We start from the raw sequence: 60,948 nt of genomic DNA on the forward strand, positions 1-60,948 counted from the left end.
CAGGTCAAGCAATTCTGTCACTTATCTCCAGCCCTCAGGCCTTCTCTAGATGATAGCAGCAGTTTCATCACAACATAACAAATATATCTAAGATTAGAAAAAGAGCGAGGAACAGCTTGAAATGCGGTATTTTGATTGAGGGCATTTACTCAACGCATCTGCATCTTCAACAATAAAACTGTTCTAACCAGTGGGACGCACCTTGCAGTGTTTCTCCCTCCACAACTGACCTCAATTTGTGGACTTCATAAAAAAAGGTGGACAGATATCTGGCCCCGTGGTCCAGGAGGTAATTACTAATGTTACTGCATCTCCTTGGGGAGGGAAGATGGGACGCCTCAGCCAGCTCCCCTTCCTGGAGCTAGGCCAGTTATTTCCTGTGGAATCAGGCAGTATTAACCTCCTGGATGCAGATTCATTCGGTTGTAAATTAGCTAACTAATTAAGGGCGCTCGTCATCTTCTGGTTGACACTGCAGATGAAAAACACATCGACAAATGACATTGAGAGGTGGACATACACATTGTATTTCAGTTGTTTGGGTTTTTTTTTTTTTGTCTTATTCAGTTTATATATTTTATTTTGTGTTTTTTAGTGGAGACATATAACATTCAACAATATGAAATGGTAGTAAAGATGGCAGACATTCACCAGGTGGATTAATGGGAACGCAGTTCAAAATTCCTGCGTTTTGTGTTCTTTGAGGAGGTCTTTACTGTGTATTAGGTTGGGCCTGTCTCTCCACTCACAACGCACTCGGCACTGTGTGGTTTGCTAATGGTGTTGTTCTCATGGATCTGTGGACAGCCCCTTGATTCCATTGGCTCTGATGCTATCCTGAGAAATTGCTTTGCTTACAGAGGAGCGTGTGACTGACAGCTCAGTTGTCATTAGACCAGAGCACACAGCGGCACATATCCACACTGCTTTCCTTTTGCTTTGGTAATCTTTACTATTTTCATGTCATTTTTTTTTTTTTTTTTGCCCTCACCATTTTTGCCAGACCATCACAAGAATAATGGCAGGCAGGACAATGAAGAGACTGTGTATGAATCTGGAGGCACTGAAGATTCTAACAAAAGACAGCAGGGCCAGGGTTGATCCGGTCGATTCGGACTGCAGCAGTGATTCAGATTTTCAAATTCCATAGCTAGAAAGGTATGAAGTTCCCGCGTTGAAGATTACTTTTTGATTTGGTGTCAGATTACGGTCTTCTACCACATTATCAACTCATTCAAATTGCTGTCTGTTTGGAATTACATTTTCTAACATGTAGGACAGTGAATTGTTAAATTTTTTTTGTCCACATTTGGTTCCACAGTGATGAACCAATGATGACAAATGATGGCCGCTGAGTACACCTTCAACAGCATCTGCTCTCACCTCTCATCCACAGAGAGGGCCATGGACGTCTGCCCCATCCCCTCATCCAACAGCCATTCCTCTCGTGAAACCTCTGGACCCCGTCCTCAGCCACAGCAAACCCATTCCACTCGACAAGTTTCTGCTCGTCCTCTCCACTCAGCTGTCTTTTTCATCTGATTCAGAGTCTGAGGAAAGGCAGCCCGAAAGAAAAGAGGAAGCAGCTCAAACATGTGCAAAGTGTGGTCAAGTTAGGCCTTCAAGAGTAACAGAGACAGGAACAAAAACAGGGAGGAGGAAGACAGAAGATCGAGCCCAAACACTAGACTCAAACTCATGCTAGCCAGGGTCCCTGGCACCCCCGTTTAACACCAGCACCCCTTTCTCTTTTCCAGCTCTGATCTAGCACTTCTGAGCAATCATAATTAAACTCTCTGAGCTGTAACATCCTGAGCTGTCTCCTGAACATACACACCAAGTTTTGTCCAAATCCAATGAAAGGGGAGCAAATGACAGAACTGAGTGTGCAATTAAACTTCTCAAAGGGTGGGACTCAGCAGGAAAATGGCCATGAGTCATTAACAATTGGCCTAAAAATAAATTGGTAGATGTCTTCAGGTTGGGAATAGGTCTGCTGAGGCATTTTGAGCCCAACCTCTTAGGAGGCACCACAAATATGTTTTTCATTGTATCTCTAAAAAACTATGATCTGTTGAGTCGTGATACCATTTTTTTGTCTTAACAATGGTGAAAATATGTTTGGCCTTGGTGGCAGTAAAAGTTCTATAAAATCATTATAAAACGCACCTGACATGTTTAAATCCTTCATTTAGAATCAAGTGTCATCAGCATATTGTACTCAGTTCTATAAAGTAAAAGTACAACAGGAATGTCAAAAATAGAAAATAAAAATCTGTCTGGCGCCTCTTAGAAAACAGGAGAAAAAGTATGACAAACACATTTGGTGAACATGACACTCCAAACAGAAGAAAATGTGATAAACTAGGGAAAAAAATCATTGAGAAAGGGCAAATGATTTAAAACTGATCTTTGCTTTTTACTGATTTGCCTATTTAATGCTTTAGCCACTATAATGAAGACTGATGTTCCCTTCCTCTCTTAACACATGTCATTATACTCAGAGAGCCTGGACTGCCTGACTGTTGGAGTTAATATAGAGCAGTGTTTGAGGATGTGCTGAAGGAAGTGACAGGTATTCATAGTGTGATGTTTCACAAGGTGTTGAAAGCATATTTGAACTGTTCATTCAAGTGGTCGCTGGCACACCTGCCTGTATTGTATTTGGGAACGTTTGGAGCAACGTTCCCTCTGTGTGGAATCTTATGACCTATAACGTCTAATTTACTGACAACTGATCATCTGAATTTGATTTTGAATCTGTGGTACATGTGATCAGAAACAAGGAGCTGTGATGTCATGGTTTGACACCCTCGTTGCTCTTTGCTGGAAGGTTCCATGTCTAGAATCGTGGTCAGTGTGTGAAACAGGTTATTAAACAAGGCTGGAGCAAAGTGACGCTGCTCCTGATAGTGTCACTGAGAGTCAGCTCTCCTTCACTTTCTCTCTTGGCCTGTAATCTTTTCCCCCCCTCCTCCCTTTTTTCCAGCACAAGGAGGAAATAACACTGCCTTCAGTGGTCAGATCAACCTGATGTGTATTTCTCTGTGTTGGCGTTAATGTAAGCAGATTCCCAATCAGCCCTGGATGAATCCAATCACAGTGAATGGGGTGGCACACAACAATCTGGGGCACCAATGAATGCTGCAGGCCAGGAGATTAGAGGATGGGGGAGGTGTATCTTTCTTTTGTGCATGTGTGTGTGCGTGTGTGACAGGAAACAGGGATGAGTGAGGGGGGGTGACGTGCTGCAAGAGGCCACAGTTTGGATCTGAACCCTCGCTGCAGTGAGGACACAGCCTCTGTACATGGAGCACACACTCCACCCCCGGAGTCACCAGGGCACCCAACAAAGCCAGTGTTTCCACGATGAAGACGAAGCATTTTTACTGTGCGATCCAAGACTAAATCACACCTGCATTCATCCTCACCATCACCCCCATTCCTCTAACATCCCACCACCACCAGCACTCACCAACTCCTATTAGATACAGAAATGCAAATCCCTCTCCTCTTTCCCTATTCACTTCTCTCTACAATTATTTCAACCATATGGATGCCAGAGAGGATGGGTTTTTCTCAAATCGGCATGACTACTGGTTGATTTATCCTCAAACTTTTCTCCCTCCCTCTCCCCTCCATCTCTGCATCCCCTTCTCCACCAACGTAACGGCTCTCCTCGCGCTCTCCTCTCTCCTATTTCCAGAGCTTAACTTCATTGTCTCTAGCCCCACTACGCTTTCATCTTAAGACAAAGATTTATGTAAATCTTTGGGCCGGGCGTTAATGCGGAGCGCCGTGTGAGAAATAGCATCCCTAAATCGTGGCATTGTTGTTGAAAATGACAAGGCAGGCCCGTTAATCCTACAATGCGATCATCCAAATGTGTCATAATGCCGTGTGTAGGCAGGCGAATCTGAATATCAAAAAGACGCCACGCACCTCTTTTACGGCGCCTTCAGTACTTCCATTACGAACACACTTCTTCCCTCCATCTTCCCTCTTTCTCTTTCACTGTCTCCTTTTAACAGACTCACCCTGCTCGTCACTTTGCTGTCATTAATAAAGGAATAAAATGCACAAAATACCAGAATCCCAAGTTTGGTGCGCGGAGGAGAAACGGCTGTAGCTTTTAGCTCCCTCTTTGTTGTTTTGCTTGTTTTGTCCCACGTATGAAAGCATTGATTCATTCAGATAATAACAAACTACATTTGTGTAATTGTCTAAGTGGCTGCAATTGTTGGCTGAATTAAACTGATGGCTTCCGCTTTGTAACCAAGATGTATTTATTTCAGAGGCAGCGGGTCTGTGGCGGAAGGATATGTAGAACCAGAGGGGAACAAAGGGTTGAGTCAAGTCGCTACATGTATGGAGCATTTAGCTAAAAATCAGTTACCTTGTATTTCCTTTATTTGGGAGCTGAAGAGGAGGTAGCGCTAGTTCTTCCTCTTATTTGTGTGCATCGCTACACTCAGGGATCAGATCGAGCCCGGTTGAAGTCTGATGATGATTCACTGGCAGGGGGCAAATTAACAGTGGAAGTGAGGCAGAGACCAAAGAGGGTGAGAGCCATGAAACAGGCATGCCAATCAATTGGACAGGGACAAGGCTGGTGAATGATAATGTTAATAATTACCAGCCACACCGAGGGACCCCTCCCTGATTGGCCGTGAAACCTCTGCCGTAATTAAAGGCGAGCCTTTCTATCCCTTCCCTCCCAGCTCGACACCCCAACACTGTGACACCTCCTCGTCTGACCCCAGGTCCTCCAAACGCTCTCCGCATCCTCCCTTCATTCCTCTGCCATCCAATTGGTGGGGGTGGCGGGGGGGGACTTTGTCAGGGAGAATAGCGGCGTTGATCTTGAAGGTTTAAGACCCTACTGTACCTGTCAACACTGTGGCTTTGGCGCTGACGACCAACAGCTTAAGTCATTTGAAGTTGCTTCTTTTTTTAATGAGATGGGGAGGAGGCACAGTTAGCGCTGACAGCCAGTCAGGGTCTTGAAATAATTCCATACCTCTGAATAACCAGAGGTGTCTGTCTGACTTAATCCACCCCCACCCCACACACACACACACACACACACACACACACCCCTATACACAGTCACACACACATACACATGCACACACTTTTAAGGTAGTGGAAATAAAAGCAAATAATGAGGAAGTGGTGGAGAGCGAGGCTATCCTCCTCTTGTCAAAATGCAGGCTGCAGCTCCACTGCAGTCGGTGGATTGACTCTATAAATGAAACGAACAAAGAAGACTCCTTAATTAAAATTAAAACATGACTGCAGCTCTGTCATCATGAATCAGCTTGTATGATCACATGGTACAGAACACTGGACCCTAGAAGGAACAGCTGCTGCGAGGCTGAAGCTAATGGCATCCTGCTAACTGAGCGCTGGCATCCAAAAGGATGTAAACAAGGACAGCAGCCGCAATGACTATTTTTCATTTGCCATCAATATGCTGATTATTATCTTGCGTAAATTTCAGAAGGGTGCAAAACACATTCGGTTCATTATCATGGAAGACTGAGAAAACCTGCAGCGTTTACATTTGGAACCAAAACTCAAGTGATAATCTGGAATTTTTGTCTCAAACATTATTTTTCTTTAGCAATTGAATGAAATTTGTTTCTGATAAATTTTAATGAAATCGACTAATTATATATATATATATATATATATATATATATATATATATATATATATATATATATATATATATATATATATATATATATTTACCTCTCCATGATTCAGCATTTTAGCTTTATTAGCTTTATTTTAAAATGAATGACTTGTAATTTTTAATCTCTTTATTTAGCGAGGCTTCACTCGTAGCCTCCACAATCCCTCTCTCATTACTCCGCTCTCACTTTCTTTCTCTGGCTGGGATAATCCCCCCTGTAGGGGACTTCAAAGAGCAGGCCGGCCGGGGAAAGCCTTAATTACACATTTTCCTTGAAATTCCAACCAAATCATAACTCGCCCCGGTCCGTCCGACTCCGCACTCCTGTGGGTCTGGTCCCAGACTAATTGTGGCTCTGGATTTCCTTTCCACAGTGAAGATGGAAAGTTGAACTTGAATTAAAACATGAGAGTAAAATAAATAATAAAAAATAAATAAATAAATAAAGCAGGTGATGAGGGAGTTAGTTACCCTATGTTATGGTGCTGCATTGCTTCTATGTATATTCTGCTGTTTTAAGAAGACAGTGAAATGAATGATGCAAAGGCTTTCTTTATTATCTTAGACACTGTGTACAATGTGGAAGTTTGTATCTTTATTGGAAACACTGTGCAGAACTTTGTGACTAAAAGCATAAATTATAATAACAATAAATAATAATGATGATAATTATCACTTCTGTTTTGTGTTGCTTTTAATAAAAAAAAGCCAGATGTCAGCTGACAAAGACTTCATCGGTCTTTTGAATGTAACTTTGTGATGAAAAGCTCATTCATTGTGGTCACTGTAAAATATTCATATTCATGGTGGATGGTGAGGTTCAACATTTGAACAAGTAACAGTGCCACCTCACTGATGATTGACAAGCGATGTCAGTCATCACAGCCAACAAGAAAAAGGACTGCTGACGTGGATGATAATTAAATTCACAGTGATTTAAAATAAGCTGCATGGTTAGAAATGTTTTAAAGAGGGTATCAAACTGAATTATGGACACATGAAAGGGATTCGAATGTGCTTCCATTTTATGTACTGTTGACTTTATTTCACTGAAGTGCGGACATTAAAAAGATAACAGGAAGTTCTGATTCGTGGAGGCTGACTGTTATAACTCTCTGATAAATAAACTGTTAGTAATGTCCAGGCTGTTTTATTATTGCAATAATTAGAGATATAGAAAATAGAATATTCTTACATTACAGCATATATCACAATGTTTGTTTGTAATAACGTATGGGTAGAAAACCACAGTGTCATGAAGTGTTTTAAAAGTGGATGTGTCTTATTCATCTATATTGCATGTTTAATGCTGTCCTATAATAACAGCACTTTCACTTTTCATCGTTACAGTGAAGACTTAATTTACCTGTTGGGTCACAGACCAAAGAAAAGACTTAACATTAGTCCCGACGGTGGGTTTGAGTGGATCTGGTTTGTTAAAGACAATAGCAGAGCAACATATTATGTAACAAAAAGCACAGAAGTCTTGTCAGATAGGTTGGACCAGCGTGTTTAAGTCTGTATTTTTAAACGTGTATCAGTTAGTGTAAATTGCCCCTTGTCCACTCGGAGGGAACTGCTGTTGTTAGCATGACATCACAGTGATCCAGTCTATGAGAAAGCATCTGGTTGGTGGTGTCACTAACAATAGAGTCAGTAAAGGAATAACAGTAAATTAGCATGAGTCCAAGTACGGCTTTAAAATGACATTTCCGATAAATGATGTTTCGGGTCTGAAGGTTTTTCAGAGAGGACATCATGTTAAATTATAGAGGCTCAAAGGGAACTATGATAAACAGTACAAACAATATATTTCCAATTGTGAAAGTGTAGATATACATATTTTAGATTTAACTAAAGACATAAAGAAATTCAAATATACCTACACAAGGAAGCAATGTGTTAGTGTCAGTACTGCAAAGTTAACTTGCAGAGTGCTAAGGGGAAGCCTACTACTATAAACTGATCAGAACAATTTATAATTAAACAAAAGGGCTAGAATATATCAGATTTAATTAAAGACACTCAGAGAGAATTAAATAACTTGTAACTTATAAGTAAATAAATATTCTGTTGATTTGAATAATGCAGTGTAGTCCTGAGCAGTATCACAGTAAATTGTCATGTGTCGACTGACCCTGACTGGTCAAAACTAGTAAAAATATGCAATGGACACTTTTGCTGTGGTCGACTTATCTTCGGTGTGTGGATGTGCTTTGCGTGTCCTAACGCACCGTAACTTTGTTGCAGTGCACTCTTAAAAAAAAGAGAAGTAGACAGCAGGAGTCTGAATGTCATGTTTACTGTAACCAGCCAATGGTGTCCACTGACCACACCTCAGTGACATCATAGAGAACACAAGCCGCAGCTTATAAGAATCAGTTCAGTATTAAAATAAAGTGACATCAAAAACAGCATTACATCCCTACTCCATGAAAAGCCCCGCCCCTCTGCATTATTGAACATTATTACATATCAAAAAGTACATTTTCGCTAGTTCATCTCAACGCTGCTTTTTATTGTTATTACCTAAAGCAAGCTGTCAATTTGAATTATGGAACTGACTGGATTTTGATTGGATGAGACCTGGTCAGCGAGCCAATAGAAAACAGGACAGAAGACTATCAGGACCTGACCGACAATAAAAATAAAAAAAAAAAAAGATTAAAGACTGAATGCACCTTTAATGAATTAGCTTATATGCTTCTTTTTGAGAGCTACCGTCTGTTGGAGATTCGGTAGCTTTCAGGGTTTTATCCAAGCACCAACCATTTTCTACGAGTTTTAGAAAGCATTAAAGGGAATACACAGTCCTGCTGGGCAAAAGTTTTCTTCTTCATCATCTCAGCAATTCTTTGACTGGCAGGTATTCACATGATGGGTGGGTTTTGGTGTCAGTGTATGCGGAAATAAATGCGTTGTGCGGTTCATATGTGGAGCATATTTTCAGGACTCCATTCAGTCATGTCTAAACCTGGAGCAGAATTTAAGAGCGCATGAGTAATGTTTTTGATTCACGTTGATCCGCGTGTGTTCGTGGTCCAAAAGAACAAATTGAGACAAACAGGCAGAGGATGAAGAATTGTAACAGCTTGTATTTGTGCTCTGTTCTCATGCCGAGAAATATCAACAGGGGAGGCATGTGGAAACTGACATGGAGGTCACAAAGGTCAAACAGAATACCCCCACCCCCCCACCCCCAAAATCCACCCCTAAACACAGGAAGTTACTGCCAGTGCGAGTAAGAAATCACAAACAAATCAGAAAAAAAGTCGAACAAAATGAAAACAAGGCAGTGATAGAAAACTATGTACAACCAATGGAGCGGTAAACAAAACATCAACTTTAGATTTGTCATTAAAAGGCCATAGAACAATCTTTTGATTCCCTTCTGTACAATGTGATTCATTACAAAGTACAAATTCATCATGATACTTGTACTGCCCCATGAGAGGAAAAATACATTGTGGCAGCCTGTGAGTTTGTGTCTTGTCGCTGGAATGAAGTCCCCCCTTCCCCCTGCAACCGATATAAGAGCAAGACATCCGGAGGTACCATTTTCACAAAAGAATGCTAAAGCCTACAATTTAAAAAAGACAAGCTCCTCAAGACAGCGAGTGCCTAAACATGTATTTCAAACCATCCAAGAAGAATAATCCATTCCAGAAGAAGAAAAATAGATACAAGTCAGGATTCTCGGTGTGTTTTTTTTCCTAAAAAGCAGAACCAGCGTTCTGTTGTTTCTAAGGGAGAAAACCTCCATCTGCTAATGGAGCACCAGTCTAACCACCCCCACCCCGACAGCCATCCCACCACCAAATCCAAGTTTGTTACAGCTCAGTCATTTTTAATGTGTTTATTTTTTATTTCATTACACCCAAGGCAGAATAAAAGTTACTAAAACTTAAGACTTTTACAGTTACAGTGACAAAAACATTTTAAGAGACCCACAATTGAAATCTGACTGCAAAATGAAAATTAAAAAAGATTCTATTTTTGTAAAATGCCCAGGCATTTTACAATATTACAAATACTGGTATACTTTTACAGTAAACAAGAAAAATGTAATATATATTCATATATATTTATATATATACTAAAACCCCGTCACCAAAAAAAAAAAAGAATTAAAAAAAATGAAAATAAAGAATAGAAACAATATACACATTGCCACTACGGCATTCATTGAAACTTCAGAAGCAAACCTGGAAAAAAAAAATACTCATCTGTTTAAAACACACATACACACAAATATTATTTACCCTTGTACTTGTTTCAATACTGTAAACTTATTTTAAGACAGAGTGCACTAAATTCTTTTTTTTTAAGTTGCATTTCCTGATTTTTGTTGAGTCCTTGACGTTTTGTGAGGCTTTTGTCCACTCCTAGAATTTTCTGTTGAGGGACAGAATCTTGTTCTTATGAGTGAGGAATTTGATATATATCTATATATAGGTTTGTGCCTTTATATGTACATATGCACACATATATACACACACAGACACATTGATATTGTGCTGGGTACTCCTAAACTCAGCATTATTTCATTTGTATTAATTTAAATAATTCAAATGTTAAAGATGACACAATTTTACATTTTTTTTCCTTGTTCAATTTAATGCTTCATAAAAAGTGTTGCATTTGTCTGAGACAATAAATAGGAAGATCATTATTCAAGGCACACTCATGTCAGATTGAATGGCAGTACAAAAACTGTCCCAATTAAAACATTTTTTTTGTTTTTTTATTCAATTCTATAGTGCCAGCATTGGGAACGCCTCGCCTAACAACCTTGGGCACTTCAGTGTCAGGAGATCCCAAGCTCTAGACCCTTTAGTACCTTTTCTTCACAGCTCTGTTGTGTGTGTGTGTGTCGGATGGAAAAGTCTTAAAGTGCGGGTCTGTTAAGAGCTCTGAATTTGTACGTTGACAGCATTCAAATTGGATCTGATTCAACAATAAAAAAAAAAAAGTGCCACTATGAAGGTAGATGGGGCCAAAACAAAACCTTGGGTCATGATACGTTTAACGAAGGGGCATGAGAAACCAGCTGCTGCTTGTCTGACAGCAAACACTGGTACATTTTTCCTCCTCCACACAAAACATGCCTCAAACTAACTGAAACTATGACGATTTCCTGTTCCTGGAGAGGTGACTTCAGTAATCAATGTGTAACTTTTTCACTATAACAATAAAAGTCTCAAATTACTGGACCACTTTTTCAACAAATTGGTGGATATTTTTGCACAAAAAAATGCATAGGGGTGTTAAATTTTATACATTTTTTAGCATTAAAATCTTCTATCTAGTTAAAGTAGCAGCACCTGCCATGTATGCACATACATTTAGCCCTCTCTTAACTAATTGTTATAATTAGAAGCAGTGAAAAATGTGTATAATAACTAAAAGGAGGATTAATCCTGAACATTAGCCTGTGGTGGGGGGGCAGGGGGCAGCAAGGGATGCCTTTGAGGATACAACAGTCCCTAATTATTTCAACGCATAATGCAAATGCTTGAAAAGCTTCTGAAAACAGAAATGAATGGGTAAAAAAGAAGTAGTATAGCTCACCCTGAGATGTCCCTGTGCTCACTCTCTTGTCTTGTTCTTCTATCTATCTCTATGCACACTCGTCTTGCCTGGCTTCCTGCTCAGTTTTCTCCTAATAAATAATATAGCCTGGATCATATGGCTTCATGCAAAATAGAATACATGGATGAATGAATGAAATGAGGGAAGGTTGTCATAGCGTTGTCGGGGCTTGGTACTATGTACCAGTCAGCAGCTGCCTTATCTAGAATATGTTTCTTCTGGCTGGTTATAATGTTTTCAGGAGGAGACAGGGTTTATAAACCTTGGGATCCTCTTTGATTTTAGATTTACTGTCAAATATGACACTCAGTGCTACATATCCAATTATATTGACATGTTTTAGAGTCAGTTAATGCTACAATGCCAAAGGATTGTTGTCCGCGTATCGTCATCACACAAAATAATTCTAGCATTCTCAGTTAACGCCACTTTCAAATTAAAGATTGAATTCAGCTTCTCTTCAACAAATCACACGTTTAGCTTAATATACACTTTTCTACAAGCAGCGGCCAAAAATGTTTACTCAAAATTGACTTTTATCTTGCTAAAAAAAACTATCTGGATATCATGTGGGTTTTAAAACACAGAGTAACGCCAAATAAAAGTCAAACAATTTTTAAAAAATGCCTAAACAAAATTGTACCTACACATGCCAAAATACAAAATACAATAAATACAGAAATTATTGCACAGTTAAAGGCTCCACATATGTTATAACTCAACTGACTGATTGTTTTAAAAGGAACCCCCAAATGAGGCAGTTTAGACAGCTTCAATTGGTGTTAAGATCTCTGCTTTCACTTTTTCTCAATTGGCAGTTACCTAAAAACACAAAATAAACCCAAAAATAATATTTCAGAAAAGTATATCCAGCTAACCCTTTTTGTTTTTGTTTTGTTTTTTTAAGTCAAAGTGTGGCGCAGAGTACGAAAACCGAACCTGGATTAGGTTCTCTCTGCTTGTTCAATTTTTACCTCATTGGTCATCAAATGTTCCCCATGCCACTTTTTCATATGTTTCTCTAGAGTGCTGTACACGCTGAAGGGCATTTGGCAAATGTCACAGCGGTAGACCTCCTTACCATGCTGGCCATGTGTTTTCATGTGGCGCGTGAGCTTAGAGCTCTGGGCACAGGCATAGTTGCACAACTCACATTTGTATGGCCTCTCGCCAGTGTGGCTGCGCCTGTGCACCGTCAGGTTGCTACAGTTCTTAAACACCTTGCCGCAGTATTCGCAGGTGTCGCACCTCCTGCTGTCCTTGGAGCTGGGTCGGCCAGGGCCTCCACAATGAGGTGTGCTGCCTCCACTGGCGGTGCCACTGCGGCCGGAAAGGCCACCATCCAGCAGGTCACCCGGAGGCGTTGAGAACCGCAGGCTGCCATTCTCGGACGAGTGCTCAGAGGAGGTGGCAAACGGCGATTGTCTGGAGTCAGTGAAGCCGAGGAAAGGGTCTTTGATGAAGTGGCGTGAGGCAGCATAGCCCACCAACCACTGGGAGTATACGTTCTCAGAGGGGATGTGGGGTGCCGGGGGAATGTCCAAGTCCTTCTCAATCTTGATCCTCTTGTTTGAGGAGTTAGACAAACTGGGACTGGTGATGGGAGTGGGCTTACGGGGAAACAGGCCCGAGAAAGAGTCACCAGAGCCACAGTTTCGCCCGTTAATGGTTGTCCTCTCTTCCTGCTGGTGGTGCTCCATCTCCCCAACCACTGAGTCCTCATCCCTCACGTCCCGCTGGCCATCCAAGCATCTTTTGGAAAATGGCATCCTTTTACGATTGTCAACTATCAAATTATTGTACTGCTGTATAGAGTTGAGTGCCCCGCCTTCTACCATCTTCTCCAGGGCAAATGATGACTTCTCCTCTGAGGGCAGTTTGGAGCCATTCTCCCTGTTGCGGTAGAACTCAGATTCCATGCTGAAGTTGGATTCTGGTCGACTCTCATTCTCAAGTTCTTCTTCTTCCTCCTCCTCTTCTTCCTCCTCATTGCCTTCCCCATGGAAGTCCCCGTCCCGATTCTTCATGCCCTCACCTGTGACATCACTGGTGCCTGGCTCTGGGGAGCTTGTAGTGGACAGTCCATCATCTGAGCGCCCCGTCAGGGATCCTGCCTTGTGCATGTGGGTCTTCATGTGGCGCTTCAGCTTACTCGCCTGAGAGCAGGCGTGGTCACACAGTTGGCACTTATATGGTTTTTCTCCAGTATGGCTGCGCCGATGCACCACCAAGTTGCTCTGGAACTTGAAGGTCTTACCACAGAACTCACAGGACTTGACCTTGTTCTGTGTCTGGGGTGGGGTGGTGCTATTTGGGGGCATTGGCGGTAAGGGGGGGGTGCTCAGAAAAGGTGATTTTGGCCCAGGTTGAAAGGGGTTGGTGTTCAGTAGTCGATGCATAGGGTTGGCCCTGCTGGGTGACAGTGGTGGTGTGGTGCTGTTATTGTTCCCTGCCAACTCACGTAACCGCCTGGAGAAGTCCATGGACTGGGACTCCATGGCCATGGGCGTTAGCCGCATCACCCTCTCAAAGGCACTGGGGTGCTGGGAGATGAGGCCCATTTCCTCTGCGCTAAGGCGTTCCAGCCGATGAGGGTCCAGGTGGTGGCGGGGAGGCGGGCTGACAAACGGAGGTGTGTTGGGGAGGCGGTTCTCCATGAAGCCTGGAGGAGGCTCCCGGAGAAGGGGGCCCGTCATCCTCAGGAGGTGGAAGGGGTTGTTGTCGCCGAGAAAGTTGGTGAGGGGGGACTGTGGGATGGAGTCATTGCCCATGGGTGGAGGCATAGTGATGCGTGGAGTGAGGGCTGTGCTGGAGGGGTTGGACTCCAGGTATATGCGAATGCCATGGGTGTTTTGGGCATGCTGCAGCAGGAACCAGGCACTGGGGAAGGGCTGCTTACATGTGGTGCATATATAACTGGAAGGCTCATCCCTGCCACCTGCAACACACAGAGAAAGAAATGCCTTAATATTTTGACTATGAAATTGAAAAATGTACTTTTTTTTTTTTTTTATTCTGCACTCTTGGATCTTCAGTCAGAGATGGACAGGCATATCTGACATTAAAAACATTTCAAGTACAAAAAGACATACATGCAAGGTACTTATCACAATGTATGTAAGTGTATTTGATTGTGTATGCACACAGGGTGGGTCACTGAAAAAATATGGGAACCCCTCCAAGCAGAGAGTCTGTAGTGTTTGCCAGGAGATACCAAACACATATTGGTGAAGATGGAGGATGTACAACTTCAAGAGTTTTGTTATGGAAGACTAATCATACCGCAGCAAATAAAGGTATCAGCTCCTCTTGGAAGTAAATACAACAAAAAAAAAATGAAAATAAAAATGAAATCATGGAAGAGCGAGAATAGAAAATGAGTGCATTAAGAAAAATGGTAACCAGTGCACACAGATAGCATGGAGCTACAAAAGGCAAAGGGAGAGCAAAATAGTTTATATGCAATGTTGGTCTTGTATCAGATATGTTAAACTTGATGACATTACAAAACAAACAGTTGTATCTGTGTTATGAGCAAGCCTGAATAAACAAGTTACAGTCTTCAATACTCCATATTTTTGCCTAGAAAACAACCCCTTTATTACCCTTTTAAAATTCAGAGACAACTGAGAGAACTGTTTCCTAGGACCTTAAATATTGACTACAATCACACTTAACATCATCTCCTTTAGAGATGGGTGGGAAATGTGTTGTCAAACAACTGTAATAAATGAGACCAAAAAATCCAAGCAATGTGATTTTGAGAGAGCAAGCCTTACACTGTTTTGTTCATTTAAAAACTCATTAACGCAAGTGCTTTCAACCCCCTCCAAACACACACACGTACAGATAATGGTAATAGTGCTCTCGCTCTTGCCTAAATGAAAGCTCAATGTCTTGACCTAGTACACTAATTTCAGACACTCGGGGAAACATATGCCGCAGTAATTGTTTCACTTATTTGTGTGTGTGTGTGTGTGTGCGTGGCCGTAGCTATTTCTGGCAGCGAGAAACACACATGCACACACACACAAATAAAGTGTGTATGCACTACACTACTGTATTTTCGTTGTGTTGTATCAGAACGTACTATTATGGGGAGCATCAATTTGCTCATGCATACATCTAAGTATCCACCTGTCTTGTCTTCTAAATGTCCAGACATGCAAGTCCTTAAAAAAAATTAAGTCAAAATGAAATGCATGCATGATGCCACGAATCATTAAAAAAAAAATAAATATAAAGTTACATTTATTAAAGGCCTATTTAATACATTTACATCTAATGTGTTTCAAAGTCAAATCACTCTCCAACGACACTCAAAATAATTCTTCTGCAGGCATTTGAAAAACCTAATAAATAATCTGAGAATATATAATAATGTATCAATATTATTTAATCTATGCTTTATGAAATGTGAAGAAAAAAAACATAATGTTACTTTAATAATTTATAATTCAGTATTTAATTAATTTCTCTGTGTCTGACATGAAACTAAAACACATAACACATCTTTGCCTCTCTCCCCTCGCTCCTGTTTGTGTGTGTGCATGTGTGTGAGTGTTTGAATGTGACAGTGTGTGAAGGTGTAGAGGCGAGAGGCCGAACAGCTGTTCACCTCCACAATCCTGTAAAGCCTTTTGACTTAATTACAGTGGACATCACATTCAAACACACGCGGGCACAAACGCACACTCAGGCACACACACACAAAGAGCACAATGAAAGTAACTGCTCAGAATGCCTCTGCTTTTTCTCTGCACCTCTCTCCGTACTTTACAACACACACATGTGTGTGTGTGTGTGTGTGTGTGTGTGTGTGTGTGTGTGTGTGTGTGTGTGTGTGTGTGTGAGAATGTGAATGTGTGTGTAAGAATGTGAATGTGTGTGATGAGACAAAATGTAATTATTCAATAAAATATAACTAAGCTCTGGGCACAATGTAACCTAAACATCCATGCAATAAAAGATGGTTGGACTCATCTGTGTCTGCAAGGAAGGACTGGGTCAGGTTGTTTATTTATTTATTTTTTGTATGCGTGTGCATCTGTGTGCATCTGTGTGTGTGTGTGTGTGTGTGTGTGTGTGTGTGTGTGTGTGTGTGTGTGTGTGTGTGTGTTTTAAACATAGGATTTTTGTGGACAAATTTCAGATTTAAAAACGTCCCCAAAAAGTGACATGACTCATTGTGTTGTGTGTGTGTGTGTGTGTGTGTGTGTGTGTGTGTGTGTGTGTGTGCGTGCGTGCGTGCACACGCGCCCTCCCAGGGGAAGGAAGTCCAACGCAGATGGCAAATAAAGTATGCAGCCCGAGGCGAGAGCACATTATGCTAATTCTAATGTCAGCTGTACTTTAATATACGACTCTATTTAATCACCCCATTATTTCCTATTTCCATATGAAAAAACAGTGAGAGGAAGCTGCTCATCACTTGATTTGGTAAGAATGCCGAGACCCATGTTTTATGGAGTGTTGTGTGTGTGTGTGTGTGTGTGTGTGTGTGTGTGTGTGTGTGTGTGTGTGTGTGTGTGTGTGTGTGTGTGAATTACACACTGAATTAGAATTTATTTAGAATTGTATTATATTTATAGTAAGTGTGGGCTTTGTGGGTGTGTGTAAGTCTGATCCACAAGGTCATATCAGTCTCACCATCCACTCTTTCTCTCTATAGAAACATAAACGCTCAAAGACTAAATTATTTCCTTCAACAGTAATGCCATGTGAAACCTACTGTCCTTGACTTACCATATGTCGTACCCATGTACAGAGCATCAGTGACATCAGTGAAGTGAGATGTCTCCAAAGAGCCCAAAGATACTAAATGACAACATCCACCCAGACACAGTCTGTTCACCCTGCTGCCATCTGACAACAGATACAGAAGTATCTGCTGCCGTACCAGCAGACTGCACAGCAGCTTCACTCCTCCTGTTCATGAGGGTGAATGGGGGTCATTCATTACACAATTCTGATCCTCTGTTTTTCTATTCACATACAGAGCTGGTCTTTTTAATAACCTCATGAATGTAGAACATATAGGCTTTCATGTGTTACTGAATAAGTTGGACGTTTCTCCTTCTGTCTGCAGCCTATGGCTCTGTATATGTCTGTATCTGCTCTCTGTTCAGACACAACTGACACATTTATGGAATAAATAAAAAAAACTCAAAATCATAATCTGCAGTGACACTTAATTCAAATAAACTACCAGTGTGTTTTCTTGCCAGATTTGCTCGTAGCACCAAAAACAGAACAGACGTCAAAAGCTGGAGGTGGCCATGGTGCTCTCTGTCTGAACAGCCCACTGGCCTCCTGTGTGTCCCAGCGTGATGTGGAAAGAGCAGAAAAGAGTTCCAGCAGCTTGTGAGAAAGTGCTGGTACACCAAACAGGAACATGTCAAAGTGCTGGACTTTGCCATCAGTGAATGAATGTGTGTGTGAATGGGTGACTGTGATTGTGGCCTGTATTGTAGACACGTGTTCATTCATTTCATTTTTGTAGTTGTCAAAAGTTTCACATTGCACCAACTCTTTCCGAGCATCTTACTTTAACGGAAATATTGGGATGGATTTATTGTATATTCAAGATGGATATAAAGGCCCAAATATATAAATATAACTATAAAAGGATTTTTTTTTTTTTTTAAATAAATACAATTTTATGGTTCAAATTGATAAATTCTTTATTTGGGTTTGGATTTTAGCCATGGAAAGAATATCCCACAAATCACAGACAAACTCATCAGAAAAATAACAAAATCATGATGCTGACAAACTGCAGCGACTTAACTGTCAGTGGGAGCCCTCATCCAACACCACCGGCCCACAGAAAGCTCCTCTCTGTCTGTCTCTAGTGCCCAAAGCCTCTCGCTCTATCTGTTGAAGTGCGGTCTGGCTGTATGCCTGTGTTTTGTTTGGCTCAAGTTCAAACACACACACACACACACACACACACACACACACACACTCACACTTACAGACTTACACACTCTGGCAGCCCAACCTGTTTAGACGAGTCTGAGAGAAAATGTGCGCGCTCCTGTGGATAATAAAGTTGCTTTTTTTTTTTTCTTCTTTTATCCACATTTCTTTAGAGTGTTGATAATTTTATGGACAAACACATACACACAATCAAACAAACACACACACACACACAGTGAGAGAGAGAGAGAGAGAGAGAGAGAGAGAGAGAGAGAAGAATGCAGCATGTTCTACACTGCTGTGTGTGATTTGTGTGTGTTTTCATGCATGCATTCATCTCTGAAAATGTTTTCTATCAAGACACTACATGTTTAATGTGTGTGCGTGTGTGTGTGTGTGCATTTCCCATCAGCAGCCACATGCAGTAGAGACCATATGCAGAGACAGAAAACGCTGGCCTCTCTGCTGCTATCAGCGTCCCTCCGTCCCTTCGGTAGCTCTCGCCTCTAGGTATCCCATCCTGTGCATTCATCCTTCCTGGTTCACTTTCACACAGTATAAAACTCTCATTACTGACTGATTCCTGTTTTCACTATGATTCAATTTTCCATAATTACTGTGGCTGCGGCGAATAAAAAAGAGAAGAGAGGGAACGGCGAGAAATTGGTGCGAAGGTCAACTGGCAGTTAGCGGCGTTCATTTTCATCTCAGTGTATTCATCTGGGGCGGCTAATGGCCCAATTTCCTCCCCCTCGCTCCTCAATAAATATTGCTGGAATTACAGGTTAAATAGCTAAATTAAATCACAGCTATTACAGATGAGGGAGGGAGGGGGGAGAGGGAGAGAGGAGAAGAGAGGGAGTCAAATCTGTACTAGTACAGAGGAAGTGCAGATCGCCACAAAGTGTGCAATTAATGTAGCGAGCGTTGGAGAAGTGCTGTCAGATTATTGCATCAAATTACAACATACATCATTTCTCTGTGTGGCCGGCAGCTGAGGAGAAGACAAACACTCCGAGAGTGGACTGTCAAAGCCGGAGCAGAGACAAACGACTCATCTTTACTCTTTAACGTCGCTTACGCGCACGCTTTCCATACAAATGGCGGTTTTACTTGCCTTTATAGTTTGGATCATTTCAAAATGGGCCTCTTTGTGACGAGTTTGGCTGAAGGTAAAAATAAAAAAATTAAAACTCAACTGACAAGACTATTTCATTCGCTGAATTTTTACCGCATTAAAAGCACCGTCTTAGCATTTTGGACGGTTTGATCGCAGTTGAGCGAGACGTCCCCTCACTCATTGCAACAGAGAGGGGAGGGCCCTCACTATACCCTGCGTCTGTGGGTGCACACATACAAAATGCAGAACAGCAATTTGTAGTTGATACAACAGCCCCGAATTTATCCAAGTGATACAATTAGTTCCCCTTTGAGTTATGGAGTTATCAGTAAATATCTTAATTCTGGTGTGCTTTACATTGTGCAGTCAACTTGACAAACACTTGTCTGTTCCAAGTTGCAGTAACTATTAACAGCTGCTTAACTCAGCAAATACTCTACGTTACTGGATAAAATAAAGAGCATTTCTGTATGAGTGCATGACTGAGTTAGTTGAGCTTTGATATAATATATAGTGTCTCTGTCACTGTTAACACACAGACTTCAGACTACCATCACATCAAACATAAAATTGATCATTGCAAAACATGATACAATTATGATTTAAATAATTAAATGTATTTCGATGCTGGTTTCTCAGATCCTTCGAAACACTAGAGTGTAATTTCCTCAGACTCTAATAATGTCTCAGTGATTAAAGCAATCTGAGATTGTGACCTGCTGACACCAGGGACATGAGCGGACATTGCTTCTCTCAAAACACTTTCAGTGGACACACAGGGAGGCGTCCAGTTGGACACTTAACCTTGAGACTATACTCTTTTTATCCTCTCATTAAGATGGTTAGAACAGATCGACCACAGTATGAATCCTGACTCGTCTCTCTTTCTCCTTTGGTTCGTTTCATCCCTCTGGTTAGCGTAGTACTGTACTCCCCTCCTCCTGTGTCCCTCCACCCTGATCTCTCAATCAGGACGGCTTACAAACACTGTGCCGTTCCCTCTGTCCAATCAAAGTGGATTAGAGACCTCAGCTGATTTGCATACAGGAAGTGAAGCAGCAGAGGTTTTCTGGATGTAAGACACCCAATGTCAGCGCTGAGGCATTTACATACAGAGCAAAGCTAACCGCTGTGTGTGTGTGTGTGTGTGTGTGTGTGTGTGTGTGTGTGTGTGTTTCCCTGACCATAGTAGGTTTCCTGACAACGTATTTATTTCATTGTATTGCATTTTTTGAATTATTAATCAAGATTAATATGAAAAAAAAAAAACACTTCTCCAAAGTTTTAAAAGACAGACTCTCAGAGAACAAATCCATGTTTTATTGTGGGCAAAACACATTTGTTCTTTCTGATCCACCACAACAAAACGTGAAATCCCTACAGGGCCACACAGCATATGCTAACATTAAATCGCCCTCACTGTACAGGAATGGAAATCTCACACATTTCCTCTGATAGCAGAGTCAGTATAGGCTTTATCTGATGTATCTGAATCAGTAATTCACTACAGCTCCCAAAGCTCCAGTCGGCCAGAATAAAACCTCCTTCTGGGGAATCTGAGTAATCTCTGAGCTCAGCTTGCCACAGACACTGTTGGTTACAGACCAAGAGGCAAACCCCAAACTCTTGATGCTGTACAGACTGTTACTATCTGCATACATGCCACAAGCTGGGTTCCCGTCCAAGGTAAATCTTTTTTTTTTTTTTTTTTACATATTCAGCACTAGAACATGAGATAAATCATGAGACGATCGTAAATTTAAATACGAATGCTGTCGTATATTTCATAACACCGAAAGCAGGAAAGAGGGAGCTGAACACTGTAGACAGCAGAGATTACAGCTCAAAATCGGAGCAAAGTGTGGATGATATCATGACAGGCAGGCAGACAGACAGACAGACAGTTATGATACAGTAGAGGCCCACAGTTCTGACTGATGCATGTGTTCTAGCACTCAGTGTTCTTCACAAAAGTCAACAGCGTTCCTTTGTCAGTAAGTCGACTCATTCATGCTTCACGCCTCTTCTTTTCAGTCACCTTGTTTTTGCTCTGGATGAGATGACCCCATTCTTGAGGTCTTCATCTCACCTGCTACAAAGCTCGAATTGGCGCCGTTGTTTTTGCAACCAGCACAACAGCCGTCAACAACCACAGCACCAGATCTTCTTGAACCACAATTTTTTTTTTTTTTTTTTTTTTTTTAAATTAGGTTGTCATTTTGCAACGAGACTAGAAAATTCCACCATGGGTTCAATCCTGCCGCTGTCAGCAGGAGGATACTGGCACACTTTTACATATTTTTTTTTTTCCTTCTGGTGCAGTTGACGGACAACTCACCTAACTCACTCAAGTTATGTAGAAATCTCAATAGGACTAACGCACATCACAGAGTTAACAGGTAGCCTGGAAAGAATCAACATGAGCTGGGTTTATTTCTGTGTTCCTTCCCTCTGTCCTTTACTCCTTCTCTTTTCGAGTCCACCCTGCCTTCTCTCATCCCAGCATGTGCTGACCTTTAGTATTACCCCATCTTCTCTGCATGATATCCAGCCAGCAAAGCATCATTGTGCATCGTGTGTGTATACAAGCCCTGACTGTCACGGCATGACAAAAAGAGGAGGGAGGTGGGAAGGCAGGGGGAAGGGGGACTGACAAGCTTGTGTTATGAGCTTTAAAGGAAGGCTGAGCTGATCATAGCCACATTAGAATGCGTTTAGCTCATTAGGGAAGTGGAGCCGCAGGAAGAGGAAGAGGGAGAGGAAGAGGAGGAACTCCATCTCTCAGAAGCCATGACGAGAGGAAAGTAGTCGTCAGTGCAAAATTAGGAGTTGCGATGCAATCCAAAACCAACTGCTGAAGTGTGTGTGTGTGTGTGTGTGTGTGTGTGTGTGTGTGTGTGTGTGTGTGTGTGTGCGAGTGTGTGTGTGTGTGTGCCCTGTTAACAAATTAGAAGGATTACCAGAAGAGAGTGCCAGAGCATACCAGCTAATCCCCCACACTGGCCTGCACCACTGCACCTGGGGAGCGTGTGTGTGTGTGTGTGTGTGTGTGCGCGCGTGTGTGTGTGTGTGTGTGTGTGTGTGTGAGGGGTGTGGTGACAGGAAGCAGCGAGGGGCATTGTCGCCCGACAAACACACCCCCTGTCAGTGGCCCCGCTAATCCTGGAGACACACACACACACACACACATGCAGGGTGCACATGGTACCTGTTCTGTCGTACGTACTCAGTGTGGATGATGAGATGGTGAAGCTCAGGCGTGAGGAGACAATATGAGTAAAATGGGCCTTTGCATCATCCATCCACTGTAGGCCATTACGCACCTCGCAGTTTATGTTTAAAGCCCACATTATGTGCCGATACAGGAAGTAGTGTTTTTTATGTGGCAGGTGGAGGTTGGTGATTTTTTTTTGTTTTTTGTCATATGATCACTTTATATGTTATAGTTCAAACATATCCCTCTAATTGTGTCACTCATCATACCAACATTTTTAGATCCCTCCCTCCAACTCTTTGTCGTCTGCGTCTCCCTGTCACCTGTCCCATCTGAATCCTCTCCCTCCTCCCCTCCATTATATACAGCAAGTTCAGATTACACACACACACAAGTGGGAGTCTCCTGGAACAAACCACACACACGCACACACACGTATGCCAGAACCCCATCCCAGACTATGATGTAGCAGTGCCCCTCCTGTCCGATCCTGACAGCGGTGCTAAGAACAAACGATGTCTCTCTTTCTCTTTGTCTCTCTGCATTTCCTGCACCTCTCCACCAGTGAAGCAGACGGAGCCGAGTGTAATCCCGTGTTTATAAATTCAACATTATGCCCTCTGATCAGCTTCACCTTTTCAACTTCCAGAGGGAAGCTTTTATCTTAACTTGTAAATGTCACCTTTGGCGGCTATTTCAATGATTTCCTCCTCATAAAAGGACAGAAGACATGACTTCCATCACCTGCGGACACAGACACAGAAAGAGACGGTTTGCCGAGGAGGTGGAAAGAGAGGTGAAGCCGAGGGGGTTGGAGAGGAGGGGGGGCGAGAATGAAGGAGAGCAGCCTGTGGCCTGAGTGTTATGGTCAGACTCCACTTGTTTATACAGAAATGGCAGCGAGAAGTAGAAGCAGGGAGGGAGAGTGTGTGTGTGTGTGTGTGTGTGTGTGGGGGGGGGTTAGAGGCCCTTATAAGGCCTGGATTACGGGAAAGATGTGGAAAGGCAGCAGGGACACACTGCAGGGGGAGCCCACCTAGAGTTAGTTTACCTAACACCTTTTTAACGTCATACAAGCTCGTATAACCCTGTTGGATCAGGGGAACGCGGGTCTGATTTTCATAGTTCTGTCTACATTTCTTTCAGTCATGATAGCACTGTGAACTCAACGCTGCAACAGAGCCCGATGTGACGGGAACAACACACTCTGCCTGCACTTCTCGTGTCGGCTCAGGGCATGAAGGGCTCCACGGTCAAATGAACCAAAATCAAGTAATATACAACATCCTGTTAGTAGACTTTCAAATTAAAGCTCCGCTGACAAACAGTTCACATATTTGGTCTGTCATATGGTTGTCAGGTTTAGGCTCAACAACTATTTCTGTTAGTTTTTTAAATCATACTTTGGGTTAAAAATAGCTACATTCAGTCTAGCAATGTAAAGCACGTTATGTAATTGATGCAAGTTCACTCTTGAGTCCTGGTCACAAACGGGACATTAACCTCAGTCTCTGGAGATGAAGTCCAGTATGCAACCCATCCAACTGCCCCCAACTGGCTTGTCTTGCTGTTTATCCTTCATGGAAGTGATGCTGGAGGGTCAGCATCAAACCCAGATGAAATATAAGACAAGACAGAACTTTATTAATGCCGAAGGAAATACTCGCGTCTGAGAATGCTCCAGAGAAGCGAAGAAGCCACTGACCAGGCTGCTGTATTCCACAGGCTGGGAGCAAGAACCTGTGTGTATTTCTAAATATATTTTGGAATGAGAGCAGTATGGCAGGTGCTGATTCTCAGGCTCGATGAACGTCAGATCCATATTCAGTGGAGAGGTCACACTTTTGAATGCATCATGATATAATTAGTGGTTGTAAATGTCGTTTTTTGGTGATAAACAAACAAAAATTCAGTGAGATGCAGTTCTTGAGACAGAAAATCAAACGTCGCCAGTCTCTCTACTCATGACAGTCATCTAGCAACACCAGTTAAACTACTGATCAGCTATCAGAAGTCAATTCTCAGTCTGGAATATGGTAGACAACATACGAATGCTTCAGTTTTGAAAGTTGAGGCTTCTATATGTTGTGTCTGAAAACAACTGTCAGAGGGGAAAAGAATGGAGAGGAGTTCTTTGGTACTCTTGCTGTCTCCACATTAACTGGAAGCAGGCCTGCTCCCATAACCACTCCAATCTGTTTTCATTTGCTGAGCCTCATAGCCTCATACCATCACACACAGTCAAGTCACACTCTCACACACACACACATACACACACACACACACACACACAGAGTCCCTCACACACAGTATGAAATACCGTCTTGCAAGGCTGCTCTGTCTCTTAAAGGAGAAATTCACTGTTTCTTTTTTTATCTTCAACAACCATTGTCATGTAGTGAGTAAACAAATCAGTAAATCAGTCCATTTCTGCCACACATCGTATCCGGCGACTGTAATGCACAGATACATGCAGCCCACGTCGTTACGACATGCTACAATGCAATGTGAGGCCACAGTCTCTGAGTCTGAGCCTGGCGCAGCTTCCTAAAGCACACTGCAACATCCCACAATGTGCTACAGCATACAAGGATTTGTCGTTTTTCTCTGCAAGTTCAATAAAGAAAGCCTCTTAATGAGTGAAAATGTGAAAGCTACAAAATGAAGGAGTAAAGTGTTGGACCAACAGAACTGGAAAAAAAAAAAGGGAAAAACCTCTTTGTCATTTGAGGACATGATTCTGAGCGGGCTGGAAAGAGCGAGCGTGATGGAGCTTCATAGTTAAAGCTCAGCGCTCACGCAGCAGCCAAACTCAACAAAGACCCGAACCGACAGCGGGGAAAGACGGAGGATGAGTGAGAGTGGGAAAGAATGCTCTGAACTCGTCTCTCAGGCATAAGTTAACAGTGTGGTATTTTGGCTACAAAGAAATTGAGATCGGTGGTCTATAGGTTCATCTATCACACCCATCTTTCACTGCAAGAAATGCTCAGGAACTTGCCTGTATTTCAATCCAGGAAACCTCGACTCGAGTTTTGGTCACCAGGCCCTTGTTCCTGCCCAAGAATACAACTTAGGAGTACCTACACAGAGGAATCAGAGCTCACTTAAAGTTCTTAAAGGATCAGTGATTCAGATTCTTCCTGCAGAGTATCAGAAACTGCAAGAATGCTACAACTGCTCAATAGAGCACATACGTCCGCCAAGGTCCAACAGTCATGTTTAATTCAATAAAGCCCAATCCAATATCAAATAATTTATTTAAATCTGCTAGATCTGGATCATCACTTGGAGCGGCATTGATATGCAGTCACTCATAGATACCAGCCACCCAAACACGCCAGATCTTTTTCGTCAAGGGTCATTCTTCCCCAACGAATTAACAAAAATGTAGGAAAAGGTCACGTTTTGCAAGCTAAAAGAACGCAAGAAAACCTTTCCTGGATCCGTCCCTTTATCCAAACCCTCGCCAAAAGTTAATCGCATCTATTATGGACCGAGACACATCCTCCATCCGAGTATTGCGGGAATACATTCAGTAGTTTTTGTGAAATCCTCCTGACAAATCAACCAACAGCAAGCAAACAGACACGGGGCAAAAGGGTAACCTGCCATGTGAAATGAGGTGAAGTCACTTTAAACCTAAAACTGTGTGGTCTCTCAGGGAAGGAAACCAAGCAGTAGTGTAGCGAGTGGCCATGTTGGTCAGATCTTAGAACCCGGCCTGCTCTCAGGCTCATTAGACCTCAAGCGCTGACCATTTAGGTCAAGGTATCCTCTGCTGGATCGACTCTGCCCGTGAGTGTTCCTGTGTGTGTGTGTGCGTGTGTGTGTGTGTGTGTGTGTGTGTGTGTGTGTGTGTGCGTGTCGAGCGGTCGTAGTCGAGCTCACATCGAGCCACGCTGGATGCACTGATCTGATTTCCCTTCCAAGCAAGACTTCTCACCGCAGCCAGGCAGATGGCAATGCGGTGCTGGCAGCCGTGATGGGAGGCCCACCGAGGGCCAGGGGCTGCTGGCGGCTGGTTGCACTTTATCCACTGACCAATCACAGCTTTTACATTCGAAGAAGGCGTTTCAGATCCTGTGGTTGATGCGAATGCCTGCATGGGTGGTCGCAGAGCGCTGCAGTGTAACTAAGCATTTTGATGACATAATAATGTGCTGTGGGGCAGTAGGAGCAGAAACAATGGAAAAACCCTCTGGTGATTAAGCAGCCTTAGACAATGAGAGAAAAAAAAAAAAAAACACTTCGCCCGCCAACCTGGAATTTCCTCACAGGTATGCTTTTTATCTGCAAGCCTTCAAGTGGTGCCGGGGGGGGGCAGTTAAAGGATCCGGTGGTTTGGACGGGAGCGTCACTAAATGGGCCAGAAATTTCACTGTGTGTCCTACACCTGCAGAAAAGTGTGTGTGCGGACGCTTCGACGCAGCACACAAGCATTCAGTATTATAGACTGAAGAGCGAGTGAAGATGTTCCTGGAGTCAATACTTGCGTTAACCCAGCGCAAGTGTGCTTTCAGTAGTGCAGGTTATGAGCAGCTTTTATTTGAAATCTCGTGGCCCGTCTTCCCCAGACAGAAAAAAAAAAAAAAAAAAGCAGAGGGAGGATCCGCCTGCTTCTAATCAGAGCGGTTGCACTGCCGGTTGTTGGCCCTCAGCCAGCATTGTTTACTTGGCCAACCCCCAACCTCGCTCCGAATGGCAAATTACCCAAGCATAGGGCAATTTTAGCCTAACCAACAGGTAGAAAAGACTGTTCCCATATGGCAAAGCCCCGAGTCCACAGACGCATGCTCTAACTACCTAAATAACAAAGTAGATACAATTTAAATGCATTATTAGCTTTCCTGGGAAATCTGACATGGGCTGCTTTCTCAGGAGAAACAAAAAAAACTATGTATGTTATTGATTTATTTACAGATGGAAAAAAGGAGCGATGGCAGCAGCCCAGCTCCTCTCCTCGGCCCTCGTTTTTGTTATCTGTGATGTTGCCCGGAGAAATCAATAGAACAACTGTAGCTAGCCAGCTTTGTTTATCTTTTTTTCTCTAAGTGAATAATTCAGGGGTGTCAGTGGGGGTGAGGCCGAGCTTTGATACAAACAAAAGGGTTTTGGTGTTCGGAGGGGGAATCTCACCCCCTCCTCATCCCGCTCGCATTCTCTCAAAAGTCAAAAGGATGAGAGCAGCGAAAAAATCCAGTTGTGTGTGTGTGTGTGTGAAGGACGGAGCAGGAACGCTGCTCTGGTTTAACTGCACCAACCCTAAGAATGTCCCTCGCACCATATAAATAAATGAATATGAGCGCCGAGGACAGCAACATCTGTTAAATATTGGGCGAAGGGAAAAGCCAGTAAAAAAAGTTGGTCCGGCTGCAGCGGTGGAGCGGGGGGTGCTAAACTGTTTTAATAGGTGGTAAAGGGCTTCAACTCTCATGCTCTCACGTTGCTGCATTCATGTGTGCATACTGTATAGTAGAAGGAAGTAGACAGTCGAAGAAAGGATGGTCACTTGCTGTGTGAAGCGGGTGTCCAGAACTGTCGTGTTGAAAGCAGGTTTTTGTTGCTGCTACTGTCATCTCAGAGGTTTTAAATGGAGTATAGGTGGTTCTGAGTTGTGTGGGCCTCCGAGATTAATAAAGGGTCAAGGCAACACGATACCAAATCATTCAACGACACGCGCAAGACGGATTTCAATTTCTGTTGTTCTGTAAGTTTTGACTGTGAGTCATCCCTCCTCGTGTGGAGCCGGAGCTGTGTTGTATTGGGAAACCAGGGAGAGTTAAACTCCCCTAAACAAGGGGATCAACATGTATTTGTCAGGGTATGACACCCTTGGCTGCGTGCTCATGCATACAGTACACACACCAGCGCACGTGCACGAGGCGCACCAGACGTTCTCGGCGCAGTCGCTAAACCTCGGCGTCCCACCTTCGCCACGGCCACACAAAAGCCCTCAGTCCCTTGTAATTGAGGTTTAAATCCTTTCCCAACATCCCTCCATCCCTTACTCTTCACCAAACATGGATTGCGCCGACACAGGGCCCCTAATCCTCCCCAGTTTAACCAAGTGAGAAATTAGCTTTTGTTAAGTGGTGATTTGGCCGGTGTTAAACGCCAACAGCCCATTGTAGAGAAGAGGGGCAGTCATGAGTGCCCCCAAACGCTGCAAAATACTGTGGTAATCCCGTCCTGTCCACGCAGCCGGGCTGGAGCTGCTGCCGCCTGCTATTGTGCAGTGACAATATTGTCAGGTTACTTTCAGCCGATAGTTACGTCTCCCTCTGCTTAGTCCAAGAGGGATTTACGGCATCAGCATGTCAGCTTGGTTCGGAAGGCTAACCATAAACCATTGTCTTACCTGAGCTGCGCGTAACCCCCCCCCCCCATCTTAGACTAAAATCAACTGTTGCTCACTGAGTGGCAGTGAGAGCCACCAGCGTCAGGTCGAAAGACGAAACAAATACCAGCTGTGGATTCACAGCCTCAAAGCTGGAGACAAAGAGCCGGCTGCTTTGGCGAGAGACAAGACAAAGCACGGTGTCATCCCGGAGACTCAGCGGGGAGAAATCTGCCAGAGAAAATCCCTGTAACTTGGTTTCAGTCTGAATTCCGATGAATTCCGAGAAGCGTGCAGTGGCGGGGTGTTACGCTGAAAGGCAGGAGGTATTTCCATGCAATTAAAAAGGCAGGGGGACGACCAAAGGGAGAGAGGGAGAGAGAGAGCTGGCGATGACCGGCATGCCAAATGTATTTTTTATGGCCGTCCCGGGCCAGATGACTGTCAGGTATATTCTCCTGCTGTGGCAGGATAGATACCGCTGTTCTGCTGAGCACGGCATTAAGACACAGGACGTCTGATGGTGTCACTGGATGTCTTTAGCCACCGAAGAGTCTTAGCTTTGGTGAGTGAACTTCATAGTGTCCACAGAAACATGTCCGCCCAATCAATCAACTATCAGTGTTTTACTGATCCATATATAGTTCCCCTATCAGCCTTTAAGAATCCAACATCAGTCGACCTGCAGCTCTGCAACAGATGGTGGGAACAAGAGGAATGTTCAGTAACATCCCGTTAGAAATGCATTTCTGTTGACCTGCAGCCCACAATTCTAATGCTGCTGATTACTTCAATTATGTTATTGTGCTCAACCAGTTGTATTTGGTATCTTCCTGCCAGTAAGAAAATCACCCATGATATATATTTAAAGCCCTGTCCCAATCCATGAGGACGAGGCCAAAACAATTCCATGAATGGATGAATGCCTGAAGTCTGGAGGGAGCGAGAAAAAAAAGAACTCTCTAACTGGGTTTGTTAAACCTGATCGTCCCGGTGGGGGAAATCAGATGAGCTGGTCCGTCGAGGGAAAAGCTTTAAATAAATGGAACGCTTCTAAAATCAACCTTAGCTCACTTAGATAACGGTCTCATCAAAGGAAAGCCGATTTCCCCGTGCCACAAAATCCAAACAGCAAAGTAGATGTCATGTCTCAGTAGCTGCTAAACCAACCGGTCCTCAGGGTGGGTCCAAAGACCCCAGCTAGATTAAATACAGCGTGAGTCATATGGCAGGAACTCTGATAACATGTGGGGCGTATGTACAGCAACAATACGGAGAGTTCTCAAAGAGGGAAACATGTTATTATCAGAACCAAGATCACTTATAAAATGCTGTGAATATTATTCATACATTACATCATACATCCAGTCTCAGTCAGACCGGCACAGTCTGACAGTTTTGGAGCTGACAGCGAAATGAAGTCTCTGCTGTAAGAAATTAAAAACTGAGAGTAAACAATAGATTCTGAATGGCTGCCAGCCAGCCACTGTGTGTGTGTGTGTGTGTGTGTGTGTGTGTGTGTGTGTGTGTGTGTGTGTGTGTGTGTGTGTGTGCGTGTCTGTCTGTCTGTCTGTTTGTCTATCTGACAAAATTAGGGGATTTTACTGAAAAGCCTCTCCTTCTACTCTAAAAAATTAAAAGAAATGCCGTAAAACTTATGGACGGACAGAAAAGAGACGCTGCCTCCTCTCCTCTCCTCTCCTCTCCTCTCCTCTCCTCTCCTCTCCTCTCCTCTCCTCTCCTCTCCTCTCGTGTCTTCATTATCTCCATCCGGTCATCATCCTCATTCACACACACACACACACACACACACACACACACACACACACACACACACACACAGCCTCTTCCACCAATCTCATTCCTGATGCCAGGACATCAATTTTCGCAAGTCGCCGAAAATTACCATGCATGAATGCAAAAAAGGCTGATCAGGAGTAATTAACACGGCTTCATATGCAAATTGTATTAATGCAGAACTACAAAGTCATTATGCAAATGAGGGTTTCATCGAGCCTCTTGACAAATACTCCCAGCTCCAGCCATCGAGCAGCCGGGATGGATGACAAGTCTGCTCACTCAGTTTAGACTGGAGGGATGTCTGTGTGTTTTAGTCTAGTTAGCGGATTAGCACTGGTTAGCGCTGTTGGCTAGCTGCGTGCGTGCGTTCATGTGGGCGTGCGCGTGTGCGTGCTCACATGGGCTATTCTGTGTGTGTAAACTGTGTGATTAGGGAAGTGGCTAATGGCTGCGCAGCAGAGTAATGAACCTGAGATCCAGGGGATGTGGGGAAGGAGGGGGGGACTGATATGAATATGCATGATGCTCACTGGCTTTGATGATTAAAGAAAATTTTAATATTTAAATGAGTGCATGCAAAGTGATTAACGCGGCAGAGAGGCGACGAGGCAAAAATCGCGAAAAGGGATTTTGAAAATGCTAAGAAGCACGAGATGCCGATTTGCCTTTTATGCTCTATTAATGGCAAAAAATCTCTCTCTCTCTCTCTCTCTCTCTCTCTCTCTCTCCCTCTGCAGGTCTCTCCACCCCTCTCGTTCTCTCTCCAGCCTTCATGTCTCGGTTGTTTTGCTCTCAGTGTCTGGTTTGTGTCCAGGATGCTGGATTTACGGATCGTCATTTAGAAGAAGTGGATGGAAGACGGGGGCAGAGGGAGAAGACAATGAGCTGCACACACACACACACACACACACACACACACACACACACACACACACACACACACACATCCATTCAAATACACACACAGAAGGTCTAAGTTTTAGAAGCGATGATCAGTCGTAGCGATAAGCGCTCGGAGGAGCTTGTTAGAGCGAGCATTAAAACTTGACACAGGCGCTGAAGTTGGAGGAGGCGACTTTCACCAACTTACACCAAATTTGTCTCATGAATATAATAATGTTTTGTCTCCTTCGATGGGTTGCTAAGTGGGTGCTACGGGGTTGTTCAGTGAACATACATTCAGGAAGTGGGCGGTTCTGAGAGCTGTTTGGTTTCTGTGTTTCACCAGGCCTAAGCTAGATGGTAAAGATCACTAAATACCTCCAAACTGGCAAGCAGCTTAGTAACCACAACATCATGTTTCCTGTCTCTACAGGTGTGACAAACAGTCGGGGCTGGGCACCATTTGAACTGCTGCGATACGAGCACCAGCGCAGCAACTCTCATTTCTGCACAGACGCCAGAACAAGGAGGTCACGTCTTCACCCGTGTCCGTTTGTTTGTTGGGTTTTGTTTGCCGGTCGGTCGGTTTGTTAGCAGGATTACACACACACACACACACACACACACACACACAAAAAAAACTACAGAACAGATTTCCACGAAACTTGGATGGAGGAATGTGTCTCTGCCCAGAATAGACACTGTTAATGTTTGGTGCAGATCCAGTATAATGTTCTCACTTTCTTTTACAATGCAAGTGAGGCCCTTTCTCTACATGCTCTCCTTTATCTCAGGGAATAATGCACCTTGATAAAAAATGTCAGGTGTACTGAGGTAGCTGGTATCTACAAATTAACAAGTTATGTCATGTGTGCTTTGATGCAATTAATAAAACAACTGAGTTACGACTTCACAGGTCATTTATTATTATATATTATCATTATATTATTGCATTTTCCTGGTAACTCCTTCAGCACTGTTCAAGTGTGTATATGTGTTCGTCGACATCATTTCAGGCCTAATAAAAATGCATTGGGACAGTAACACACACACACACACACACGAACAAACAAACAAAAAAAAAACTATACCAGCCAAAAGCACACAGGATGCAGAGAGCAGGGGAGGTGGAGGGAGACAGAGGGAGAGAGCAGGCAGCAATACACACCAGAGTAATTATCACTTCAAAAAGGCCGGCGCTCCATCCGAGAGGCCTCCCAGCTTTATTGAAACAACGCAAAAAAACAAAAAAAACAAGAGCAGCAGGCGCCGTAATGCCTCTAAAGTACAGCCTGTTATATCAAACACACAGACATCCACTCACACAGACACTGTGCCGAGCTCTTTGTCAAGTCTTCACGCAGTTTGATTTGCAAGATAAATAAGCATATGGTAAATATTTTAGGGACACACCACTGTTCTCAATCATTATTTATTGAAGACTGCGTGTGTGTGTGTGTGAGAGAGAGAGAGACAGAGAGAGAGAGAGAGAGACGTCCTCATCTTGGTGTGTATGAGTAACCATCTGTGTGAAAGAGAGAGACACAGAGCGAATGAACTCGAACAAACAGCAAACAAAAAGTCAGCTGGGGAAAAAATAACAGAAAAAGTGGCTCTGAAAGCGGAGGTAAAGCTAGACAGCTGACACACACACACACACACACACGCGCGCGCACACACACACAGCTTGTCAAATGACGCTCTCAGATTAAAAAGGTGTCATCATTTTTGAGATTGTCAAAACTACTGCACCATTAAGCATGGTTGTGAGTGTGTGTGTGTGTGTGTGTGTGTGTGTGTGTGTGTGTGTGTGTGTGTGTGTGTGTGTGTGTGTGTGTGTGTGTGCAACTGTGTGTGTGTTCCTCTTTATTCTAACTGGACTTAGTTACATGTCTGAATTAAACCTTAGCTGACAAGGCTTCAAGGGCTGCACAGCACCGTGTCAGGTGGTGTTAAACACTACTCAGTGATATGCGTACGCCACATGGATGTGTGTGTGTGTGTATGTGTGTGTGCGTGTGTGTATTTGCATGTGTGTGTAAAAAGGACACCATTCATTCTCTTTCCTGGACTCTAAGCTGTCAAAGTTCCTCCTCTGTGGAGGTGACAGCTGACCTGACTGACTGACACTCACCTGGAGCCTGGAGGGAGTGTGACCAAAGGTTGCCTGTTACAATCTCCAGGCCCAAAGGTGCACTCGGCTATGGGGAACTCGAACCTGCTAACTGGCAGGAAACTGCACTCTGTGCTGTACTGAAGTGTACTCGGGCGAAGGTCCAGAACATCGTCAACTTTAGATGTGACTCATTTCATATTCATATTCAGTAGAACTGACTTTTAAATAAAATGAAGTACAGCTCTATATTTCAACATATCAATATTGTCAGTTTTCACATTGAACAGGAGGAATTATTAATAAGTACTGAACGCTTTTCAAGTGAAAGCAGCGTTGAGAAATACAATACATGACAGAGAGCTTTGAAAAGACATGCCTCTTCAATAAGCACTTCATTAGGAAAAATAATAACGAATAAAATGTTTACCTTGAGTCCCCCTTTTTCTTCCTATTATTAACTCTTATTTCACATCCAAACAGTCTCAACTATATTTATAACAAGCAGTCTCGACACAGTTTAACAACTGAACAGCTTTAACACCTCCTTTTCTTTCTCTCCCTCTTTTTTTTCTCACCCACCCCCCACTTTCTGCTGCTCGGTGAGAGCGCAGAGCTCCAGTCTTTATTTTCTGCGCCCTCAGTTCAGATTTGAGTGGGTATGTTTGCTCAAAAGACTTGTGCTCCGTCTCATAGTGGCGCTTCACATTACTGCTTTAATAATCACCACAGTCTCTGAACATATGCGACAGACTGGGTTTAAACTGCCTGTGGGAGAGAGTTTGTCCATTCTTGATTATAAGCTCTGTATTTTATTTTATTTTTTTTTCCCTGCCGTCCACTTTTCTCTTTTAAGAGCATGTCATGTGAAATACCTTCTCTCTACCTGCTCATTGTCTCTCGCCTGAGTGTGTCTCTCACTGGATTTGCTGATGCTTGACTGAATGCACAGATTTCATTGGCTGAGGGGCGTCACGTGAGATGAGTTATGCGTGCAATTGGTCCGTGAGTTTCCAGGTGTTGCTAAACCAGTGTCGTAAAGGCTACAAAAGCACCGGCAATTAAAACAGAAATGCTGTATCAAAATGTAATAATTCTCAATAATTTATTGGTTACAGATTAACATACATCAGCCAATAATGATCAGTGTCTGATCAATCAGAGCACCCTTAATCTATCAACTATCAACTAAAGCTTTTCTTTCTTTCTTTCTTAAAATAAGCTTTTTAGCACAAGTGGATGCAATATTAGCAAATCATATTTCACTAAATTAGCCCGGCTAGTTAACTTGCTAACAGCTAGTCATAGTGATGTAACTGGGCTGACTCCAGATACACTCTTAGAAAGTTGTACTTGTTTGGTTATTGTGAATTAAATAAGCCAAGTGAAGCAACACACTGATGAGTCTGTCCTCATCAATAAAATGACCAAAAAAGGTTGAACATCGAGGCAGCTTATAAAGTCGTTGTCAGGTGGCGACCTCTAGCGGCTGCAGTAATTATTACAGCTTCAAAGGAGGAAGTGAGGAGATGTAAAACTGAAGTAATACACACACTTTTTGCAGGATTTCACATGAATATCAAGTATACTGTGTATTTTTTTTCTCTATGTTTTTTTTCTCATGCAAATCAAGTTGAATAATATTGTGTCAGGGACATCGTTGGATGATCTATCAGTGGCAGTCACATATAAGGACATCATGTCTTTCTGCTCTCAGCTGTAGCTTCATTGTATTTCTCTTCACAAAGCAAACATGTGTATGAGTGTGCTGATGTCGATGCTTCGACACAATCTGAAGGACAAAATGTGTCTTTCCTCAAATGTGTGAATAAGTGTGTGTTCCACTCTGCACGGAAAGCAGACGGAAGCGAACGATCTTAAAGAATAACAGTTTGTTTTTCCATTATGAGGCGTCGTCATTAGTCATGTTCTGAGCTGACATTCAAACTCTGTGTTTCGCTGTTCCCCTCGCCCTCTCTCTGCTCTCCTGCTTCCTTCCCCGTGTGTTTCACTTTTCTCCCGTTCACCAGGTAATGAAAGTGTAAAAAAAAAAAAAAAGTTTAGTGTTGCAAACAGAAAAATTCCACCGACTATATCCCACTCCCCCCAGTGATTATGCGCAGGGCTGAGTGTGTTCTCTCCAAATTAAACTCCGGCTTGATTAATAAACCCCTCTGTCGTCCCCTCGTGTTAATAAGGTGCTAGTTGGTCATATTTCATGTGGAAATTGTGAAATACCGTGAGACTAGTCTGAAACATAAAACGTTATTGCGGCAATATAGTTTACAGTTGCCGCAGTGCATGACCAATTGAGCCACTGATGTGTTTTTGGCTTTTAATATGAAAATTATTGCGCACGTGTGTTATGGAAAAAAAAAAAATATTGGGCAATTACGATGTCAAGCCATCCAACACCGAACATGTGAAGTTGATCTCACAGGAAGATTACAGTTATTGCAAGTATTTAAACACGGGTGGGGGGAGATACACTCACACATAATGCCGACCTAACACTGTGACAAGCCACAGTCGGTTAGTCCACACAGCTCTGCAGACACTGTCAGAGGCATTTGCACCTTTTTTTCTGCTGCTCAGATAACTTGTGTGTTAGATGCAAAACCGTGGCGCAGTCACAAACCTAAGCGCCGTGCTCTCAGAGGTTCAGGTGGCTGTTCTGTCCACAGCTGTGCGCTGCGAGGCTGCCGAGCAGAGTTGTAACAGCCTGGTAAAATATTGATGAAGTGTTATACACAGTGTTATACAGTGAGAGCCAAACCGCAGACTGAGACGTTCAGAGGAGCATTGTCCTGCAGCAGCACACCAGGCAGTCAGGAGCGGTGCCTGAAAGGGCCATTTCCTCACACGGAGTCGGGCCATTGTTTCGAGTTTGACTTGAATTTAGTTACGTTGACTGTCCAATTCCTGGCTGGATTTTACACAAACATTTGACAGTAGATAAAACAGGGGTCTTCATCGGGGTATTGATCAAAGTTAGTTCATGCATACACTTGAAGACAAAATGCAGATTGGGATTTGATGTATTCAAAACACGTGCTTTGAAACTACTGAAGTGGACGTTTAAGCTCATTCAGTAAGTCAAGTTTGATTTACTGTCTAGGGTGAGTCCAGTCACATCATTTACCATTTATTAATGCTTGATCATGAATGTGCTTATTCCTCTTAAAGTGAAAAAAACTCCTATCAATTACTTCTATTGTTGTTGCTATTCCCAAATGTGCACATTCACAAAAATCCTCCAACTGGGACCATTATTCTGAACACTAGTAATTCAATAATTGTTCAGTGTGTGGAATAACTGAAAGTGGTAAATACATCAGTTTGCCAGCAGGAGAAGCTGCTGTGTTGTTCTGCTACCAGTCTGCTGGTGAACGTTTGCAACGACGGATTAAAAAAAAAAAAAAAAAAACAGTTACAAACCGAGATACGTGGCAGAACATTATCGTGTGTTTCATGGGGCACAAAACCAAACTGAGCGATGTCAAGTGAAATGTAACGCTAACTCGCTGCCCGACCACAGTACCTGTACCAGCACGCCGGGCCTACAGTGAGCATGGCCGCAGATCCACGGATGAAAGTAAGTGTTAAACTGGTGCACAATTATAAACTGAGCCAAAGACGCATGACACTGCGCTTTGACTCCAAAAGTTGTTGCTTTTCTCTTTTCTTTTTTTTTTTTTACCCCTTGCAGTCGGAGACAAAATGCACTCCCCCTTATTAAACTGAACGGGAGGACCTGTGTTTTAGCCACAATGCCAGACGTCTGAATCGGTCTAATAACTGACCGCCTTGTGAAACTATTATCTCCTTCAGTATGAGGAGTATATTTCCACAGGGTAGCCATTCAAAAACAGATTTAATAAAACAATACCTATCTCAACGACTGTAACAGGTATCGACTGGAGGTAACAGCAGCTAACTATTGCTGACATATGAAACTGAAATGATGTTGGGTGAGGGTTGAATTCTTCTCAGTCACCCAGCATGAGCAGGATCTCTGGCCAACTGGATCTGTGCTTTTATTACAACTATATGATGTTTTTTGTGTTTCACATCTGACAGTTGCGTTAGAAATCAGTGTCACAACTCTTAATAGTTACGGTAGTTTTCTTTCAAGGGTCACGCATCCAACGTCTTGTATTCTCGAAAAGCGTGAATGGGAGGCGGCATGAGGAGGCCCGGGTTCACTTGGCAGTATGGACCTGATGTTAACGTATGAAGGATAACATATCAGTCATATCGACGCAGCGCTCCTGCCAGCATCTGCAACATACATCATGTCCTCTTTCTACATGCTTTCATCTTTAAGAAGTTCTCATTTGACTGTTGGTGCTGGCTGATTGCAGCACGTGCCGCAGTTGTTGTCGCAAAACAGAATATTCTGCTGTTTCCTCCTGGCTTTCTTTGAGCGTCCCAACACATTTCCACCTAAACATCCTCTTTACCCCCCTGAACGGTAGAGAAACTAGCCCCTAATCCCTCCTACTCTTCTTTTTTTTCCCTCATTGCGCTTTCTTCCCTCTGTTACTTATTTTAATTTTAATGAGCTTTTCACCTTTTTTTTTTTTTTTTAAGAGGATGGCTTCCATGGATTTCTCCCTGAAAAGTCGAGGGTGAGTCTCTCTGTCACGTTTTGCCTGAGTCTGTCTCAACTAGCCAAGTCCTCGAGGGGTCTTTAGGGCTTTGAGTGGGTAAAGTGCCTCTCTCACCCCCTTTTCTCTTCAGCCCCTCTCTCTCTGTTGTCCTCTCCTTCTAATGAAATGAAAAAAAAACTGCTTAAACTGCTTTGAGGGGAGTTTAAGAGGGATGTGCTTGAACTATTTCTTGGTAAATGTCAGAAGTCATCCTGAAGTGTAACTATCACAGAAAGGTTTCTGTGCAGGAAGAGGAGGATACAGCTCTGTGATACTGCGCAAAGGCTCAGTCTAGTTTTTTGCTGTAAGCTTGACTCACTCTTGGAAAGAAGTCTAATAAAGCTGTGCCTACCTGCCGCTGTGTTTTCCTGCTTGGGGCAAATTCCTTTGGTGGGGATCCTCTCTCCCCTCTCACGCCCTCCCACATCCTCCTCCTCCGGCGTCACCTGGATGCCAATCTCCACCGGCTCCACCACCTTCCTCAGCTCCCCACGCTGCGTGTGGTGGTGCAGGCTCTGCAGAGTCGGACTCCCTCCACCTCCTCCCCTGTCGGCCATCTTGTCGTAGCAGCCATTGGCGAGCAGCGGCAACTGGCACTGCTTCTTTTTGTGCTCAATGAAGAGGAGGATGTCACCCAACGGGAGGGTCATCTGACACTGGCCGCAGGTCAGCAGGTCGTGATCAACATGGAGGCCGGGCGGCAGGGTGTGGGCCAAACTTGGGTCCAACGGGTGGGGTGGTAGACTGAGCGGGTGGGAGGGCAGGCTGAGCGGGTGGGGTAGGGTGTCGGAGAGCAGGCGGCCATCTGGATGGTCGATCTCCGCTATTCAAAAAAAAAAAAAAAAAAAAGTTAGTTTAGTTTTTGGAAATGAATCCTGTATGACATTATGCTGCTTTTACAGGAAGTATAACATGACAAATGTGGGTAAAGGACAGAATTAAAACAAGTAGAGCAGACTGGTGAGTTCAGATCACTTTACAGTTATGAGCCTTTAAAACCAGGGGAAAAGACACAATTCATGCCATATCACCATATCCAAAATCTGACATGAGATATTGTCTCATATCTTGATAATGGTATAATATCTTTATATTGTCCAGCTTGTGGCAGTTTTTTACACCCACTTTTTAGCGCAACGGTGAGAAGTACAGGAGTGAGAGAGGTCTGAACTTCTCTCTGAAGCCTCCCTTTGTCACGCTTCATGCAACTACATCTTGTACCTTTTGTTCCGTACAATCAGGAGCAACACCAAACGGCTTTTAAGGAGAGGCCGTCTAAATGTTTCACCTTCGTCCCCGTTATTAGGATTCATTACTCAGCCTGCAAAGACACCCGACCTTCAGGTGTGTCCACTTTGTAGAATCTCGTTCGTCTGAAGTGTACTAAGACTTGTATTGAGTTGGAGAGCAGCTGCGCTGCACTTTACAACACTTTCCTGCACTTTACTGCACTTTACTACACTACTACACTTTACTACACATTACTGCACATTACTGCACATCACTACACTTTACTACACTTTATTACACTTTACCGCACTTTACTACATTTTACTACACTGTACTGCACTTTACTGCACATTCTGCACTTTACGGCACTTTACTACGCATTACTGCACATCACTACACTTTACTGCACTTTACTATACTTTACTGCACATCACTACATGTTACTACACTTTACTGCACATCACTACACTTTACTACAATTTACTACACTTTACTGCACTTTACGACACTTTACTGCACTTTACTACACATTACTGCACTTTACTGCACTTCACTACACATTACTGCACATCACTGCACTTTACCACACTTTATTGCACTTTACTACACTTTACTGCACTTTACCACACATTACTGCACTTCACTGCACTTTACTACACATTACTGGACATTACTGCACATTACTACTCTTTACTACACATTACTGCACATTACTGCATATTACTACACTTTACTGCAAATTACTGCACATTACTACACTTTACTGCACATCACCTGTAATACAGTTGAAAAAAAGGGATGTCTATTTTTCTGAGGGTAAATATATATATAAGTGATAAGTTATCCATGTCAGTGGTTTCCATCCACTTCACATTAAAACAAAGTAACGTCTTCACAGAACAACAGAGGTTGCACATGTCTACATGTCCAGTGAAGAAAAAGATACAAGGCTAATAAAATATGAATCATTATGTGAAGCAGAAATTATCCCTCAAATGTATCTCTGTGTATCTCAAATGTATGTACTTTAAAGTTAAGCACAGTTGAGAGAGACAGTGATAAATATTCAAAGCAAATATTTGTTTGTGAATGATCAGATTTATTTTGGCCAGAGACAAAGGGCAGTTTGCTACAGTCACAGAGGAATGACACTGTCCTTCCTGTTTGCTGGAGAATAAAGATAAAAGATTTGATGAACAGGCTATAATGAGGAACTGTTTTAGATTATCGATTATCTGAACCATACTTAAGGAGCATGGAGGTCTGGAACAGGACGGAGAAAATAAGTAACACCAGGGGTAAAATCATCACCAGCCCCTCTCTCTCTCTCTCTCGTCCTCTGACGCAGACGGTGGATCAACAGCCGGGTGGACAGATGGAGCAGCCCGCCGCGTGGTATACCTGCTATAGGTCTGCTTTAAATGCTCCACTTCTCACACTAGAAACACATTCTACACATTCAAAATATATAATGTATGCTAAAAAAAATCAATATAAAAAAGCTCTTCATGTCTCATGTCTCTCTCGATTATAGGATGCATGAGAAAGATTCTGCATCAATGCAGCCGAAACTAAAGGAAAACCTGCTAATGTTTATTGTTGATTTTGTGGCTTTGGCTGAACAGTGACATTGTAAAGTTATGTTGCTCTCTTGTGTTGACTTGTGGGCGAACATTTGGTAACGTTACTGTTGTGTTCATAGATATGTTGGAGCGGGTTATAACAAACAAATCTAGTATTTTGAAAGTGGACATCGGACTGCACGTTGGATTTTATGAACTGAGGAAAAAATAAAGTGGTCAAGAAAAACACTGTGTGTCAAATCAGCCTCACAAAAAATGATTACCCACATCAGCCGCTTTCACCCTGAGCTAATGTCTACACACATAAAGAATACAACTAACTCAACTTATCAGCCAGCCTTGCTGTGTGTGCAACAGAGTCATGTTTATGACATTCGACATATTCAGGAAGTGCCCTGTCTCTGAGCCACCACGTGAAAGATGACAGCACATGTTTACGGCACAGATTCATGTTCTGTAATGTTCTGCTCTGAGATGACTCACTCAGATAGTGGGACTTTAAATAAGTATATAGTATAATATATATGACACACACACACACTGTACATCATAGTATCATTTACCTAGCTAGTAATTACATTACCATAGAGAACTGTCATATATAAAATTAATTTAATTAAATGATTTAGTTTACACAGCTTAATTCTAACATCAGAAAAAAAAAACAGAAAGCTTTCTGATCTATTATCATTTATTGTGTTGCTATGGGTACAGGATGATGTACTGTACATGCGTGAGTGTGTGCACGGTGTCTAATATATGTCAACGGCACCGTTCCCTCTGCATGTGTGTATGTGAAGCATTTCGGTACTGCATGCAAGCATCGTGTGTTGTAACATGCTTGTGTGTGTGTGTGCGTGTGTGTGTGTGTGTGTGTGTGTGTGTGTGTGTGTGCAAGTGTGAGTACGGCCTGCAGGCTGCAGCCATCTGTCCTCTGCTATTCAAATGAACAGCCAGGTAGTGTATTTTTCCAGTAATAAACATTAGAGAGAACAATGTCGGTGAGCTGGAACAAACCATCCACACTGACTCCTGCTGACAGCTCTTCATCACAGAGAGGAGTGATTATAAAATATGATTTTAAAAAAGGAAATGCACAGCTGGCCTCATGTGTGTTTGAAGACACACCGATCAACTAGAGAACTAAGTGCACACAAATATAATTCAAAGAATAAAAAATAATAATAAAATACTAATAACTATTATGAAAAATATACATTAATAACAATAATAAAATGCACATCTAAATGTACTGTAAATATCTATATTAGCCAAAGGCAGTTTCAGGAGATAATCAGAAACATTAAAAAAACAAAATGCATGTGTAGTGTCTTCAGCCATAATTACTGGTTGATGATGAAGGTGACAGCGTGTATGCAAATGACAGATTCAAAGGAAGAAGCGTTACTTTGGCCTAATTAACCTAATAAGGCTGCGGTGAGTCAGGCGAGAGTGTTAATAGGATTTCAGTTCACCTGGGCTGAGCAAGACTGACAGAACCCAAAGGAAACATACGTTCTCAAAATGAAGGTCTCAAAAATACCAGCAAAGCATCCACATTATCTGCAGTGAGGGGAGTGCAACAGGTCATCAGAGCACCGAAATGTTGCATTTGGCTCTCGCCAAGGCCAAAAAAGGTGCTGCTTTCGATTTCTGTCGCGAGCGAGAGAGGTTTTCTCTCGACAGGCCGCTGTCTCTGAGGTTTAGCTTCCTCTGTTTACCGCACATCACTGTAAATGTGCTGTTCATCCATCTCAGCCCTCCACATCCCCACACCATCGTCACCTTATATTCACAACACAAATAGCATATTAGCGTAGCAGTGGAAAAAAAATATATTTCCCCTCTCTTCCACAATTTCTTTTTTTTTAAATTATTTTATTTTCCACTACTAGTGTGATAATGTTTCCTATTTTCACTGATGGACGGCTACAAACTGCTTCTGGAGCAAGAACGGTTCTGTCAGCGAAGACTTGTGAAAATCACATGTGTGTCTGTGTGTGTGACTGGATTAAAAGACACAAAGTGAACTTTACCGCTACATTTTTCGTTGTTTTTTTCTTTGCTATTTCCTCAGCCGCTCACAGAAACACATGTACGGCCTGAATCAAGATAAAGTGTGGGTGAGAACGCACAGTGCAGAGATCAGAACTGACACACTCTCAGCAAGCACAAACAAACACACAAACACACACACTTCAGCATTTCTGCAAACCCAAAGAAATTCACAGTTGCTACAAAAGCACACACACACACACACACACCAGAGGCTGGGTCAGTGCAGCTTGTCTGTGTTACCTCCTCAGATGTGGAGGTGAAAACGACGAAATGCTGAATGCTGCTCACACTGCTGCAAAGAGAATATTCCATACAGTGTTATACTGTACATGTAAGACACATCCTAGCTGATGGTGACAGTAGAAGTGTAAAGGATCAAACTCAGTCATCTGAGCAGGAAGTGTCTTTTTTTATCCAAAGTCAATCTGAACATCTCAGAGCGAGAAGTGAGAAATTACTGAAGCTTGTACCGGGAAGTGTTTCTGTGTATTTTTGATTTGTTGGATATTTGGAGTCATGATTTTATTTTGAAAACGTATTTAGATTCATAACAAACGTTAGAACTGGAGAATATTGGAGCCATTATTTGTCTTTGAACGTCACTGCGTTCCCACATAAAAATTAACGCAACTTAATATTTATTATTATCATTTTTGTGAGATATCAAATGTGTTATTTTCAGACTGGCAGGATGGATCAGAACATTGTAATGGCTGTTTAAGGAGCTAACAAACCCACTTTGAGTCTGTGTGTGCTTGTCGTCTCATCACTTTCCCCTCATTTCCTGTCACCTCTGCAGTGTCAACTATCAAAATAAAGGAAAATGTCTGAGACGTAAGAACATCTCAGAGTAGAAATATCAGCACTACAACAGAATCTTTGAATAGAGCATTTTTGTTCCTCCTGAAATTAAAAACATGTCTTCATTTTCAAATGGGAATCGAGAGATTGCTTGAGAATAAACGTTCCAACGTTGTGACTCACAGCCTATTTTCCGGTTTTGACCTGATTTCAAATGTAAACCTGTTTACCTCAAAGCTAATTTAAGTTCATCATGAGGTAAATCCCCTGCTCCGGTCGTAGACGGGACTGCAGCGCCAAGCCAATTTGACATGGATCGGAGGTAAATGTGCAAATAATTTTAAACATTTGTCTCAGTCTTTTTCTGGTATTAGCTGGAATTCGCGTGTGATGATTCACAGAGAGGCAGAAAGTTCATTCGAGCGGAGGAGCGATTGTGAGAGTGAGCACGGAGCCACCTGGCCGGGAGGCGCTGCGACAGGAAAGAAGCGCTACTCAGAAACGCTGCACAGAAAGCTTCTGAGAGGCTGTGTGGCCTCAAAATGACTGATCCATTCCATATAATCAATCTGAACTTTAAGTGTGTTCAATTGTAGAAGAGACTGTAGGCCACATAAATAACTGCTGATAAATGGATAATAATAATAGTATAATAGAGTAATTTGTGCAGTTCATCAAATGTAATTAAATTTAAAAAAGAAGGGTCGATATCTTTGAATGAACTGAAATAAATGTATGAAACAAAAAAAACAAAAAAAAACAAAACACACACACACACAAACTGACCAAAATATTCAGGCTGATTAATACATCCCCCACCCACCCACACACACACACACACACACACACAGACACACACTGAATGCGATAGATGTCATTCAGGACTTTCATTAGATCTACAGTACGTAATGAAAATAAAAAAGAGACAAGACAACAAGAGACAGGCAGTGAAGCTCAGGGTGTGTATGTGTTGACAGTTCAGGGTGAATGTGGTCTTTTTGTGATGATGTCATCTGATTAACACTGTCTCTCATACACACACACACACACACACACATGCACGCACACGCACACACTCTCTCTGCTACCTTCTCAGTGGCAGAGCGAGCGCAGCACAGCCTGAGAGCTCCCCCTAGCAGGGAGCGAGAGAGAGAGACATAAAGACAGGCAGAAAGAGAGAGAGAGCGAGAGAGCGCAGGATGGGTAGAGAGACATAGTGAAAAACAGGAAAAAAGAGAGGTCGCCAGGGGAGGTTGTTCGAGGTTGAAAGACAAGTGAGGACAGAGAGAAAGAGAGAGAGAGAGAGAGAGAGAGAGAGAGCACACCAAGCCTCAGCTAAACAAGCCAACACCACACTGGTATGCAGGGTATGGAAGTGTGTGTGTGTGTGTGTGTGTGTGTGTGTGTGTGTGTGTGTGTGTGTGTGTGTGTACAGCCTACTGATCAGCTGAATGAATTAGGCGTGCTCTTTGGGAACATGGTCACACACACAAATAAACACAAACCGTAAAAAGTCGTTTTACATGGTGTTTTTTTTTTTTCATGTCGAAGGGTCAGAGCGTCCTAGCCACACGTTTAAAGGACCATTTCACTCATTAAAGCACTTTGAAAATTCAACTCTTCCCACTTTTCTGTTTCGGTGAGCGAAAAGGTGATTTGCGGAGCCCGCAGGATCCAAACGTGACGCGCAAAAGTGTCCTGATTTCTCTGTACAGTGCTCACGCCTCACTGTCAGCACTGCTACATGCTGTTTTAGTTATTTTAAACGTTACTACCAATAACAAGATGTGCTTTGTTTATTTGAGTGAAGCGGCCCTTTAAAGCGTTCCCAGTGCAAGTTTTTAAAAGACTCCCTAAAAGACAAAGAGAGAAGCGGCTGTGAGGAAATATCACTGTGAACTCGTTACAATCAGCTGTGACACCTAATGAAACACAAACCCCAACAGAACTCGTCGGCGGCATGTTAAAAACACCTTGTTCACAGAAAGCTTCGGTGCATATGAGAGAAAAGTTACTACGCTCTCTCTCCCTCCCTCTCTCTCTCTCTCTCTCTCTCTCTCTCCCTCTCTGTCTCTGCGTGTCTCTCTCTCTCTCTCTCTCTCTCTCTCTAACAAAGACTTAGCCCCAGCAGGGTGCACGGCTATTTGACAAGCCAAAGGGAAACATGCATCTCAAGTGGGCGACTGCAATTTACACGCAGCTCTCTCTCTCTCTCTCTCTCTCTCTCTCTCTCTCTCTCTCTCTCTCTCTCTCTGTCCCTCTCTCCTCACACGCCTGTGTGTGTGTGTGTGTGTGTGTGTGTGTGTGTGTGTGTGTGTGTGTGTGTGTGTGTGTGTGTGTGTGTGTGTGTGTGCGTGCGTGTGTGTTTGCAGCCACAACGAGAGCTGTCGTCCTGTTTGCGTCTCTTCGCACTAAATCAGCCAGTCGGAGCGGAGCTGCCGGGGTTATTTGCAGGGAATGAGAAGCAGAAGGCACTGCAGCACCTTCAAGTGTAAACTGTCTCGGCCTGCCGACGCCAAAACACACACAAGAATCAGCCTGACGACCGAGAGACGTATAGATTTATCTCTGAGGGAGAAATTTGAAATTAAGTCCCGTGACGTTTCTTTTTTTGTTTTGTTTTGTTTCCCAGCGAGGGCAGATCTTTTCACCACGTTAATGTCAGGAAATGAGTGTGAATTAAGTGTGCAGTGGTGGATTTAGTTTCACACAGAGGAGATCAAAATGCAAAATGTAATGTAAAATAGGTATTCGTGGAATAGTTCATACGGGGTCAAAATCCTGATCCCTGACTGATTTCTCTTTTTAAATCTGTTCACATAAAAAAAAAAAAAAAATATGACAACACAGGGAAGCAGATACATCAGAGAATAATTTCAGGCTTGAAGACGACTGAGGACTGTAAGACACGAGTGCAAGAATGTGGCTTTATAACTGCGACTGAGGCCTTTTAACTACCAGCAATTTAAAAACAAAAAATTAAAAATGAGATTTAACCTCCCAAAAAAATCTGTCTCACCTTTCGTAATGCTTTCTCTCTCTAGGGAAAACATCTGAGACAAAAGAGGAGGAGCAACCCTCTTCTTCCTCTTCTTCTCCTGAGATCTACAATTCATGCACAAAGCCCTGCTGTCACCTGCAGCACACTGTCCAAACCACACTGGAACTGCTTCCATTAAAACAAACACATTTTTATGACCTGACCGCTCCACCAAAAAGAAATGGAATCAGTGGAATCTGCGTGTGTGTGTGTGCACTCTAGCGTACTAAACTGGTGAGCATCTCTTACACATAAATTATGAAACGTACAGCAGCGTGCTGGAGTCTGAACGCTGATAAATCAGACAGACAGACAGACAGACAGGTCAGACCTGTCCTGTGAATACAGCTACCAAGATGTGTGTTACAGTGTGCACACACACACACACACACACACACACAGTGAGCTCAAAGCAGCTGTGTTAATAAAACTAGAAGCTAATTTATTAGCTTCACTCTTAATGCTCTCTTGTCTTTCCACTTGTCATGGCTGTGTATCTGTGTAATTGTTCATTTAAATATTATCATATATATATATATATATATATATATATATATATATATATATATATATATATATATATATATATATATATATATACATACATAGGATATATATATTTTAATACATGCTGTGTTCTCTACTGCAAAAGCTGATGTCACACAAAGCTTGCAGCGAGCACAATGTGACCCATTTCTAGAGGTAACCAAGCAGGCTCCACACTGCAGACCTGCGTGAGAGCTGCCACACACAACTTGTAAACCCTGTGAAGCAATCACATCTCTGCTCGTCAGGAGATGGTTTTACATCTTTAGGTGTGTGTGTGTGTGTGTGTGTGTGTGTGTGTGTGTGTGTGTGTCTCTGTGTGGGACGGTGGAGAGCCAGGCCTCAGCAGAGGACCAACCCACAGAGCACCAGGCAGCGTGGCCCAGAACTCGGCCACAGAGGCTCACCGTACAGGCTGCGGGTGCTGCTAATGTTAATGTGGCTGTTATAGGTTCAAAGCCTGCGAAGTGCTGAAGTGTCACAGGTCTGATCTGACTGGCTGAACAACACACATCTCAGCTAAGTAATCTGTGGCCAGAGAAAAAGAGAGAGAAGTCACATTCAACACATGTTGGTGAGAGCTGCGTGACACTTGCTCCTTTAATATTAGAGCCATTAACACACTGCTGTAAATCAGCTCACAGCTGCTTTTACTCACATTTAGTTCTGTCATTAGTTAAAGTCCTGCATGAAGACCTGCAGCTGAATCACACACCGACCCCAGACCAGCTCAGAGCTGAGAAGTTGGGTTTGAGACTTCACTGACTGTGGAAAATAACTCAACATCTTTTTTTTTTTTTTTTTTTTTCCCCCTCGACGAATAAAAACGCCTTTAAGATTTGCATCAGTCCTCCACCGACACACACACACACAACTTCATTTCTAACGTATTCTGCTCAACACCGCCGTCTTTTATTGTACTCTGCATTAAAAAATGCCGCGAGGGGAAGTCCCGGTTATTTCACATTAATACATGAATATTAGAGGCGGACGGTGCAGCGTGGACTGCGTGCAGCAGAACAAAAAAAAAAAAAAAACACATCATGAGCGGACTGGTTAGAGCGGTTCAGAGAGCGGTTCTGGTTCTGTTAGAGATCCAATAACCTGCAGGATAATAAAAGCACGCGCTCGTCCCGAGGCTGCACGAGCACCGTCACAGCAGCGGAAACAAGCCGGTTAATAACGTGTTGGAATAAAGAACGGATGGAAATAATTGGTCAGAATTAACTTTAATTCTGTCTGTGTGTCTGCGTGAATATAACCGAGCTGCTGGTTATGTGACCGGTGTCTAAAATTATACTTCTATACTCAATTAAAAATGTAGTGTATTATTCTCCATGATCGCATCGCTGCCAAATAATAATAATAATAATAACAATATTAGTAATAATAATAATAATAATAATAATAATAATAATAATAATAATAATAACTAATTATTATTATTATTATTATTACAATAATAATAATTATAATAATAATAACGGAGCGCTGTCTCGGTGATCTGACGGCTCTCCGGCCTGAACAAGAGAAACTCTGACATGCGGTCAGACTATGTGTGTGTGTGTGTGTGTGTGTGTGTGTGTGTGTGCGCGCGCGCGCGCGCGCATGTGTGTGTGAGAGAGAGTGCGTGTGTGTGTGTGTGCGTGTGCTCGGTGTGTCAATGTGTCTAATAACGGGATTATAATCAGTGAGCGCGAGGACCAGGTGAGTAAATCAAGGCCTTTCTCTTAAAAAAATGGTCAGAGAGGATCGTCCTTCAGGAACACAGACAAACTAACTTTCAAACTGTTCCTGTGTGAGTGATCAGAGAGAAACACGCTGCTGTCCTCAAAAGAGCGAACAGAGAAGATAAATAATGTAGTGATGATACATATACATACTTTTTTTTTTTTTTTTTCTGTTGCAGGTGTACTTACGTGTTATTTCTCTCTGGGACAGGTGCTGCGGGTTCCCCTGCTTGCGTCGGGACATCGCCCTGGCATTTACACTGGCATCGCCCGGAGAGCGGCGCTGGACGGGTCGGCTCTCCTCCTCCTCCTCCTCCCGGTGCTCCTGTATACTCACTGGCCCCAAAACCAGCTGCTCGCTGACCACTCCAAACTGACCGCTCTGAACTGGCCCCTAATGTGGCCCTCGAACTGACCCCCGCGCAACGGATCTCCCTGCAGCGGCGGAGGCTCCTGCGCTCCGCTGTGACCGGCCGTGGCGCAGCGCCGGGCGGCCGAGAGCTCGGTCGGAGTTCGCTGCCAAAGTGGATGCGCGCCTCGCTTCTTCAGTCGCGGCGGTGGCGGTGAGGGAGGCGGGTAGTCCGGCTCTGCCTTCCGCCGCTTTCACACCATGTGTCACTGGAGAGCGGAGAGCGGCGAAGGGGTGGAGGAGAGGAGAGGAGAGGAGAGGAGAGGAGATTCGCGCTGAGTCGCGGGAGGTCGGCGGTCACCTCCTGATGGTCACTCAGTGCCCGTGTCCACTCTCCGGCCAGCCTGGACAGCGCGCGTCCCGGTCCTCAGGAAGCAGGTGAAAATCACGCCAATTAACGTTAAGTGTGTAAAATATGAATCCAGTTCTCTTTTTGGCACTTCTCGAGTTGTCGCCAAGTGGTGGGCACTTCTTCTGCTGCACTGGCAGTGCCAGGCGGGCGGGTTAGACTTTAACTCTTTAAAGTCAAAGCCCAGTGCTGCTCTGAGAGCGTCTGCTCCACTCCTCTTCCTCTTTGTGCTGGCTGCAGAGTCCCGCGTCCCCGGGCTGTGTGCGGCTCTGTGCGGCTCTGTGCGGCTCTCTGGCTTCTACAATGGGAGAAAAACTCAAGTTCAAGTGCGGACGTGACGTTCAGTCTGCGGTGAGAAAGGAGAGTGGAGACTGAAGAGCACTGGGGGCGACTAGTGGTGGCTTTCACACACACACAGAGACACACACACACACACACACACACACACAGACACACCGCATGCACGAGCGCGCGCACGCACGACTCAACTCCACCTCGCGCCGGCAGCAGCGGTCAGAGTCGCGCGAGTGTGCAGACTCGGCGGTGTCCCGTCAACGTCACGGTGGACGGAGGCGCGTGAGACGCTGACCCGAGACGCTGGACGCGAGCACGAGCCTGCACACACACACACACACACACACACACACACACACACACACACGCGGGAAGGGACCGTGGTGTGTCAGTCAGCACACACTCGCCCCGCGTGACGGACAGCCCTGCCTGCGCTCCCCACGTTAATAAATCCTGTTCAACGTTTAATAACGGTTAAACTTTTATTAAGCACTTAATTACGTCCACAAAATGCATCTGAACCTGCTGTTACACCTCCACCCGTTAATATCAAGAATAAATAAAATGAATCTCGTGTTTTGTTTTGTTTTTTGTTTTTTTCCATTTAAAATCATAGATCCTAATCGACTGGTGATTACGATTGAACACTTTATATATTTATATGAGCAGGCTGTGTTTTTAACCCAGCAGAATGTCGCTGATGGTCCGTCGTGGCCTAGATGCGGCGCACACATTCGTGCATCACACACGTTTTACTCACCAATTCTAACTGAAATCATTTAACAGCACCCGCGTGAAGAGGAGCGCGTGGTTTATTAATACACACACACGAATTCTATCTGATACCTGCATCAGATTAATGAGCAGAATGGTGTGGATGCCAGGGAATTAATAACCACTTTAGGTGTTGAAGCAGATGCTGTGGGGTTTTTTTTATTTTATTTTTTTTAGGTTTTTTTGTTTTATTTTTTTCTATATAGCGGGTTCGGAACCTGGTGGTGACCTCTGTGTTAAAGAGGGGGGCAGCTGAGAGGAGCGGAGGTCTGTCGGAGGTTTTATTCTCATCTAAATATCATGACATTAAAACAACACGAGAGAGAGAGAAAACAAAAAGAAAGTGTTGACACGTTCTCCGTCCACTCTCCTGCTGGGCTCCGCGTCCGATCTTCATCCTCACGCGTCCCTGAGGGAGAGGAGGAGCCGCGAGAGCTCGAGTAGAACTTGGCGACTTTGTACGCGTGTGTGCGCGCGAACGGAAAGTGTGTGTGTGTGTGTGTGTGTGTGTGTGTGTGTGTGTGTGTGTGTGTGTGTGTGTGTGTGTGTGTGTGTGTGTGATGAAACCTTCTCACAGGAACGTGAGTGTGTGTCACAGCGCAGGTTTGGACCCGGGGGGCCAGCAGTCAGCCCGGACCGGAAACTACCTCCTGTGCCAGCGCTGCGTCTGAGCCGGACCTCAAAACACTGACTCCTCATCTTCATCCTCATCTTCATGTCTGCTTCTCAACTTCTCCGCTCCATCGTCTCAGCCCGCGGCTCGCAGGGGAGGAAAGGGTGAGGAGGGTGTGTGTGTGTGTGTGTGTGTGTGTGTGTGCAGGCCTCAGGGTGCTGTTCATCCCTCCCTACCTCCGCGTCTACACGAGCCCGTGGTTTTTGTTCGCGGGCCAGGTGCTGTCGGCGCGGCAGAACGCCTCTCCCCATCCCTCATCCTCCTCATCGGGCTTTGTGTTTGGACTTCTCGCTACTTTCCCCGCCATCGCCTCGAGTCTCTCCTCCTTCCCTCTTCTTCTTCTTCTTCTTCTTCTTCTTCTTCTACTCTTTCTCTCCGTCTTTACGGGGGCTCATCTCTCGGCTGCTCGGGCTTCTTCTCAATAAGCCAAAGCCTCTCCTTATTCCACCGCACCGTAGGAGGACGCAAATGAAATCCTCACGCTCATTTACAAGAAAAGAAAAAAAAACGGGGGGGGGGGGGGAGGATGGCAGGTTCGTCCAAATGTCTTTGTCGCGAACATAACAGAACTCCCACATCCACCGGGCCGAGCGGCACTCTCCTCCAGCAGCAGCCGACACACTGCATTATGGGGGAAATGTAAATCATTGTCACGTTTAAGGCGCCAGTGGATCTTTTTTTGTTTGTTTGTTTGTTTGTTTTGTGGTTTTGTTTGTTTGTTTGTTTGTTTGTTTTGATGTAGATATGGGATTAAAGCGGCCTGATTGGCTGCGAGAGGAGTGAGAAGAAGAAGAAGAAGAAGAAGAAGAAGAAGAAGAAGAAGCTGTCTCTCTCCCGTCCCTCCTCGCAGTCTCAGGTGTCTGCTGTGTTACTTTGGGTCTCTTGTTGCGACTTTAACGCATTTTTTTTATTGTTATTATTTTCTTTATTTCATCACATGCGTCTAAATCCTCCCTGCAGTGGAGTCATGGGTCCATTCTGTGTCAAAGTGACACTCCGGGCCAACATCGCTACCCGGATGTGCTCTTCGTCCTTGCAACCTGATTGGCTCATTAGTCAGATGGGCGACAGGTGCATCGTTCCCAGGTTCTTATTGGGCATTCTATAAAGGCGATTCCTCACTCACAGGCCATCAGTGTGAGTTATGGCGGATGGCTCCAGGCATCCTGCTTTTGCGCTTCCTTCATTTGCATATATATATGCGGCTGTTTGTTTTTATGTTAATGCTAAATAAGCCTACACCCTAACAACCCCCCCCCCCCCCCAACACCACCACCACCTCCACCCACCGCCTCCGCCTAACGCCCACCGCCTCGGCTGGGCGGTTAAGTTTTAATTAGTGGGACGTGGAGGTGTCCTTTAGAGTTTTAAGATCACTTTCCCAACAACTGTTCGCCGACTAAACTGCTAATATTGATGTTTATGTGCCCTGATGCATGCTGGGAAGACGAAAGCGGGATGAGGAGGGAAACACGAGTGTGCGCAGTGAGTTCGCTGTTTTAAAGAAACGCTGAAATGATAGAAATTATGAATTGAGCCAGCACAGTATAGATCAGGGTGTAGAGTTCTGGGGATGAGGACTTTTAATGGAGAAAACATGTCGCAAATCCCAAATGGTGATGAAGACCACGAGGTTCAGTCGCATCTTCATCGGCTCAGCTGTCATGGAGCAGTTAGGTGGACGCTGTTTCACTTTGCCCTGAGCGCTCTGAGGCCGACTGCCACACTCGGGTGATGAAAGTTAGAGAGGGAGGCGTTCAGGCAGCCCGCAAGTCGCCTCTAACAGTCCCCATCAAGTCTTAATGTCAGCCTCGTCCATTAAACGGGCTGATTGTGTTTTTCTACCCAGTCATCAGTAATGAACGGCAGATTAGAGAGGCAGGTGTCGATGTGACGAGCGCCGCGCTCAATCCCAGCACAAACCGATGACCCTCTGTGCTCAGACCCACAATGCAACACCACCCTCTATTGGTTAGCCACTGCCACATGCACATGTGTCACTGGGAGCTGTTTCCTCAGAGTGTGTGTGTGCATATGTGTGTGTGCATGTGTGTGTGTCGCATCTCTTTGCATTACTCTGTAAATGTTTGTCTGCAGATAAAGGAGCGTTCATCCAGTGGATTAGCAGACTTTTCTATTCTTGGTGTCCGACCCAGTGTGAGCTCTGCCGTGTGTTCTCCGCCGTCGGCTGGTTTCAACCCTTCAGATGACTGAGAATAAGCTGCTCGTTTGGTGTGTAATGGTTTATTAATATAGTATACGGCGGGGCATTATTACAGGTTCTGAATGAAGCGCTGAGTAAATAAACGCCGCTGTGATGTGGATGAAGAGTGAGGGTTTGAGGGCTACCGGAGGAGCGCAGCAGCCCTTAAGCACAATTATGGATATCAAAGTTGAAATTATTCCTTTTAAAGGGAAAATGCTAATCATAGATTTATTGAGAGCAAGTTAGCAGCGGCTCTCATTACCAACACACACACACACACACACACACACCCACGTGTGCACGCTCACTTTCAGACTTTACTCTGTTGCACTCTCCTTTTTTCTCTTCCTCCTCTCATTTCAAAGAGATTTATTTTCAGAATAATTAATTCCATCACAATTACAGCAGCGCTTAACGTATATGTTGGTCATTATTCAGCTTCCTATAATGAGGCCGAGAGAGGAAACAAGGAAAAAAGGATGCGTCCTCAGCTCATGGCGTAGTGTCCTCATTAGCTCTGCCTTCAATTAGAGACGATGGAGCAGACCGGCCCTCTGATAGCTTCATGTTAGTCTTTATCTACAGAAAATGGCATTGCTGTAATAAAAATGTGCTCTGAGACGTTTTAAGGGGGAAGAGCCAGTAAACAGTTCATGAGTTTTGACTGTCTTCATAAGTCCAGTGCAGTGACAAAGTACGTTTTTGAACACATTTTTAAATTTGTTTTGAATATTAAATTAGGAGCAAGAAAAAGACTGAAGGAACAACAAAAAAAAAAAAATCACAGGATTGAATATTATCTGTTACTTTTAAAAACAAGACGGGACAAGTGGGCCTATCAATCACGAGCTGCAAGAAATCTGTTAGTCTAGTGGTCCAGATATAACAATAATAATATTTATTGGGGCTTCACCTGAATCTTGTGAGTTAATATAAGACAAATTTAGTGAACTGCTACAAACTAAGGAGCCAGATATTTTTTCAGGAGTTGGTAAAGACAGAAACAGACAAAGGTGAATATCCATTCATCAGATGGACTGATAGACATCACCAAGTTAAAGCTGATGCTGCCTGTAGCTCAGTTATAGTGTTTGCAACACGGCAGCCAAAGCAACTGTAGAAGGTGACAAGATGTCAGGGTTGTTCTTGGGGTGCTTTATTTCTTCTTTGGTGAGCAAAACATTATCTAAGCATTTAAATTTCAGAAGTCTGAAGAATAAAAAGCCATATCCATTTGTCCAGTTGGCTAAATTTCAGAGCCAGTTTCTTGTCAGTTTTTACAGATGATCAACAGAAAGCACCCTGACTGGACTGACTACACAGCAGCTTCACTCCTCAGACTGTGAGACTCCTGAACTTATCATCAGCACCTCGTACGGCCGAGGTCACACATGTGCAAATGCGGGCGAATGAAAAAGTTCTGCTGGTTCAGGATGTGAGGCAACAGAACTTTTGGGCGCAACTTTGCCAATCAAAGTTGGACTGTGGGCACCCCTGTCTTAGAGTCTGATGGAGTTCGGATCTGCAGAAAGAAAAGATGCCAGTGACCATAATTGCTTAATTCATGGCAGAAATCTGAACTTTGATTTGGAAGCTGCATCACAGACACGGAGGTCCACTCCTCCAAAACACAGAGGAGCCCTGTGATGGGCAGCGCTGCGTTGCCTGCAGGCTAAATGAGATCTGAAGCAGGTTGTCCACCCGAACCAGTCACAGCCTGAGCGCGGAGATGGATGGTCACCAGCCACCAGGCCAAACGCCATTGTCGGCTGCCACCACAGAAATGGCAGCCGAGTGTGACTAAATCAGGTTTGCTTGGCAGCCGAACGGCAGGCCTATTTCCATCAGAGTCCCTGGAGGAGCGGGGAGAGTGAGCAAGTGAGTGAGGGAATGCACAGCCCAGAACACACACACACACACACACACACACACACACACACACACACACACACACACACACACACACACACACACACACACACACACATACAAACACTGGCATCTGATAGAGGATCCCAGTACTGCCAAAGCTCTGTATTCACCACAATTAGCTCCATCCTCAGACGCTCATCCTAAACCCAGCAGTAATGAGCCAAATACCCGCTTTTGTTTTAAAGAAGCTCTCATGACCTGCGTCTGTTCCAGCTCTGACATGGCTTTTGGCTGTCTCACCCTGCACTTTGTCCTTTTGTGGACATTAACAATAAAAGACTGAACATCGGGGGCCAGATCACACAAATAAGCCTGCTTGCATTTTTCTGTCAGAGCTGCTCCCATTTTCTGCTGGAGCTGGAGGTTTGACGCAAGGTGCGGGCTGTGAGAGTGTGTCAACTCAGTAGAAAGTTGTTCTTGTGAGCCAGTAGATCCTGGTGCAACAACACAAGATTGCAGCCTGATGTGACGGAGCCGGAGTTTGATCCCCCGGACCTGCCCTGCAGGATGTCGGGGCTCAGGTCAGGACATGTGGAACACCGGAGCCTCATTCTGTTTGTGAGTGAGCGAAGCAGGAAGAGTAACACACAGCGGCGAGGTGAAGTCAAGGTGAGACACACAGTGCTGTAATGAAGAGGAGCTGAAGTGATCAATGCTGAAACACTGAGTTGTGCCACACACACACACACACACACACACACACACACACACCTTCAGCCAACTCTCACTGGTGTTCAGATCTTGCCAGGCTGACTCCTGTGGTGGGGAGGCAAGAGACAGAGACCAGAGACAGGGAGGGACAGAGAGACTGACACACAGATTTTCACATACTATATACTATCACCTGATGAATTCACAAGCACATGTGAAAAATGTCCCCATTATATTATATTATGTTACACATATTCACAGTGTTGTATAAAACACCAGTAACTTTTATACTTGAGTAAAAGTAAAGCTATTGTGTGAGAACTTTAGTTACTTTAGTTAAAGTGAAAGTCACTCATAGAGACGGTACTTGAGTAAAACTCTTAAAGTAACTGACATTATGTACAGTCCGTGTGGCCAGTGAGCCTGTGAATGGTCAGGATCAGTCTGGTTCTGACCCGACAGGAGATTCTCCACCATCTTATGCTCTGTTTGGAGTCAAATAACAATTCAGTCTTTGTCTAAGTTCATTGTAATATTAAGCCTCTGGCTCTCCCTCTCTCTCTGTCTCTCTCTGTCTCTCCCCCTCAGCCTGCTTTGTGTTACTGAGCAGCTCTCCCTCATTAACTGTCCTCTGCTGCCCCCTTCTGGTCACTCTGTCATCACAGTGGATGAGTTGTCTCCTGACATTCCTGCAGCAGTTGCGAAATTTGGAACAACATTCAGACGTGATAATTACTCTCATAGCTGCATTTAAAAGCAGACTTCCTGTTTCACTCTGATTGGTTGATGCATTATGGGACTTTGAGTTTATGACTTGACCTCGGGTCCTGTCTGCTCTTGTTTGTGTCTCAGTGAATTGTCCCTTTAAGTCGGTTAGTAATTCAGTATTTGGTACTTTCATGCTGACTGAAGCTACAGATGTCTTGCATTGTCATGGTCATATTTTAATATTTATATCCATGTTACTGTTTTATATTGTTATGCTTAAGCTGTTTTTAATATTCTGCATGTTGATACTGAAGTATGTACCTTTTATAATTCAATCGTCGCTATTGTAGTAGTTTCTATGTGTAGTCCTGTCCTCTGTTCTCTTATGGCCTCTTACCTTTGAAATCACTGTTCTTCACTGTAATTCCAAAGACGGTTTTCACAGTTATAAGTAGCTTTTGTCGTGTCCATCCATAACATGAATCCATGTTCTTCTGTAGGAGCACAATAATTGCATAACCACACTAACGCCATTGATGTGCTGAGCCTCAGCGTCAGTGGTGATGATGTTTATTATCTCTTCTCGAAAGAACGTACAATCCTCCTGCAGACGCTGATCTTTGCTGAAAGAATTCACTTCCAAAACTAATATCCATAATTTTACAAAGATCTACAGCAAAGATTATGCAGCATGTGGCGTCGTGTTTGTGCCCCGATGGATCTGCGGATAGACTGACTACACACTGCGCCTGCTTATCCTGGTAAAGCAACTTTAGCTAGTATTTTTATGATGACAAGGTATGAATGTATGATGAAATCATGTCAGTTTATGTTCATCACGACCAGGAGCTCAGCACGTTGTCTGGGGGGGTGATGAACATACTATCAGCTGAACCCGCACAGTGTGACTTTGGGCCTCAGCAGGCAGAGGTGTAACGGAACTGCACACACCTGCTGAGTGGCAAACAGCAGACAGACACTGAAGGACGGACACTGAAGATCATTTAGCAGCTCCGGAGTCGGATCTGTCCCTCAGAAGCTCAAGCATCCCAGTTAAGAACAAGAAGAACCAAACTTTTTTTTTTTTTTTTTTCAGAGGACTGTAGGGAGGACATGGGCTGGGGTCTATCACAGCATGCAAAGGGAAGCGCGGTGACAGTACACACAGTCCGTCTCTACCGAAGGTCTCAGGTCAACATGAACAGAAATGTGTTGCTTATCAAAGTGATGATGGAAATGGAGTTTTCAAGACTGCGTTCTCAGCTGACATGATCGGCTAATAAAGCGTGATCCACCTGATCTAGTGGTGCACATTCCGCTCAGGCCGTAATGTCAAGCCGCACTTGAACTGTGGAGAGGGGATGATTTCTTCAAGAGATAAAGAAGAAGGAAATTTGATTCACGTAGAATGACGATAAGAATCTACTCTGCTGTTCATGAAACAGCTTGTTCAACAGTGAGCGAGGGACATAAAAAAAAAACCCGCAAGGGTCGTCCGATCCCTCAGGAGTTACGGTCGCTCGAAGGTGAGGTTTGGAAGGAGGAAGCGTGACGGCCTCTACGACTTCATGGTGAACTCATTATTTTTCATCTCCCCTGACTTTCTCCTCCATCCCTCTATTCTTCTCCTCTCTTCAGATATTTGGACTGACAGTCAAGCAGTCTACTGGGCAGGAGAGCCCTCTGTGCCAAAAGCCATCATGTCACAAACACACACACACACACACTCTGACCACCTGCGCACTGTAACCACGGATGTGGTCAGAGGAAGGACACACACATACATGCCGACACACACACACACACACACACACACACACACACACACGTATAGAGCCGGGCAGGTCTGGAGGATTCTGGGTCATGGATGGGAGGTCTGATGAAGATGAGGTGGGACACCGGCACTGGGCCTCTTCACCGCTCACTGGTCAGCACACCGCTGTGCCTGTGTGTGTGTGTGTGTGTGTGTGTGTGAGAGAGAGTGAGCGTGTGTGAGCGTGAGGGGATCAGGTCTGATCTGAGCTGATTTTGTCGTCTCTCGGCCCTCTCAGTGGCATCTCCTGACAGGCCATCACACCATAACCAGGAGAAAAAGCAGAGAGGTGGACGTTCAGGGGGGTCTGGGTGGTGTTTGGGTGGTGTTGGGTGGTGGGTGGTGGGGGCAGGGGCGTCTAGCAGGTTTAAGGAAGTCACTCCTGTGGCCTGATAACACATTCTGTGGATAGTGTTCGGAACTGATGCATTTTTAAAGACTTGTCACAATTACAGTCAGCTGAAATCAGTGTAATATGTCCATCTTAGAAACAGAAGTGTCTGCACACCCTGGAGCCCACATGCACTCATGAAATGTCTCCGTGTTGTCTATGAATTATGTCCATTTATTCATTTACATTTTTTTATTAGTCAAATAAGAGCAGGCTTTACACAATGGACGGTCTGACTTGAAGACAGACTTGTGTTTAAATGGATGTGACAAAGCTGTTGTGTTGATGTGTTCACCAGAGAGGAGATGGCAGTGTATGTGTGTGTGTGCAAAGAATGACGTTGTGTGAGTGAAGTGGTTTGACTCAAAAGAAGGAAAAAAAGTAGGAGAGGAGCAAAAATAAACAATAATAATCATTAATTAATTAATATGATCATTATTCTTAAGGTACAGATTAAAGTGAATGGTCAAAAAACTATATATGTATATACGCACATTTTCAGTTTATGGAATTTAACTCGTTAAAGGAGCAGTCTGTAGTTTTTGGAAAGCTATTTCAATCTAAAGAGAGAGATCATCATTGGCTGGTTTTCTTCTGCCTAAACAAAGTGTGTAGATTAAAATAAAGTGTATCAACATTTGGTTCTGGGCAGATTCAAGACAAGGTGTCCTGTCACACTGACAGCAATATGACAACAAACAAGTCAGTCTATTCTTCAGTTTGCTCGAACTTCTTTTCATTCTGTTTTACTTTGTATATATGTGGCGGGACCCACCACCTTTCTGGCTTGAAATAGTGTGCATACAGACACACACACACACACACACACACAACCAAAGCAACAAAAAACATTAAAAAGAAGGAAGGCTCATTATGTCATGATGATGATACCTTTTTCTATGGGTGGCCCATTTGTGCCAAATCTCAGTGGAACCAGTCCGAGGTAAGGTTTGGAGAACGGTTCTGATACTTCAGCTGTGAGACTCACTCAGGTCAGAGCAGACACTCTGGCAGCGTGAGTCACACATTTCACACGTGTGTCAGGTTAGGCTGCAGCAGCATCACACACGTCAGAGTCTCCTGTTTCTACTGCAACACAGAGCCGAACGACCTGGAGACAGTCAGAACAGTGTCAGAGCTGTTTCACTACAGTGTTAATGTCAATGTGTAGAATATGACATGAAGACAATACACCTTCATTGGACGCCACACACACACACACACACACACACACACCCAACATCGAGGCGTGCTCCTGCTTCCATCACCAGCAGCATGTAGATACATCAATAAGAAAGTCAGCGTCTGCTGCGTGCACAACCGTGTGTGTGTGTGTGTGTGTGTGTGTGTGTGTGAGTGACTCAGATGTCCTCCAGTGCAGACGCACCTTGTTAAGGGTATTTGAGATTGAGTGAATGATTGATC

General features: G+C 43.7%; 1 protein-coding gene and 1 long non-coding RNA gene across 3 annotated transcripts in view; one reads left to right on the top strand and one right to left on the bottom strand.

Moving 5' to 3' along the window:
* LOC119004773 overlaps window positions 1-1,906 on the top strand; it is a 5,176-nt gene extending 3,270 nt beyond the window's left edge. The window contains exons 2-3 of the long non-coding RNA XR_005070305.1: window positions 1,004-1,158; window positions 1,322-1,906. This is a non-coding gene — a long non-coding RNA (uncharacterized LOC119004773). The remainder of the gene's footprint in view (window positions 1-1,003; window positions 1,159-1,321) is intronic.
* Window positions 1,907-8,911: 7,005 nt separating this feature from the next.
* bcl11ba (BAF chromatin remodeling complex subunit BCL11B a) lies at window positions 8,912-52,273 on the bottom strand. Of its 2 annotated transcripts, none has more exons than XM_037072578.1 (4): window positions 51,999-52,273; window positions 49,513-50,379; window positions 38,688-39,158; window positions 8,912-14,231 (listed from the first exon to the last, which is right to left on the bottom strand). In XM_037072578.1, the coding sequence occupies exons 2-4, from the start codon at window positions 49,565-49,567 to the stop codon at window positions 12,238-12,240; spliced, it is 2,520 nt and encodes an 839-aa protein (XP_036928473.1). In that variant the 5' UTR covers window positions 49,568-50,379; window positions 51,999-52,273; the 3' UTR covers window positions 8,912-12,237. The 2 variants fall into 2 exon arrangements, with proteins under 2 accessions (XP_036928473.1, XP_036928472.1); XM_037072577.1 differs by having other exon boundaries at window positions 51,717-52,273.
* Between the last annotated feature and the right edge of the window lie 8,675 nt (window positions 52,274-60,948).

This window comes from Acanthopagrus latus, chromosome 16 (genome assembly GCF_904848185.1).
Source record: "Acanthopagrus latus isolate v.2019 chromosome 16, fAcaLat1.1, whole genome shotgun sequence".
Taxonomy (NCBI): Eukaryota; Metazoa; Chordata; class Actinopteri; order Spariformes; family Sparidae; genus Acanthopagrus; species Acanthopagrus latus.

Excerpts from the sequence above, each read along its gene's own strand:
- bcl11ba (XM_037072578.1), bottom strand. The coding sequence starts at position 49,567 with ATGTCCCGACGCAAGCAGGGGAACCCGCAGCACCTGTCCCAGAGAGAA. Across the intron at positions 39,159-49,512 it reads GTCCCAGAGAGAAATAACAC|CGGAGATCGACCATCCAGAT; the intron begins GTAAGTACACCT and ends TTTTTTGAATAG. Across the intron at positions 14,232-38,687 it reads GCAGGAAAACACAGCGGCAG|GTGGCAGGGATGAGCCTTCC; the intron begins GTAGGCACAGCT and ends TGTGTGTTGCAG.